Here is a 72,089-nt window from a genome sequence, read left to right as displayed (position 1 = left end):
GCTTAGCACTTGATTGTTCAAGTTTACTGCTATTGCTTTCTTCATGACTTATACATGTTCCTATGACAATGAGATTATGGAACTCCTGATTACCGAAGGAATACTTTGTGTGCTACCAAATGTCACAACGTAACTGGGTGATTATAAAGGTGCTTTAAGGTAGGCTGGAGTCCCGGATGTGATCATGGACATGACGAGGAGTCTCGAAATGGTCGAGACATAAAGATTGATATATTGGAAGGTTATATTCGGACACGGAAGGGTTCCGGGGGTTACCGGATAAATACGGGAGTACCGGGGGTTACCGGAACCCCCCGGGGGCTTATTGGGCCTAAATGGGCCTTAGTGGAAATAGAGGGCAGCAAGGGGAGTGGGGGCGCGCCTCCAAGGCCCAAACCGATTTGGTTTAGGGCAAGGGGCCGTCCCCCTCTTTCCTTATCCTCCTCTCCCTTTCCTTCCCCCTCTCCTACTACTAGGAAAGGAGGAGTCCTACTCCCAATGGGAGTAGAACTCCCCCCTTGGCGCGCCCTCGTTGGCCGGCCGCCTCTCCCCCGTTGCTCCTTTATATACGGGGGCAGGGGGCACCTCTAGACACAAGTTGATCATTGATCTCTCCTAGCCGTGTGCGGTGCCCCCCTCCACCATAATCCACCTCGGTCATACTGTAGCGGTGCTTAGGCGAAGCCCTGCGATGATAGATTCATCAACATCATCACCACGCCGTCGTGCTTACGAAACTCTCCCTTGAGCTCTACTGGATCGTGAGTTCGCTGGATGTCACAGAGCTGAACGTGTGCTGAACGCGGAGGTGCCGTACGTTCGGTACTGAGGATCGGTCGATCATGAAGACGTACGACTACATCAACCGCGTTGTCATAACGCTTCTGCTTAACGGTCTACGAGGGTAGGTGGACGACTCTCCCGTCTCGTTTCTATGCATGACCATGATCTTGCGTGTGCATAGGGAAATTTTTGTAATTACTACATTCCCCAACAGTGGTATCAGAGCCAGGTTTATGCGTAGATGTTATATGCACGAGTAGAACACAAGTGAGTTGTGGGTGATACAAGTCAGACTGCTTACCAACATGTCATACTTTGGTTCGGCGGTATTGTTGGATGAAGCGGCCCGGACCAACATTACGTGTACGCTTACGCAAGTCTGGTTCTACTGACGTGCTTCGCACACAGGTGGCTGACGGGTGTCAGTTTCTCCAACTTTACTTAAAACAACACTAACTTGACGAACTATCATTGTGGTTTTGGTGCGTAGGTAAGAATGGTTCTTGCTCAGCCCGTACCAGCCACGTAAAACTTGCAACAACAAAGTAGAGGATGTCTAACTTGTTTTTGCAGGGCATGTTGTGATGTGATATGGTCAAGACATGATGATATATTTTTGTATGAGATGATCATGTTTTGTAACGGAGTTATTAGTAACTGGCAGGAGCCATATGGTTGTCGCTTTATTGTATGCAATGCAATTGCCCTGTAATTGCTTTACTTTATCACTAAGCGGTAGCGATAGTCGTATAAGCAATAGTTGGCGAGACGAAAACGAAGCTACGATGGAGATCAAGGTGTCGTGTCGTTGACGATGGTGATCTTGACGGTGCTTTGGAGATGGAGATCAAAGGCACAAGATGATGATTGCAATATCATATCACTTATATTAATTGCATGTGATGTTTATCTTTATGCATCTTATTCTGCTTTGATTGACGGTAGCATTATAAGATGATCCCTCACTAAATTTCAAGGTATAAGTGTTCTCCCTGAGTATGCACCGTTGCGAAAGTTCATCATGCCGAGACACCAGGTGATGATCGGGTGTGATAAGCTCTATGTTCAAATACAACGGGTGTAAGCCAGTTTTGCACACGCAGAATACGTACTCGGGTTAAACTTGACGAGCCTAGCATATGAAGATATGGCCTCGGAACACTGAGACCGAAAGGTCGAACATGAATCATATAGTAGATATGATCAACATAGTGATGTGCACCATTGAAAACTACTCCATCTCACGTGAAGATCGGACATGGTTTAGTTGATTTGGATCACAGGATCACTTAGATGATTAGAGGGATGTCTATCTAAGTGGGTGTTCTTAAGTAATATGATTAATTGAACTTAGATTTATCATGAACTTAGTACCTGATAGTATTTTGCTTGTCTATGTTGTTGTAGATAGATGGCCCATGCCGTTGTTCCGTTGAATTTCAATGCGTTCCTTGAGAAAGCAAAGTTGAAATATGATGGTAGCAATTACACGGACTGGGTCCGTAACTTGAGGATAATCCTCATTGCTGCACAGAAGAATTACATCCTGGAAGCACCGCTGGGTGCCAGGCCTGCTGCAGATGCAACTGACGACGTTAAGAACGTCTCGCAGAGAAAAGCTGATGACTACTCGATAGTTCAATGTGCCATGCTTTATGGCTTAGAACCTGGACTTCAACGACGTTTTGAACGTCATGGAGCATATGAGATGTTCCAGGAGTTGAAGTTAATATTTCAAGCAAATGCCCGGATTGAGAGATATGAAGTCGCCAATAAGTTCTACAGCTGCAAGATGGAGGAGAATAGTTCTGTCAGTGAACATATACTCAAAATGTCTGGGTATAACAATCACTTGATTCAACTGGGAGTTAATCTTCCGGATGATAGTGTCATTGACAGAATTCTTCGATCACTGCCACCAAGCTACAAGAGCTTCGTGATGAACAATAATATGCAAGGGATGAATAAGACAATTCCCAAGCTCTTCGCAATGCTAAAGGCTGCGGAGGTAGAAATCAAGAAGGAGCATCTAGTGTTGATGGTCAACAAGACCACCAGTTTCAAGAAAAAAGGGTAAAGGGAAGAAGAAGGGGAACTTCAAGAAGAACGGCAAACAAGTTGCTGCTCAGGAGAAGAAACCCAAGTATGGACCTAAGCCTGAGACTGAGCACTTCTACTGCAAACATACTGGTCACTGGAAGCGGAACTGCCCCAAGTATTTGGCGGATAAGAAGGATGGAAAGGTGAACAAAGGTATATGTGATATACATGTTATTGATGTGTACCTTACTAATGCTCGTAGTAGCACCTGGGTATTTGATACTGGTTCTGTTGCTAATATTTGCAACTCGAAACAGGGACTACATATTAAGCGAAGATTAGCTAAGGACGAGGTGACGATGCGCGTGGGAAATGGTTCCAAAGTCGATGTGATCGCGGTTGGCACGCTACCTCTACATCTACCTTCGGGACTAGTTTTAGACCTGAATAATTGTTATTTGGTGCCAGCGTTGAGCATGAACATTATATCTGGATCTTGTTTAATGCGAGACAATTATTCATTTAAATCAGAGAATAATGGTTGTTCTGTTTATATGAGTAATATCTTTTATGGTTATGCACCCTTGAAGAGTGGTCTGTTTTATTAAATCTCGATAGTAGTGATACACATATTCATAATATTGAAGCCAAAAGATGCAGAGTTGATAATGATAGTGCAACTTATTTGTGGCACTTCCGTTTGGGTCATATTGGTGTAAAGCGCATGAAGAAACTCCATACTGATGGACTTTTGGAATCACTTGATTATGAATCACTTGATACTTGCGAACCATGCCTCAAGGGCAAGATGACTAAAACGCCGTTCTCCGGAACAATGGAGCGAGCAACAGATTTGTTAGAGATCATACATACTCATGTATGTGGTCCGATGAATATTGAGGCTCGCGGCGGGTATCGTTATTTTCTCACGTTCACAGATGATTTGAGAAGATATGGGTGTATCTACTTAATAAAACATAAATCTAAAACATTTGAAAAGTTCAAAGAATTTCAGTGTGAAGTGGAAAATCATCGTAACAACAAAATAATGTTTCTACAATCTGATCGTGGAGCAGAATATTTGAGTTACGAGTTTGGTCTACATTTGAAACAATGTGGAATAGTTTCTCAACTCACGCCATCCGGAACACCACAGCGAAATGGTGTGTCCAAACGTCGTAATCGTACTTTACTAGATATGGTGCGATATATGATGTCTCTTCCTGATTTACCGCTATTGTTTTGGGGTTATGCTTCAGAGACGGCTGCATTCACGTTAAATAGGGCACCATCAAAATCCATTGAGACGACGCCTTATGAACTGTGGTTTGGCAAGAAACCAAAGTTATCGTTTCTTAAATTTTGGGGCTGCGATGCTTATGTGAAAAAGCTTCAACCTGATAAGCTCGAACCCAAATCGGAGAAATGTGTCTTCATAGGATACCCAAAGGGAACTGTTGGGTACACCTTCTATCACAGATCTGAAGGCAAGACATTTGTTGCTAAGAATGGATCCTTTCTAGAGAAGGAGTTTCTCTCGAAAGAAGTGATTGGGAGTGAGGGAGTCCTGGATTAGGGGGTCTCTGGACAGCCGGACTATATCCTTTGGCCGGACTGTTGGACTATGAAGATACAAGATTGAATACTTCGTCCCGTGTCCGGATGGGACTTTCCTTGGCGTGGAAGGCAAGCTTGGCAATACGAATATGTAGATCTCCTCCCTTGTAACCGACTCTGTGTAACCCTAGCCCCCTCCGGTGTCTACATAAACTGGAGGGTTTAGTCCATAGGACAACATACAATCATACCATAGGCTAGCTTCTAGGGTTAGCCTCTAGGATCTCGTGGTAGATCAACTCTTGTAATACTCATATCATCAAGAACAATCAAGTAGGACGTAGGGTATTACCTCCATCAAGAGGGCCCGAACCTAGGTAAACATCGTGTCCCCTGCCTCCTGTTACCATCCGCCTTAGACGCACAGTTCGGGACACCCTACCCGAGGTCCGCCGGTTTTGACACCGACATTGGTACTTTCATTGAGAGTTCCACCGTGTTGTCATCATAAGGGGGATGGCTCGTCTCGTTGTCATGGACAACATCACCTCTGGGGGAGCCCTGGCTGTAGGCCAAACTCTCCGACTAGGCGGCTTCGTCATGACCGCCCGCTCGGCCGCTGCGCCAACGATGACTTCTCGGGTCATCGAAAATAGCCTCCACATCGGCTCGAAATTCGCCGAGCAGATGGATCCAATGGAGCTCTCCTCTTTGAACGAGCTCTTGGATCGCATTGCCGCTCTAGGAGTCGCTACGGACTACGATCAGATCGGGCTTAAACCCGACCAAAGGGAGATTAACTCTCTGCCGGTCACCCATCAGATAGTGGTGGTGGAGGAGCAATGCGGTGATTCTCCCTTTATCCTGGGGACGAACTATGTCCGGATTCCCGAGCTCTCCAACCCGGATACCCGCTCACGGGAGGACATATCCCTAACCCCGAACCTAGAATTAGGTCGCATACCGAACCCGCGGGGCAACATCCCGGAGCCCGAACTTCCAAGATCGGAAACTCCGCTGCCCCGGGATCTCAGATTGGGTCAAGGTCCGGACTTAAATCCACCCACCCACCCAGATACCAACGATCTTTCCCACATTAGGCAAGCGCCCCAAGAGACAATACATCACTATCGGGCCAGATTCCTCCTTGTAATGAACAAGGTCAAGGACTGTCGCGAGGAAGACACAATTTCGTTCTTTTGCAACAACTGCACGGACAAGGGAATCCTCAACGCCACAAGTCACCATGACATAGCACACTTCGCTGACTTGGCGGCCATAGTACGGAAATTCTGTGCGATGGAAAGCGCCTGGAAAACCCAAATACAATTTTGGGATAATCCGGCTCTGACAAAACCCCCAGTCCGAACTAAAAGGGTGCACTCTCATAAGTCACTCGACTCAGTTACAAAGAAGTAAAAGCCCACTACAGGGCATGGAACCATATTGGAGGGATGGCTTAACGGGCCATGCAAAATTCATAGTACATCGGATACCATATCAACACACAGCCTTAGAGCATGTTGGGTACTCCGGCAGGTGGCCAAGAGCGGTGAGGATCTCCTCATCCAAAATACCTCAGAACACCTTCCCGTGCATAACAATATGGTATTGACGGTCTTCGAGACCTTCGCCTCAAATAATAGGCGTAAGCGAGAACTCCTCAGCCTTGCCGAAGTCTGCCACGTAGCAGCAATAAATCCATGGAGCGACACGGCTATCACCTTCAATGCCAGTAACAAACCTAAATTCCGAACAGCCCGAGCACCAGCCGCTTTGGTCCTCAGTCCAATTGTGGACGGCTTTTGGCTCACTAAAGTGCTCATGGACGGCGACAACGGATTAAACCTCATTTATGAGGAGACTCTTCAAAAAATGGAAATAGACAGCAACCGTATTGAGCAAAGCAGCATGACCTTCCGAGGAATCATCCCCAGTCGGGAGGCATGTTGCGCTGGGAAAATCACACTAGATGTGGTATTCGGCACTCCGAAGAATTACAGGTCCAAAGAAATTACATTCCAAGTGGCTCGTTCAGTAGCGGATACCATGCCCTTCTAGGGCGGGAGGCATTCAAGATTTTCAAGCCATACCCCATTATGGGTACATGAAGATCAAAATGCCCGGACCGAATGGAATCATCACTCTAGCTAGTAATCCGGACATAGCACTCCGTGCCGAGAACAAAACAGCCACACTGGCCCTCGGGGCATTATCTGAAGCCCTTGTGGCGAAGGAGTTAACCGCGCTGCGCTCCACAGTGGACAGGGACGACGTGATACTAGACAAAAGATCCAAGTCCACCTCCTTTAAACCAGCGGATGAAATAGTCAAATTCCATGTCCATCCAACGGACCACACAAAAAAAAGCATCCATTGGGGCACAGTTAAACCCTGCCGTAGACGCTGCACTACGGGAGTTCCTGCGTGAGAATTGGGACATATTCGCCTGGCATCCTTCAGACATGCCAGGAATCCCACGCAGGCTAGCCGAGCATAGCCTTAACATTCTAAAAGGATTGAAGTCAGTCAAGCAGACTGTTTGGCGTTTCTCCTAACCTAAGCGACAAGCCATGGGAGAGGAGCTAGCCAAATTACTGGAGGCCGGATTCATTAGAGAAATAAAGCATTCGGACTGGCTAGCAAACCTGGTGATGGTGCCAAAGAAGGACAAACCCTGGCGCCTATGCGTCGACTTCAAGGACCTTAATAAGGCTTGCCCAAAGAATCCCGTCCCCTCCCTGGCATCGATCAAATCATCAACGCTACCGCAGGATACGACTCATTATGCTTCCTTGATGCATACTCCGGTTACCACCAAATTAAGATGGCGGAGTCCGACCAAGCCGCAACGACATTTATCACTCCATACGACCCCTTCTGTTTTAACACAATGCCCTTCGGGCTCAAAAACGTCGGCGCAACGTATCAGCGCATGATTCAGACATGTCTGGAAAAGCAGATTGGCAAAACAGTGGAGGCATACGTCAACGATGTGGTCGTTAAAACCAGACACGTCGACTCCTTAATAGACGACTTGAGGCTCATGTTCGACAATCTTCGAACATACGACATTAAGCTCAATCCCGAAAAATGCATTTTTGGCGTACCCGCCGAAAAGCTCCTGGGCTTTATCGTCTCCAGCAGAGGAATTGAAGCAAATCCGGCCAAAATCCGGGCTCTATCGCAGTTGGCTATCCCAGCTGACCTCAAGCAAATCCATAAATTAACTGGATGTGTGGCGGTTTTAAGCCGCTTTATCTCCCAAATTAGGAGAAAAGGCACTCCCCCTTTATTGCCTTCTTCGGCGCACCGAACACTTCAAGTGGATGGACGCAGCCACGGCCGGATTGGAAGAAATAAAAGCCATCCTGGCCACCAACCCAATCTTGGCCGCGCCAAATGTCGGTGAACCGATGCTATTATATATAGCGGCAACTCACCAAGTTGTAAGCGCAGTGCTCATCGTCGAACGAGAGACGGACGGACATAAATTCCCACTTCAAAAGCCGGTGTATTATGTATCCATCGTCCTCACTCCATGCAAATCATGGTACCCACATTATCAAAAGATAGCATATGCGGTATTCATGGCATCTCGAAAACTACGACACTACTTTCAAGAGTGTTCAATTATGGTGGCCTCCGAAGTACCACTCAACGACATAATAAACAACCGCGATGCCACGGGCTGGATTGCCAAATGGGCTATCGAGCTCCTCCCATTCGACATAACATATAAACCACGGCGAGCCATTAAGTTGCAAGTACTGGCCGATATCGTAGCCGAATGGACAGAAGCCGAACTCCCTAAAGAGTATGGCGCATACTCCAGTTGGATCATGCACTTCGACGGCTCCAAAATGCTGGCTGGTCTGGGAGCTGGCGTCATCCTGACGACCCCCACCGGAGATAGAGTGCAATACGTACTCCAAATACTATATGCAGGCTCCAATAATGCAGCCGAATACGAGGCCCTATTACACGGTCTCCGGATGGCAGTTTTCATGGGCATTCAATGCCTGGAGGTGCGTGGGGACTTGAGCCTCGCAATATCCCAAATAAATGGAGACTTCGATGCAAAGGATCCGAAAATGGCGGCATATCGCAACGCCGTCCTCAAAATGTTAGCTCGGTTTGAGGGGCTTGAATTCCACCATGTGGCTCGGGAAAACAACCAGGCGATGGGCATCCTCACCCGTATTGGTGCTAAACACGACCCTGTCCCACCTAACATCTTCCTGGAAAAACTATTTAAGCCATCCGTGGCATGGGAAGGGGACACCGGCAACAATAGTCCGAACCTGGCCACAACACCAGAACCGAACACTCTGACACAATCGGAGGCTCTGCCATCGAAATAACACCTTCAGCCCACGTAACAATGATCGTCATCGCCCCGTGGACAGAACCATTACTGGCCTACCTAACTAGGCAGGAACTACCCGAGGACCAAAATGAGGCATGCTGCATAGTGCGGCGATCTAAAGCCTACAAGGTCCACGAGGGAGAGCTTTATAAGAAAAGCACTACCGGAGTCCTTCAAAGGTGCATCTCCGAAGAGGAAGGGTGGAAACTTTTGGCAGAAATCCATACCGGACTCGGCGGCCATCATGCTGCAGCCCGGGCCCTTGTAAGCAAGGCCTTCTGTACAAGTTTCTATTGGCCGACGGCCTGGGCATATGCGCAGCATCTTGTCCAACATCGCGTCGGTTGCCAGCTTTTTGCAAACCAAAGCCATATGCCGCCTACCGCTCTCCAAAAAATCCCCATTACTTGGCCCTTTGCGGTCTGGGGGCTTGATATGGTCAGACCCCTTAAAGGGGGGACCCATAAGAAAAAATACTTATTGGTCATGGTGGATAAATTCACCAAATGGATAGAAGCCAAACCTGTCAAAACGGCTGAATCCGGACCAGTGATAGACTTCATATCCGGGGTCGTACACCGTTATGGCGTCCGCCACAGCATCATCTCTGACAACGGCACGAACTTTACAGCCGACGAGGTGAGACCTTGGTGCAACAACATGGGCATCAAGCTCGATTATGCTTCTGTCTGTCACCCGCAAACTATCGGCAAGTCGAGCGAGCGAATGGCCTTATCATGAGCGGCATTAAACCCAGATTAGTGCGGTCCTTAAAGGAATCAAACATGCACTAGGTAGAGGAGCTCGACTCCGTACTATGGGGGCTGCGGACCATGCCGAATCGCACTACCGGATACACACCGCTTTTCATGGTGTATGGCGCAGAGGCGGTTCTGCCTTGCGATATAATTCATGACTCGCCTCGAGTGCGCATGTACGAAGAGAAGAGGCCGATCTCGATCGGCAGGGCAGTTTGGACGCCCTGGAGGAGGAGCGCGACATGGCAAAAGCCCGTTCCGCATTCTATCAGCAACAGACTCGAAGGTATCAAAGCAGAGAAGTACGGTCCAAAACCTATAATGTTGGCGAACTAGTTCTACGCCTGCCGGAGAAGAAAAAGAACAAGCTCAAGCCCAAATGGGAAGGTCCCTTCATTATTGACCAGGTTCTGACCGGCGGAGCATACCGTCTACGGGATGCATCGGATAATCGACTCGAGCCAAACCCATGGAACGCAGCCAGACTCCGAAGATTCTATGCCTAGCGCCGGACTCTGTGTTCGTCTCCTCACCTCCGTCAATTTTTTACGTATCTTTCTTTTCTCTCTTTCTTTTTTTATTATTCTCTTCAAGGCCCTAAAGGGCTAAATTTGTGTCTTGGTTACACAATCTTGACGTGCTAGCCGCGCCCATTATACCTGGGGGCTTCTTATACAGAAGCTTAATCTAATTATTTTTCCCGGCTTTATGCCCCGCACATGTGTTATTCTTCCGCATGTACCTTTTTTTGCCATTATATGCATCGATATGACTTAAGTTTTGGCCAAGCTGGATTGCCTGGCTCTTGTATTTATGCCCTACGTTCCTGTTAATTTGGCTCGGGCATAAGGGGAGCACCTCTACGATTGTTACTGCCGGTTCAGCCGGATGTATACTTCAGACTGGTTGAAGCCGAAAGCTAGCGTTCTTAAGGGAATATTCAGTTGGTGAATAAAAGATGAATTTTATTTAAATTTGACACATGCCCCCAGATGTTTATAACCTGCGTCTCTTTTCACAGTTCGGACATGCACATTAGGGCATGTGTACCCAGGGAAAGGAACCCTTAACGGAACTATTCTCCCTGGAAGATGTTTCTTACTACCCATGTAATATAACATAGCTACTTGGGTACTTGTCTGTTCAAGCACTTATGACCCCTACGCCTGGTTTGCATGCATACCCCGGTTTTTACATAACCGAGCGGGTATTCGGATACACTCCAGACTATCGGGTCCAGAGGTCGAAGCGAAATGGTCCGCCATGACAAATGATTTACAATCCAACTAGGGACATTACATGTGTCACTTGAAGTACACAGTCACCAAGACTGATTAAATTCCTCTTCTATACCATCAAACAGGCTGTCTAGCCTACAATCCTATTAGGAATACTTTGCGGCTAATTCTACTTGATCACACACTAAACTGACGGGGATCACTTTCCCATCGGGCCCCACAGGTCCGACCTCGGCCATGTGGTTTGGGTCCGCTTTGGTATATCGTGTCTTCACCATAGCCCAGGCTTTCCTTGCACCTTGTCGGCAGGCGGATATCTTCCATAATCGGAAGCGCCACCACGCTCCCTTGAGCTTCTCTATAAGCTCCCCTATGCCTCCTAGCGGGGACGCGGACGGCCACAAGGCTTGGGCAATACCCTGCATCACCTGCCAAACTTGCTCGTGCAGTTGTGAGAGCTCTGGTAGAAGATCACCCGAAGACCCGGGCATCTCCTCCGCGGGACGACCCGTCAGCATACCTGCAAACATAACTCTGTTAGCCGGCTTCTTCGCTGAACTCCTTTAAAAGTTCGTTCAAGCACTTACTAAAAATGCCGCGCCGAAGCCGCTTATTCTCCTTCACGGAGTCCGCAAGCTGGGCTCGGACATCTTTCAGTTCCACGCCCAGCCGGATATTGGCGTCTTGGAGATTATTTTTCTCCTGCCTGACTCGCATAAGCACGCACTCGCCAGCATCTCGCTGTCGATCAGCATGTGCCGCGTTCACCGCCACGGCTTCCGGATTCACTCCGGGGTCATCTGCAACTTCTATTGTTAGATTTGCATGCATGCCATATACTACCTGGTACCTGTAATCTTTGCAATGGAAACAAGTATTACCAGAGGGGCCCTTCTCGGACTCTTTCAATGCGGCAACAGCGGCCCCTAGCTAGGCCTTGCACTCTTTCAGCTCTTGAGACAGTCGGGAATTCTTCTCTGTAAGAACCTGCACAAATAATGATCCTTAAATCAGTTGCGTCAACTGCTTCAAGTCTCAGGGGCTACTGATATACATAATCGTCCAATTTTCCTACCCGTATATCCTTTACATACTGGTCCGTGGCTCCGGCAGCAGCACATGTGTACGCATCTCCTGAGTTGAAGGCATCGAACGCCTCTTGGGAGAAACAAGCATCACGGAGTACAGCCCGGCGATGCCTGTGATTCATGTCGCTCTCCACTTCGGAATTTGCAGCGGATAATCTGTCTGCATCCTCTATAGGAGCAATATCCAGCGTCTGCCCTGTGTTAGCTTCCACCTCTGTGTCTGGCCTTGGAGCCCGACTGGTCGAGGCGTGATCGGCAGCCTCTCTGGATATAGTCCGGCGAGTGTTTTTTCTACTAGGAAACATGGACGTTATTGTATTTTAAGAAAGACGACAACCACGGAGCGAGGTTTTGTGTCATACCTCTGCGCCGGTGTCTTCGTCCTGACCGCCTTCCTTTTTGGCCTACCCGGCTTCAGTGCCCCTTGTTGGCGAGTTGCTGCTGGTTCGGCACGGCGTCCCGAAGGCCTTCCTTGTAAAACACCGTGTGTGTACGGTAGGTGAAGTGCATAAAAGGGGATCCTTTTTGGGAGTTAGGACTTCAGTTTTTTCTTATGTGCGATGCAGGGAGTAGTCCAGGATAGTCGGCCGTTATGGCCACCATGGCGTCATCGCAGCTCAATTGATAGAATTGCCGGTCTATCAGCTCCACGAATATGTCCGGATCGTCTTCGAGTCCGGGATTGAGGGCCCGGCCAGGGTCCTCCGGTTGTGGAGGTGGGCTGTTGACCTCCCTTACAGCTTTTCGCACTTCCTGCCGTGAAATGGCAAGGTGAGTATCTACGACGAAGAATGCGGAAAGGTTGGGAGTAAAAAGTGACAACTCGCCCTACTTGGAGGGTTGTACATGGAGAATCCATCCCGTGGCTTAATAAATATGAACTCCTCTTCCTCTCCCTTGAACAACTCGGACATAATTTTTGCTAAAGCAGCAGCGGAGTCCGGTCCCTTATGCCCGCAGCCGGTGGCATCATCTTCCCCGTTAAAACACCACAGGGGGTGCCCTCGATATTGAAGCGGCCGCACACCCCGCATTATGCATATTGACATAACCTCGATTATTGTCAATCCTGATTGAGCCAACACTTTAATCCGGTCCATCAGGTAAAGGACTTCTCCGTTGTCTTCCTCCTGGGGGCTCCGCAGGCGCCAACGTCGGTGTTTCTTCAGAGGAGCATTGTTGAACTCGGGAAGACCCCTCCGAACAGGGTCCGGAAGGGGGACGTCCTCCATGTAAAACCACTCCGAAGGCCAGTCTTCGGACGTCTTCTTCGGGGTACCGAACAGGTATCCGGTCTCGGCGATGCACCATATTTCGGCTCCGCCCACTTGATAAAGTGACCCCTCCTGTGGGGGGGCACAAGGCAGAATAGCCTCTTCCACAACTCGAAATGAGCCTCGTAGCCCAGAAGTAGCTCACAGAGGGCAACATAACCGGTGATGTGTAATATGGAAGCAGGGGTGAAATTCTGCAACTGGAGGTCATAAAACTCCAAGAGCCCGCGGAGGAATGAATGAATTAGAAATCCGATTCCCCTTAGTAAGTAAGGGACAAGGCATACCCGCTCCCCCTTGGAGTGATTCAGGAAGCTCTCCGCTTGCTCCCCGCCATTATAGGTGGCGAGCCCAGCTCAGACTGTAACATCCCAAATTTTCAATTTGGAATGTTATACATTAGATCATCATGCATATCATATTTTCTTGCATTTGTTGATCCTAGAAATTTCACGCAACTCAAGGACCCTCGGAGAGAGTTGGATATTTCGGAAAATTTCGTATTTGAGTTCTCTCAAAACTATGAAAAAGAGGATCATTGGATTTATTTATTTAATCTTCAAATATTTTTCCAATATCAAAAATAAGAGAGGGAATAATATGACTTTCCCAAAATTTAGGAAAAATGAAGATTTAATAAATAAATCAAATTTTGGATTTTTCTCGGAGTTTATTTGCCTTAGGGAAAAATGCGTGTTTTCAAAAATTGCATTTTAGGTCCCGAGTAAAAGTTCATTTTGTTCGACTCATTTTTAGGAGTCGGGGAAAATTTACTTTATTAATTTTGGAGTTCGTATAGATTTTTTTTTTCTGCACGCGAAACTGATTTAAAAAAAAACTGTAGCGCCTTGGGCCAAAGGCCCAAGCCACCAAGCCGCCGGCCGGCCAGGAGGCCAAGGCTAGCGCGCGTGCCAAGCCAGGGAGCCGCCGCCGCTTCTTTTGCCTAGTCCTAGTAGGACTCTTGTCCTATATTCGTTTATTCCGTATCTATTTCTAGATCTTTTCCTCTTGTTTCCTAATCCTAGTCTATTTCTTGTCCCCTACCCCAAGCCCCTCACCAGCGCCGCCGCCGCCGCTTGCCACCGCTGCCGCCAAGTGCCGCCGCTGCCACCCAATGCCGCCGCCGTCGGAGCCCCTCGCCTCTTCGAGGTACTAGCCCTGCGCCGCGTCACCTTTTCTTTTCCTCGTTTCGGTTTTTCGTAAATCGTTCCGATTTCCATTCCATTTTTCTAGATCGGTTTTTCGTTTTGGTTTTCTTTCCGAAACCCTAGATCGGTTTTTTTCGCCGGTTTTCTTTCCGGTTTTGTTTACCAAGCGTTCGTCGGACCGTTCGTCCTAACGAACGTGATCACCGGTTTGCCTCGGTTAATGAACGCCCGTTCGTTCAGCCGTTCGTCGTTTTCTTTCTCATCGGATTTATTCCGCTATTTTTCTGATAGCGATTTCAGATCTGATTTTCTTTCTAGTCTATCTTCTCGCTCGTTTATCGAAATCAGGTGATTCAAACGCCTGGAGTTTCATCTCGAAACCGCCATTCCAACTAATCAACTTAAACAAAGTTTTACTACTGTAAAATTGACCTAGTTTCAACTTGCTAGAACCGAGTTGTTCTCTTTCGCCGTTTGTTTCGGTTTCTTTGTTCGGTTCTTTCTTTCTTCTCAACCGGAGTTCTTAAGTTGAACTTTCTGGTTCGTTCTCTTGTTCGAGTTTTACATATGTATTAGATGAGTGCTTATTGTATGCTTGTTGTTTGTCTGCGATAGATCACCCGGAGTGCGCCGCTTGTTACTTCGAGTCTCTAGGTTTCGCGGATCGTCAGCAAGGCAAGTAACACTTTGATCATACCTTTTCTACAACCCAGTTTTTATGCATTAGATCAATCCTCAAACATTGCATGATTAGGATCTAATTAAATTGTGGGATGGGAAGTAGATGAGGTAGTACCTATTACCTGTTTTACTTATGAAACCTTTGGGAGTTACTTCTACGTTTGCTTATTATGCCATGCTATGCTAGTAGACGTGGATTGGGTGAGTGAATATCCATGACAGATGTGAGTTTGTTAATTAATGACAGATTGAGGCACCTGGAGTTCCCAGGACTTGCCTGTTTTTATTGGACCGCCACCCAGGCTCAAAGGGATCATAAGAAAATTCATACTAGTAACTTACGTGTGCAGCCACAAGCCATTATGGGCTCTGGCATAGTTGACTAAGTCGTGCGAACTCTTATAGTGGTGGACTAGCAGATGTAGGGGTTGTAGGTGTACCGGTCCACCCATCGTAAGGTGCAAGCGCTTCTGAAAGACTGTGTCTCGGTCATCCGTTTCTCAAACACCATATAGTGCGAGAAACCAAACGGAGGCGATCGAGTCTTGTGGGGAAAAGTGCGCAAACCTCTGCAGAGTGTACAAACTAATCATGATTAGCCGTGTCCCCGGTTATGGACAACTTGAGTATCTAGTACTTGAATATCTTTGTGAATCTCAACATTTTACTTCTAATTAATATTGTTGGGTTTTTAATGAGTACTTTTAATTGGGATTGAGAATGCTGTCAACCATTCTCGATGTTTCACAACCACCATGATAGTTAAAAAAATTTATTCCTTTGTAGTAGGGAAAAATTGGCTTTACGCAAAACTCTAACCATAGAGCTTTTCCACCAGCCAAATATGCATGTAGTATAGCCAATACTCATTACCTCTCTCTATGTGTTACATTGCCAGCATATTCCATGTGCTGACCCGTTTTCGGGCTGCAACTTTTCATGTTGCAGACTTTTTAGACGACGAATAAGGTGCTTTTAGGTCGTGGTTCTATACTCAGTGATGCCGTTGGAGTTGATGGACTCACTTATCTTCCAAGTCTTCCGCTGTTATCGTTATTAGATGGCCTTAAGCCATGATTACTGTAATAAGTCCTCTTCTGGACAAACGATGTAATAATGTGTGATTGCTACTCTGCTATAAATCCTTCGAAGTACTGTGTGGTGTCAGCATTACTGATCCAAGGATGACATCGGAGCACAGAGACTTGATCCATTCGGGTCGGGTCACTACAGAGATGGTATCAGAGCACACGCTGACTGTAGGACACGACCACTAAGTTAAAGCCATAGATCACTATTCTCTTCTCATTTTCTAACTCCTCATCTTTTCTACTCCTTTAGGATGAAGGACGCGAAGATTAAGTACGCTCAACCGGATGAAGGCACACCTTTTGGATCCCACTTGAAGGAAGTCGCCAAGTACCTGAACATTGGACTACCAAGCTTCACCGGGACTTTCAACGCCACTCTGCCTGAAGAGGAGCGCTGGAAGATTCACGTCCATGTTCCGGGAAGGACATTCGCCCCAATCACCAAGCCCATAGATAGTGTTTTCAGTGCACCAACTTGGAGTCTGGGAAAGAGCATGGCAGCTCATATCACCATGGGACGTATTGGAGAAGTTTATCAAGAAGACCTCAAGGACACTATCTACCAGATTTGCGGACGCCGAGATGAACAATGGGAGATAGTCAGCACCAAGAAGGATAGATCCATTGCAGCTTTCATCCAAGAGTTAAACCAGCACATTCGACGCCAGGAGAACCAGATGTGCAATGATATGATAGAATTGAAGAATGTAAAGGGAAGGATCATCGAACTTGAAGGAGAGATGAAGACTCTACGCAAGGACTACATGGACGAGATCGTAGCTGTCGTAAGACACAATAACGATCTTACCTATGAGATTGAAGAACTCAAGAAGAAATTGGAGCTCAAGAATGAAGACAAGTACGTCGACTGTCCGAGCAACTACATCATCATCGACAACACCGATTCGGACCCAAGCGAGCCTGACTTTGAAGAAGAAGCTGGAGCAGACATCATGGAGTCTTCCACTGGTTCAAATTAATAGATGACCCCCACATAATAGTAGTATTCCCTCCATGTAAACATTATAGTACACGCACCTTTGCGATAGTTAGACCGTTGTATGCCCTTTGATTGAATGAATGAAGTGATTTTGTGTGCATTTGTCTCATGAGCATTCGGGTAGTGTTTTCTCCCTAGACCCCACTCTATTCTTAATTTCTCGTCTTTTCTAAACCCTTTAGATGCCTCCGAGACGCAACCCCGAGTTTGTTTTCCCGCCAGAGATCACCCAGTTGATCCAGCAGCAGAACACTTTGATTTAGACATTGGTACAGAACCAAGGCAACCACAACAACAACCCACCACCACCACCACCTGGGGATCACTTGACTTGTTTCCTTAGGCTGCATCCACCGGTGTATTCTAGTAGCACCGAGCCGATTGTAGCAGATGATTGGCTCCACAAGATAGGAAGGGAGTTGACCACTGCAGGATGCACAGATGGTGAGAAGGTGAAGTTTGCTGCACATCAGCTTGACGGACCCGCAGCAGCATGGTGGAAGAATTTCACAGCCACTTACCCTGTAGACACTGTCACATGGGATCAGTTTCAGCAAGCTTTCCGCACTGCCCATGTTTCAGCAGGAGCTATGGCCATGAAGAAGTGTGAGTTTCGCAACTTACGCCAAGGAGGAAGGACTGTTGGCCAGTATGTGGATGATTTTAGTAAGTTAGCACGTTATGCCCAGATGACGTTGCTACAGACGCAGCTAAGCAGGAGAAGTTTCTGGAAGGACTGAATGATGAGTTAAGCCTGCAGTTGATGGTAGCAAGATTCAATAACTACCAGGAGTTGGTAGACCGTGCCCTCATGATTGAAGGAAAGCAGCAGCAGATTGAAAATCGCAAGAGGAAGTATGGGCAGGGGAAGTTTAACTCTGGAGCCCAGCAGAAGCCCCGTTATACCCCTAAACAGGGAGTGCAGTTTCAGCATACCCATGGAGGAAGTAGTTCGCACAACCATAATGGCCACAAGAATGGTAATGGGAATGGAGGAAGCAACGGCCAGAACCGGACCCCACCAACAACCCCAGCCAAGAAAGACTTGAGCCATGTCACCTGTTACAAGTGTTCCAAGACCGGACATTATGCAAGTGAGTGTCCCGAAGGCCAAGGTGGAAATGGAAGCTCTGGAAAGAAGCCAAACCCTTTCAATAGGGGACAGGTGAACCACATTGATGTGGAGGAGGTTGAAGCTCAGCCCGATGCAGTAATCGGTAAGTTTTTGGTTAAGTCATTTACTGCACTTGTTCTTTTCAATACTGGTGCATCGCATTCATACATATCAAGGGGATTTGTAGAGCAGTATAGTTTGTCTACTCAGATTCTTAAAACCCCTATGCTAGTAAGCTCACCAGGAGCGGAGTATATGGCTAGACAAGGATGTTTTCAAGTGCCATTGAGTATAGGAAGGCATGTGTTTCCGACGGATTTGATCGTTCTGGAATCCCAAGGATTGGATGTGATTCTGGGTATGGATTGGCTGTCGATGTATGGAGGAAACATCGATTGCGCAAGTAAGACGATTTTGCTCACAACGCCAGAAGGAAGAAGGATTAAGTATGTATCACGGCATGAGCCGAGGAGAGCTCATGTAAATTGCCTATCAGGAGTTGTGCAGGAAGAGGTGCCAGTAGTGAAGGATTATCCTGATGTGTTTCCTGAGGAATTGCCAGGAATGCCACCGGATAGAGACATTGAGTTTTTGATTGAGCTGTTGCTAGGAACAGGCCCGATATCGAAGCGACCATATAGGATGCCCGCACAGGATTTGGCGGAAATCAAGAAGCAGATTAAGGAACTGTTGGATAAAGGTTATATACGCCCAAGTTCTTCGCCTTGGGGATCACCCGTACTTCTAGTGGAAAAGAAGGATGGATCGTTAAGGATGGTTGTTGATTATCGTGGATTGAATGCAGTAACAATCAAGAACAAGTACCCACTACCAATGATCAATGATCTGTTTGATCGGTTGCAAGGAGCTAAAGTGTTTTCCAAGATCGATTTGCGATCAGGGTACCATCAGTTGAAGATTCGAGAGCAGGACATACCTAAGACAGCGTTCACCACAAGATATGGACTGTATGAGTACACCATTATGTCATTTGGACTGACTAACGCACCGGCCTATTTGATGAACCTGATGAACAAAGTGTTTATGGAGTTTTTGGATAAGTTCGTCGTGGTGTTCATTGATGATATTTTGGTTTTCTCGAAGAATGAAGAGGAACATAAGGAACATTTGCGATTGGTTTTGGAGAAGCTAAGAGAACATCAGTTATATGCCAAGTTCAGCAAATGTGAGTTTTGGCTAAAGGAAGTTGGATTTCTTGGACACGTTATATCCGGAGAAGGTATAGCAGTTGACCCCACAAAGGTTGAGACCGTAACCAATTGGGAAGCACCAATGACAGTTGGAGAGATCCGGAGTTTTCTTGGACTCGCAGGATACTACCGGAGATTCATTGAGAATTTCTCAAGGATTGCAAAGCCTATGACGGAGTTGCTGAAAAAGGATACCAAGTTCATATGGAATGAGGACTGTGAGCCAAGTTTTCAGGAGTTGAAGAAAAGATTGGTTACCTCACCAGTGCTAATTTTGCCAGATCAGACCAAGGATTATGAGGTGTATTGCGACGCTTCACGTCGAGGACTTGGAGCAGTGCTTATGCAGGAAGGAAGAGTTGTTTCGTATGCTTCACGACAACTGAAACCCCATGAATTAAATTATGCCACACATGATTTGGAGTTAGCAGCCATAGTGCATGCATTGAAGACATGGAGACATTTCCTCATTGGAAATCATTGTGAGGTGTACACGGATCACAAGAGTTTGAAGTACATTTTCACGCAGAAAGAGTTAAACCTTAGACAGAGGAGATGGTTGGAACTCATCAAGGACTATGATATGAGATTGCATTATCATCCCGGAAAGGCTAATGTAGTAGCTGACGCATTGAGCCGCAAGAGCCATGTAAATACGCTATTGACGGGAGAAATACCAAAGGAGTTAGCAGAAGATCTTCGTGAGCTATGTTTAGAAATAGTTCCGAGAGGCTATGTAGCAGCATTGGAGATTCAGTCTACCTTGCTGGATAAAATCAGAGAAGCTCAGAAATATGACAAAGAGATTGCGGATATAAAGAAGAAAATGAGCGAAGGAAAAGCAAAGGGATTTCATGAGGATGAGCACGATACCCTATGGTTTGAGGACCGTGTATATGTGCTAAATGACCCGGAGATCAGGAAGTTGATTCTGCAAGAGGCACATGATTCACCCTATTCGATTCACCCAGGAAATACCAAGATGTATTTGGATTTGAAGGAAACATTCTGGTGGACCGGAATGAAGAAGGATATCGCGGAGTATGTAGCAGTTTGTGATGTATGTCAGAGAGTGAAGGCAGAACATCAGAAGCCAGCAGGATTGTTGCAGCCATTGCCGATACCCGAATGGAAGTGGGATAAACTAGGCATGGATTTCATCACGGGTTTGCCAAGGACTCGTTCAGGCTATGATTCGATTCGGGTTATAGTCGACCGCTTGACGAAGGTAGCGCATTTCATTCCAGTTAAGACTACCTATAGCAGTGCTAAGTTGGCAAAGATATACATGACCAGAATTGTGTGTTTGCACGGAGTTCCGAGGAGTATCGTATCAGATAGAGGAACTCAATTTACCTCAAAGTTTTGGAATCAGTTGCATGAAACGTTACGAACCAGGCTGGAATTCAGTACAGCTTTTCACCCACAGACAGATGGACAGACTGAGAGAGTCAATCAGATTTTGGAAGATATGCTGAGAGCTTGTGCCCTAGATTATGGATCTAGTTGGGACGATAACTTGTCGTATGCCGAATTTTCTTATAACAACAGTTACCAAACCAGCTTGAAGAGGGCACCTTTCGAAGCCTTATACGGAAGGAGGTGCAGGACACCATTGTCATGGAACGAAGTTGGAGACCGTCAGTTGTTTGGACCAGATTTGATTATGGAGTCTGAACAGAAAGTTATGTTGATTCGCGACAGGCTCAAGGTAGCCCAGTCCAGACAGAAAAGCTATGCGGATTCAAAATGCAAAGCGATAGGATATGAAGTTGGAGATAGAATTTATCTTAAAGTATCCCCACTTCGAGGAGTGAAACGTTTTGGAGTTAAAGGAAAGTTAGCACCACGTTTCGTTGGACCATATAGGATTTTGCAGCGCATGGGAGAAGTTGCTTATAAGTTGGAATTACCAGAAGGACTATCAGGAGTTCATGACGTATTCCATGTTTCCCAGCTGAAGAAATGTCATGCCGAAATGGCGGAAGTACCGCTAAGAGATACAGTGCCACTCGAAGCGATTCAGTTGAAGGACGACTTAACGTATGAGGAGAAGCCAGTCAAGATTCTCAATTATGCTAGCAGAGTTACTCGCAACAAGGTTATCAAGTTTTGCAAGGTTCAGTGGAGCCACCACACTGAGGATGAAGCCACCTGGGAGAGAGAAGAAGATTTGCTCAAGGACCACCCTCACCTATTTTCTAGCCAACCCGAATCTCGAGGGCGAGATTCATCTTAAGGGGGGTAGGTTTGTAACATCCCAAATTTTCAATTTGGAATGTTATACATTAGATCATCATGCATATCATATTTTCTTGCATTTGTTGATCCTAGAAATTTCACGCAACTCAAGGACCCTCGAAGAGAGTTGGAGATTTCAAAAAAATTCGTATTTGAGTTCTCTCAAAACTATGAAAAAGAGGATCATTGGATTTATTTATTTAATCTTCAAATATTTTTCCAATATCAAAAATAAGAGAGGGAATAATATGACTTTCCCAAAATTTACGAAAAATGAAGATTTAATAAATCAATCAAATTTTGGATTTTTCTCGGAGTTTATTTGCCTTAGGGAAAAATGCGTGTTTTCAAAAATTGCATGTTAGGTCCCGAGTAAAAGTTCATTTTGTTCGACTCATTTTTAGGAGTCGGGGAAAATTTACTTTATTAATTTTGGAGTTCGTATAGATTTTTTTTTTCTGCGCACGAAACCGATTTAAAAAAAAGAAAAACTGTAGCGCCTTGGGCCAAAGGCCCAAGCCACCAAGCCGCCGGCCGGCCAGGAGGCCAAGGCTAGCGCGCGCGCCAAGCCAGGGAGCCGCCGCCGCTTCTTTTGCCTAGTCCTAGTAGGACTCTTGTCCTATGTTCGTTTATTCCGTATCTATTTCTAGATCTTTTCCTCTAGTTTCCTAATCCTAGTCTATTTCTTGTCCCCTACCCCAAGCAAAACCCTCCCCTCCCCAATATAAATACCCAAGCACCCCCCCCTCCAACACATCAAACCAACACCTCTCCTCTCCTCTCCTCCTCCTCCGCAGCAGCGCAGCACCACCACCGCGCCGCCGCCCTACACCGCCCCCGCTGCCACCCAGCGCCGCCGCCCCTCACCAGCGCCGCCGCCGCCGCTTGCCACCGCAGCCGCCACCCAACACCACCGCCGCCGGAGCCCCTCGCCTCTTCGAGGTACTAGCCCCGCGCCGCGTCACCTTTTATTTTCCTCGGTTCAGTTTTTCGTAAATCGTTCCGGTTTCCGTTCCATTTTTCTAGATCGGTTTTTGTTTCGGTTTTCTTTCCGAAACCCTAGATCGGTTTTTTCGCCGGTTTTCTTTCCGGTTTTGTTTAGCAAGCGTTCGTCAGACCGTTCGTCCTAACGAACGTGATCACCGGTTTGCCTCGGTTAATGAACGCCCGTTCGTTCAACCATTCGTCGTTTTCTTTCTCATCGGATTTATTCCGCTATTTTTCTGATAGCGATTTCAGATTCGATTTTCTTTCTAGTCTATCTTCTCGCTCGTTTATTGGAATCAGGTGATTCAAACGCCTAGAGTTTCATCTCGAAACCGCCATTCCGACTAATCAACTTAAACAAAGTTTTACTACTGTAAAATTGACCTAGTTTCAACTTGCTAGAACCGAGTTGTTCTCTTTCGCCGTTTGTTTCGGTTTCTTTGTTCGGTTCTTTCTTTCTTCTCAACCGGAGTTCTTAAGTTGAACTTTCTGGTTCATTCTCTTGTTCGAGTTTTACCTGTGTATTAGATGAGTGCTTATTGTATGCTTGTTGTTTGTCTGCGATAGATCACCCGGAGTGCGCCGCTTGTTACTTCGAGTCTCTAGGTTTCGCGGATCGTCAGCAAGGCAAGTAACACTTTGATCATACCTTTTCTACAACCCAGTTTTTATGCATTAGATCAATCCTCAAACATTGCATGATTAGGATCTAATTAAATTGTGGGATGGGAAGTAGATGAGGTAGTACCTATTACCTGTTTTACTTATGAAACCTTTGGGAGTTACTTCTACGTTTGCTTATTATGCCATGCTATGCTAGTAGACGTGGATTGGGTGAATGAATATCCATGACAGATGTGAGTTTGTTAATTAATGGTTTATCTAAGGTGGCAACCTAACACACATCTGGGTGGATTGAGGCACCTGGAGTTCCCAGGACTTGCCTGTTTTTATTGGACCGCCACCCAGGCTCAAAGGGATCATAAGATAATTCATACTAGTAACTTACGTGTGCAGCCACAAGCCATTATGGGCTCTGGCATAGTTGACTAAGTCGTGCGAACTCTTATAGTGGTGGACTAGCAGATGTAGGGGTTGTAGGTGTACCGGTCCACCCATCGTAAGGTGCAAGCGCTTCTGAAAGACTGTGTCTCGGTCATCCGTTTCTCAAACACCATGTAGTGCGAGAAACCAAACGGAGGCGATCGAGTCTTGTGGGGAAAAGTGCGCAAACCTCTGCAGAGTGTACAAACTAATCATGATTAGCCGTGTCCCCGGTTATGGACAACTTGAGTATCTAGTACTTGAATATCTTTGTGAATCTCAACATTTTACTTCTAATTAATATTGTTGGGTTTTTAATGAGTACTTTTAATTGGGATTGAGAATGCTGTCAACCATTCTCAATGTTTCACAACCACCGTGATAGTTAAAAAAATTTATTCCTTTGTAGTAGGGAAAAATTGGCTTTACGCAAAACTGTAACCATAGAGCTTTTCCACCAGCCAAATATGCATGTAGTATAGCCAATACTCATTACCTCTCTCTATGTGTTACATTGCCAGCATATTCCATGTGCTGACCCGTTTTCGGGCTGCAACTTTTCATGTTGCAGACTTTTCAGACGACGAATAAGGTGCTTTTAGGTCGTGGTTCTATACTCAGTGATGTCGTTGGAGTTGATGGACTCACTTATCTTCCAAGTCTTCCGCTGTTATCGTTATTACATGGCCTTAAGCCATGATTACTATAATAAGTCCTCTTCTGGACAAATGATGTAATAAGTGTGTGATTGCTACTCTGCTATAAATCCTTCGAAGTACTGTGTGGTGTCAGCATTACTGATCCAGGGATGTCATCGGAGCACAGAGACTTGATCCATTCGGGTCGGGTCGCTACACAGACGGGGACCATATACGCTGGAGGAAGAAATCCCTGGGTCTGTAGCTCTCCTAATTGGCTGTGCGGTACGGAACATTTCTCCCAATCACCAGGCTCAGGGCTACAAGAGCGGGAGGAGGAGCTGCGATGGCCGGCCATGATGGAATGGATTTTCCCGAGCGCGCTCTGATGGACTCTCGCCGTGGGAGGATGGTGTGGATTGGATCTAAGAATCCCCATCCCTTCAATAGACTATTTATTTACCTGGCTAGGGGGGCGAATGTAAAAACTCCTGGCTCCTCGCATTCACTCGCCACGTGGAAGATAGCCCTTATTGGGTGCAGAAGCCAAGAAGTGCAACATTTATGGGGAGCCGGGCACTACTTAGCAGATATTCAGAATTTGGAGAAGAACCCGCCTTGCAATGCCGAAAACAAAACTGCGCGCCGGACTTATTGTCATTGAAGCCTGGTTCAGGGGCTACTGAGGGAGTCCTGGATTAGGGGGTCTCCGGACAGCCGGACTATATCCTTTGGCCGAACTGTTGGACTATGAAGATACAAGATTGAAGACTTGGTCCCATGTCCGGATGGGACTTTCCTTGGCGTGGAAGGCAAGCTTGGCAATACGGATATGTAGATCTCCTCCCTTGTAACCTACTCTGTGTAACCCTAGCCCCCTCCGGTGTCTATATAAACCGGAGGGTTTAGTCCGTAGGACAACATACAATCATAGCATAGGCTAGCTTCTAGGGTTCGCCTCTATGATCTCGTGGTAGATCAGCTCTTGTAATACTCATATCATCAAGAACAATCAAGCACGAGGTAGGGTATTACCTCCATCAAGAGGGCCCAAACCTAGGCAAACATCGTGTCCCCTGCCTCCTGTTACCATCCGCCTTAGACGCACAGTTCAGGACCCCCTTCCCGAGATCCGCCGGTTTTGACATCGACAGGGAGGAAAGTAGAACTTGATGAGTTAACTGTACCTGCTCCCTTATTGGAAAGTAGTTTATCACAGAAACTGGTTCCTGTGACAACTACACCAATTAGTGAGGAAGCTAATGATGTTGATCATGAAGCTTCAGATCAAGTTACTACCGAACCTCATAGGTCAACCAGAGTAAGATCCTGTGATGCCCCGAAACCGACGCTCCAGACGCCTTCCATGTTTCTCCTTGTTGTCATGTGTTTTTATTGTTTGTTGCATCATCATGCTTGTGTTATCTTTTATTCTCACCTTGGCATTCCATCTTCATGTATGTTGCCATGTGCATCTGCATCCATCATGTTCATGCGTGCTTGCTCACTTGTGATGTTTGTTTTATTTTATTTTGCATCATGCATCTTCTCCATATCATTGTTGTGTTTGTTTAATTTAGTTGCTCATGTGCATTGCAACTTATTGTCTTCCTTGATCCTTCCATCAACCCCATGCTCACTTCCAACTTGGATTCACCCAAGTTTCAAATCCCTATGCCACTTCCTTCTTTCCCTTTTCTCTATTTATTTGAGTTGCAAATAGAATTGCTCAAATAAAGGCTCATCTTTTGCCCATAAATCATATTTATTATGTAGGGTCATCCTATAAAATTTAAGCCCATTTGGGTTCGGTTTGGTTAGGTTATAAATTCATGCATGTTTGGATTAAATTCGAACATGTTTAAATTTATAGTCTGTAAAATCCTCACACCGCTTTTCTTTAATTGACCATATTCTAAGGACTCCGAAACTATTTTTTTCTCTCCCTAATTCCACTTCTACCTCTCTGCGCATTTATGCAAGTTCCATTTATTTCGTATAAATGAATAAGAGGAAACAACAGAGGAGGAGAGTTCTAGCCGAGGCCCAGCTGCTCTCCGCAGCGCCGCAGCCCACTGGGGCCTCCCTACCTCCCGTGCTGGCCCAAGGCCAAGGCCCAGCCGAACCCCTGACTTAACCTAGCCACGCAGCTCGATCCCATCTCTCCCTCTCGTTCCTGAGGCCGCTGCCACACCAGTCTCCCTCCTCCTCGTTCCCTTCCACCGCGCCACACACGCACATCGCTCAGGAGAGGGGCGCACGCAGCTCGATCCCCATCCCTTCTCTCCCTCGATCTCCTTTCTTCACCACCCCTCTCGATCCCGCTCATCCCCATCTTCCTCTCTCCCCTCGTCCAGTTCTCGCTAGCGCCGCCCCGGCCTCGCCCGACCCCCTGTCGCGGCCTCTTTAGGCGGCCATGGCGCCCCGTTGGCCGGCGAGTCGCCGCTGCCGCTGGCACCCACTGACCTTCCCGCTTGCCTTCCCAAGTCACGCACCTCTGCTCCCTTCTCCTTGCTGTGTTTCCCCCATGGGCCTCCCCTGCTCCATTTGGTGGACAGCGAGGCGTGCCTTCGCAGCGTGCCTCCTACCAAAGCCGAGCCGCCTCCTGACTCCTGCCACCGCCTCGCCCGCTGGAGCGCCATCCGGCCAGAGGTCCCCATCTCCCATCCATTCATGCACGCAGCAGCGTCTAGGAGCCCGATCTCCATCTTCTACGCCGCGTCCCAGCGAGAGGAGCTCGCTGCTCGAGCATGCACGAAGAACCATGGCGCCCTACCGAGCACCTCCCATGCGTGCCTCCACTCGTCCTTGTCGGCCGTCCACGAGATGTTTTGGCATGACCATTGAGGGAGTCCTGGATTAGGGGGTATCCGGACAGCCGGATTATATCCTTTGGCCGGACTGTTGGACTATGAAGATACAAGATTGAAGACTTTGTCCCGTGTCCGGATGGGACTCTCCTTGGCGTGGAAGGCAAGCTTGGCAATACGGATATGTAGATCTCCTTCCTTGTAACCAACTCTGTGTAACCCTAGCCCCCTCAGGTGTCTATATAAACCAGAGGGTTTAGTCCGTAGGACCAAGAACAACAATCATACCATATGCTAGCTTCTAGGGTTTAGCCTCTTCGATCTCGTGGTAGATCAACTCTTGTAATACTCATATCATCAAGATCATTCAAGGAGGAGTAGGGTTTTACCTCCATCAAGAGGACCAGAACCTGGGTAAAAACATCATGTCCCCCATCTCCTGTTACCATCCGCCTAGACGCATAGTTCGGGACCCCCTACCCAAGATTCACCGGTTTTGACACCGCCATTGTGTTGGGTTTCGTAGTAATTTCAAAAAATTTCCTACGCACACGCAAGATCATGGTGATGCATAGCAACGAGACAAGAGAGTGTGATCTACGTACCCTTGTAGATCGACAACGGAAGCGTTAACTTGGTTGATGTAGTCGTACGTCTTCACGGCCCGACCGATCAAGCACCGAAACTACGGCACCTCCGAGTTCTAGCACACGTTCAGCTCGATGATGATCCCCGGACTCCGATCCAGCAAAGTGTCAGGGAAGTGTTCCGTCAGCACGACGGCGTGGTGATGATCTTGATGTACTACCGTCGCAGGGCTTCGCCTAAGCACTACTACAATATTATCGAGGACTATGGTGGAAGGGGGCACCGCACACGGCTAAGAATATGATCACGTGGATCAACTTGTGTGTCTAGGGGTGCTCCTTGCCTCCGTATATAAAGGCTCAAAAGGGGGGGCCGGCCGGCCATCATAGGGCGCGCCAGGAGGAGTCCTACTCCCTCCGGGAGTAGGACTCCCCCCTTTCCTAGTTGGAATAGGATTCGTGAAGGGGGAAAAAGTGAGAGAGAAGGAAGGGGGCACCGGCCCCCTCTCTCCATGTCCTATTCGGACTAAGGGGGGAGGGGCGCACGGCCCATCCCTGGCCACCTCTCCTATCTCCCACTAAGGCCCACTAAGGCCCATATACCTCCCGGGGGGTTCCGGTAACCTCTCGGTACTCCGGTAAAATCCCGATTTCACCCGGAACACTTCCGATATCCAAATATAGGCTTCCAATATATCAATCTTTATGTCTCGGCCATTTCGAGACTCCTCGTCATGTCCGTGATCACATCCGGGACTCCGAACAAACTTCGGTACATCAAAACGTATAAACTCATAATATAACTGTCATTGAAACCTTAAGCGTGCGGACCCTACGGGTTCGAGAACAATGTAGACATGACCGAGACATGTCTCCAATCAATAACCAATAGCGGAACCTGGATGCTCATATTGGCTCCTACATATTCTACGAAGATCTTTTATCGACCAGACCGCATAACAACATACATTGTTCCCTTTGTCATCGGTATGTTACTTGCCCGAGATTCGATCGTCGGTATCCAATACCTACTTCAATCTCGTTACTGGCAAGTCTCTTTACTCGTTCCGTAATACATCATCCCGCAACTAACTCATTAGTTGCAATGCTTGCAAGGCTTAAGTGATGTGCATTACCGAGAGGGCCCAGAGATACCTCTCCGTCAATCAGAGTGACAAATCCTAATCTCGAAATACGCCAACCCAACATGTACCTTTGGAGACACCTGTAGAGCTCCTTTATAATCACCCAGTTATGTTGTGACGTTTGGTAGCACACAAAGTGTTCCTCTGGCAAACGGGAGTTGCATAATCTCATAGTGATAGGAACATGTATAAGTCATGAAGAAAGCAATAGCAACACACTAAACGATTGGATGCTAAGCTAATGGAATGGGTCATGTCAATCAGATCATTCAACTGATGATGTGATCCCGTTAATCAAATGACAACTCTTTGTCCATGGTTAGGAAACATAACCATCTTTGGTTAACGAGCTAGTCAAGTAGAGGCATACTAGTGACACTCTGTTTGTCTATGTATTCACACATGTATTATGTTTCCGATTAATACAATTCTAGCATGAATAATAAACATTTATCATGATATAAGGAAATAAACAATAACTTTATTATTGCCTCTAGGGCATATTTCCTTCAGTCTCCCACTTGCACCAGAGTCAATAATCTAGATTACACAGTAATGATTCTAACACCCATGGAGCCTTGGTGCTGATCATGTTTTGCTCGTGGAAGAGGCTTAGTCAATGGGTCTGCTACATTCAGATCCGTATGTATCTTGCAAATCTCTATGTCTCCCACCTGGACTAGATCCCGGATGGAATTGAAGCGTCTTTTGATGTGCTTGGTTCTCTTGTGAAATCTGGATTCCTTCGCCAAGGCAATGGCACCAGTATTGTCACAAAAGATTTTCATAGGACCCGATGCACTAGGTATGACACCTAGATCGGATATGAACTCCTTCATCCAGACTCCTTCGTTTGCTGCTTCCGAAGCAGCTATGTACTCCGCTTCACATGTAGATCCCGCCATGACGCTTTGTTTAGAACTGCACCAACTGACAGCTCCACCGTTTAATGTAAATACGTATCCGGTTTGTGATTTAGAATCGTCCGGATCAGTGTCAAAGCTTGCATCAATGTAACCGTTTACGATGAGCTCTTTGTCACCTCCATATACGAGAAACATATCCTTAGTCCTTTTCAGGTACTTCAGGATGTTCTTGACCGTTGTCCAGTGATCCACTCCTGGATTACTTTGGTACCTCCCTGCTAGACTTATAGCAAGGCACACATCAGGTCTGGTACACAGCATTGCATACATGATAGAGCCTATGGCTGAAGCATAGGGAACATATTTCATTTTCTCTCTATCTTCTGCAGTGGTCGGGCATTGAGTCTGACTCAACTTCACACCTTGTAACACAGGCAAGAACCCTTTCTTTGCTTGATCCATCTTGAACCTCTTCAAAACTTTGTCAAGGTTTGTGCTTTGTGAAAGTCCAATTAAGCGTCTTGATATATCTATATCTATATCTATCTATCTATCTATACCTATACTAATTGCTGACTCCCTAGAAATTCTCACGTTAATTAGTAATTAGGGGTCGTTGATCTGGTGGGGCCAAATTATTACGGCGTAGATCAATCCTACCAGTTTCCACCTTAATAAAAAAATAAACATGCGTTCTGCTCCTCTCTCCCAATCTCTCACGACTCCCATCTCCAAATATCTCACAATCTCTCACGACTCCCCTCTCCAAATATCTCCTCTAGGTTAGCAAAATAAAGAAAACACTTCCAATATCTCCCCTCATGTCCCAATATCTTTCCTCACGTCCCATGTATGCGGCCACGCCATGGCCGCCCAAGCCTTCGATCGATCAAGTCAGGCTTTGCTTCTCACGCCCATGTACGTCACCGCCATGGCTGCCCCAAGCCTTCTAACTCAATCAGCCAATCAAAATACATGTACAACACGACAGGCCGCGAATCTCTGCCTCTTCTGCTTCCAAAGCAAATCTTGTGGACTGTGGTAGGAAACTGTCGTTCCCTTCTATCATTGAAAATAATTCCATTACCATCGTCTCTCTGTTCTCCCATACAAAAAGGTCCATTGTTTGATGCAAGAAGATTGGGTCATGGATCAGGTATGCTCAAAAAGCTTATTCCTATGCATCATGTTCAGGTCGTCCATCAATAATCAATAAATTAAAGAAAACCGAGGCTAGGGCTGCCATTGCCAAAGGATTTTCCTCTCGGAGTACCCATAGACATGCAACCGAACCCTAGCTCATTCATGCCTGCCCTCAATGCCCGCCTCCGCATGATTGATAAGGTCCGCCACTTTGATTTTTGATTACCAATGTTGTCATGCACAGTCCAAAGCAGTCGCCCAATATTGGCGCAATCCCAGCCTCGACGACTCATCCGAGTGCTTCACCGAGATAGGCACGTATGAGGTATTGAGGCCCAACCGATTGGTGTTGCGAGTTACATGAAACTATATGCAAGATACACATATGTACAGAAGCTAGCAAGCTGCTCAATCTATTTGTGCGTAGTTCAAAGTAGTCGCCCAATATTAGCGCAGTCCCAGTCTCGACGACGCAGCCCAGTGCTTCACCGAGATACGCAGGTATGTCCAAAGAAGTCGCCCAATATTGGCGCCATCCCAGCCTCGACGACACAGCCGAGTGCTTCACCAAGATACGCACGTATGAGGCATTGAGGCCCAACTAATTGGTGTTGCGAGCTAGATGAAACTATATGCAAAATACACGTATGTACAGAAGAGGTAGCAAGCTGCTCGATCTATTTGTGCACAGTCCAAAGCAGTCACCCTATATTGGCGCAGCCGAGACTCGACAACGCAGCCGAGTGCTTCACCAAGATACGCATGCATGAGGCATAGAGGCCCAGCAGATTGGTGTTGCCAGTCAGATGAAACTATATCTAAAATACATGCATGTACAGAAGCTAGCAAGCTGCTCGATCTATTCCACTGGAAGACTTAGGTATACAATGCAAATCCCTTAGATCAGTTTCGCAAAACAGACGCACACGAAGGACACAGTACTTTGCCATAGAGACTTCTGACGTTACATGCTTGGTTGAATCTAGCTAGCCTGTACATGCACATATTTCTTAGTACGGCAGGGAAGAACTTGGCCAATTCAACGACTGCGAGCGTGTTCTCGGTGGATTCTGATAATCTAGCTACGAGACTAGGAGCGACGGTTTTCTTATTCCTGAAGATTTATAGATGCTTTAGTTATATGCATGCAAATGCAATCTGCATGGCAGTGGCTACATTTTGAAATTTGGAAGTTTATTGAGATCTGGGTAATAGATACCCTCAATCATGTGAGTGCTTGGCCAACAGGAGGTTTGTTCTATTGCACCAGTCTTTCATACTTGAAGTACAACACACTATGTTTCTTTTGATTTGTTCTTGCTTCTAGACTAGAGTGCATGCATATATATCATGTGTAAATAACTTCATTGTTTTCTTCTGACTTCTATGTACGTAAAGCACAACAGATGGCTCACTGGGACTGTTTCGGGGATGTGCATTGATTAATTATCACATCATTAGGAGATGGCTCTAACCTCATCTACGTACTAGCTAGATATCTTTTTTCTTACTATCACAATCAGTTTTTGGAAGAACTTGGTCAATTCAATGATTGCGATTGTGTTCTTGGTAGATTGTTATCGTCTACAAGACTACGAGCGATGATCGTTTTATTCCTGAAGATTTATACATGCTTCAGTTTAATGCATGCAATCTGCATGGCAGTGGCTAGATTCAAATTTGGGAGTTTATTGAGATCAAAGTAACAGGTACCTTCAATCATGTGAGTGCTTGGCCAACAGGAGGTTTGTTCTATTGTACCATTCTTTCATATTTGAAGTAAAACACATTCTGTTTCTTTTGATTTGTTCTTGCTTCTAGACTAGAGTGCATGCATATATATCATGTGTGAATAACTTCATTATTTAATTATGACTTCTATGTACGTAAAACACAACAGATGGCTCACTGGGACTGTTTCGGGGATGTGCGTTGATTAATTATCACATCATTAGGAGATGGCTCTAACCTCATCTACGTACTAGCTAGATATCTTTTTTGTGACTATCACAATCAGTTTTAGGAAGAACGTGGTCAATTCAATGAGTGCGAGCGTGTTCTCGGTGGATTGTTATCGTCTACAAGACTACGAGTGATGATCGTTTTATTCCTGAAGATTTATACATGCTTTAGTTTAACGCATGCAATCTGCATGGTAGTGGCTAGATTCAAATTTGGGAGTTTATTGAGATCAGAGTAATAGATACCTTCAATCATGTGAGTGCTTGGCCAACAGGAGGTTTGTTTTATTGTGCCAGTCTTTCATATTTGAAGTAAAACACATTATGTTTCTTTTGATTTGTGTTTGCTTCTAGACTAAAGTGCATGCATATATTTCATGTGTAAATAATTAAATTATTTTTTCTGGACTCTATGTACGTAGAACACATCATGGCTCACTCGGACTGTTTCAGGGATGTGCATTGATTAATTATCACATCATTAGAAGATGGTTCTAAACTCATCTACGTACTTAATATGTATTTGTCAGTACTACAATCAGTTTTTGAATTCGGGCATGGGGAACTTAGTTTTGTTTTGATGGAAATAGGCCATACCTAATTCCGTAACCAGCGCTTGATTCCCTCAATCCTTTTTTTATCTCACATCACATGAATCGTGTTAAGCTCTTATATGCCTTCTAATTTGTCATATTTTTCTTAGGTAGCCAAAGGATAATACTGTTGTTGGATGTTTGATCATGCTGGTATGTTTTTATCAAGTTTTCATAAGGTATTCATTTTTAATTGACCATTTTATCAAGGACTATATCTTATACTCTTTTTTATACTATTTAACAATCAAATTTCTAAGACATTAGTCAATATGGATTTCTAGAACTAACTATTGTTTAAACAGCTGCGTATATTATATGTTTTTTCAAGGGAATGTAAGCATATATAAAATTATGAAATCTATTCTTAGAAGCACTTCGATCAAAATAGTTATTACATGATGAAAAGTATTTAACGACGTTTTCAACATAAATAGGCACAATTAACAGTATTTTCCATTTTTATTTGATATCAAGCATATAGGATGTTCAAAAAATTCTAAAGTTATGTGATTATGAAAAAGTTTTTCGTAAAAATTCTCGGTTACCGTGCATTATCACTCGACCATGTCGAAAACTTTGCTATATATTAATATTCAAAGTTAGAGAAGTTTACCTGCGCATTTTATATGTGCCATGCATTTACTACAATATGCCAGTTTGAGTTTTAAATTGCATGATCATATATCATTGAAGATATACTAGCATACATGAAAAATATTTAGGGAAATTGCAATCAAATTGATCCACTAACCAAATTTTGTGTGGTTTAAACATATTCTAAATAGTTACCTGCATAAAATGTCACACCTATGTGTAATAAAGTAAGTAATGCATTCGATGGCTCCACATCCTTCCCAAATGAGACCAACAAACATATTATTAGGGAAATCCTTCACGCATAATTGCATCTTCATACAATGAATTTTGAGCAACTTAATAGATAATGGTTGTAGCATATACATTTCTTTTGTAAATACCAATGTCTATAAATGTATATGCTTCACAAACATCTCAACTGTAGTTATTCATAAAAGAAACCATATTCTTCATAATATAGATTTGAAATTAAATATTAGATAACCGGCCCGTGCGAATGCACGGGTTGACAACTAGTAGATCTTAATGCCTAATATGTAAGCAGCTTCACCGAGGTCTTTCATTGAAAAACTCTTATTCAAGTATCCCTTTATGCTATCCAGAAATTCTATGTCATTTCCAATTAGTAATATGTCATCCATATATAATATCAGAAATGCTACAGAGCTCCCACTCACTTTCTTGTAAATACAGGCTTCTCCAAAAGTCTGTATAAAACCAAATGCTTTGATCACACTATCAAAGCATTTATTCCAACTCCGAGAGGCTTGCACCAGTCCATAAATGGATCGCTGGAGCTTGCACACTTTGTTAGCTCCCTTTGGATCGACAAAACCTTCTGGTTGCATCATATAAAATTCTTCTTCCAGAAATCCATTTAGGAATGCAGTTTTGACATCCATCTGCCAAATTTCATAATCATAAAATGCGGCAATTGCTAACATGATTCGGACAGACTTAAGCATCGCTACGGGTGAGAAGGTCTCATCATAGTCAATCCCTTGAACTTGCCGAAACCCTTTTGCGACAAGTCGAGCTTTGTAGACAGTAATATTACCGTCAGTGTCAGTCTTCTTCTTGAAGTTCCATTTATTCTCAATTGCTTGCCGATCATTGGGCAAGTCAACCAAAGTCCACACTTTGTTCTCATACATGGATCCCATCTCAGATTTCATGGCTTCAAGCCACTTTGCGGAATCTGGGCTCACCATCGCTTCTTCATAGTTCGTAGGTTCATCATGATCTAGTAGCATGACTTCCAGAACAGGATTATCGTACCACTCTGGCGTGGATCTTACTCTGGTTGATCTACGAGGTTCAGTAGTATCTTGTTCTGAAGTTCCATGATCATTATCATTAGCTTCCTCACTAATTGGTGTAGGTGTCATAGAAACAGGTTTCTGTGATGTATTACTTTCCAATAAGGGAGTAGGTACAGTTACCTCTTCAAGTTTTACTTTCCTCCCACTCACTTCTTTCAAGAGAAACTCCTTCTCCAGAAAGTTTTCGAATTTAGCAACAATAGTCTTGCCTTTGGATCTGTGATAGAAGGTGTATACAATAGTGTCCTTTGGATATCCTATGAAGACACATTTCTCCGATTTGGGTTCGAGCTTATCAGGTTGAAGCTTTTTCACATAAGCATCGCAGCCCCAGACTTTCAGAAACGACAACTTTGGTTTCTTGCCAAACCATAGTTCATAAGGCGTCGTCTCGACGGATTTTGTTGGTGCCCTATTTAACGTGAATGCGGCCGTCTCTAAAGCATAACCCCAAAACGATAGCGTTAAATCAGTAAGAGACATCATAGATCGCACCATATCTAGTAAAGTACAATTACAACGTTCGGACACACCATTACGCTGTGGTGTTCCGGGTGGCGTGAGTTGCGAAACTATTCCGCATTGTTTCAAATGTACACCAAACTCGTAACTCAAATATTCTCCTCCACGATCAGATCGTAGGAATTTTATTTTCTTGTTACGATGATTTTCAACTTCACTCTGAAATTCTTTGAACTTTTCAAACGTTTCAGACTTATGTTTCATTAAGTAGATATACCCATATCTGCTTAAGTCATCTGTGAAGGTGAGAAAATAACGATATCCGCCACGAGCCTCAATATTCATCAGACCACATACATCTGTATGTATGATTTCCAATAAATCTGTTGCTCTCTCCATAGTACCGGAGAACGGCGTTTTAGTCATCTTGCCCATGAGGCACGGTTCGCAAGTACCAAGTGATTCATAATCAATTGGTTCCAAAAGTCCATCAGTATGGAGTTTCTTCATGCGCTTTACACCGATATGACCTAAACGGCAGTGCCACAAATAAGTTGCACTATCATTATCAACTCTGCGTCTTTTGGTTTCAACATTATGAATATGTGTGTTACTACTATCGAGATTCAATAAGAATAGACCACTCCTTAAGGGTGCATGACCATACAAGATATTACTCATGTAAATAGAACAACGATTATTCTCTGATTTAAATGAATAACCGTCTCGCATCAAACAAGATCCAGTATAATGTTCATGCTCAACGCTGGCACCAAATAACAATTATTTAGGTCTAATATTAATCCCGAAGGTAGATGTAGAGGTAGCGTGCCGACCGCGATCACATCGACTTTGGAACCATTTCCCACGCGCATCGTCACCTCGTCCTTAGCTAATCTTCGCTTAATCCGTAGTCCCTGTTTCGAGTTGCAAATATTAGCAACAGAACCAGTATCAAATACCCAGGTGCTACTGCGAGTATTAGTAAGGTACACATCAATAACATGTATATCACATATACCTTTGTTCACCTTGCCATCCTTCTTATCTGCCAAATACTTGGGGCAGTTCTGCTTCCAGTGACCAGTCTGCTTGCAGTAAAAGCATTCAGTTTCAGGCTTAGGTCCAGACTTGGGTTTCTTCTCTAGAGTAGCAACTTGCTTGCTGTTCTTCTTGAAGTTCCCCTTCTTCTTCCCTTTGCCTTTTTTCTTGAAACTAGTGGTCTTGTTAACCATCAACACTTGATGCTCCTTCTTGATTTCTACCTCCGCAGCCTTTAGCATTGCGAAGAGTTCAGGAATTTTCTTATTCATCCCTTGCATATTATTGTTCATCACGAAGCTCTTGTAGCTTGGTGGAAGTGATTGGAGAATTCTGTCAATGACGCTATCATCCGGAAGATTAACTCCCAATTGAATCAAGTGATTACAATACCCAGACATCTTGAGTATATGCTCACTGACAGAACTGTTCTCCTCCATCTTGCAGCTATAGAACTTATTGGAGACTTCATATCTCTCAATCCGGGCATTTGCTTGAAATATTAACTTCAACTCCTGAAACATCTCATATGCCCCATGACGTTCAAAACGTCATTGAAGTCCCGGTTCTAAGCCGTAAAGCATGGCACATTGAACTATCGAGTAGTCATCAGCTTTGCTCTGCCAGACATTCATAACATCTGGTGTTGCTCCAGTAGCAGGCCTGGCACCCAGCGGTGCTTCCAGGACGTAATTCTTCTGTGCAGCAATGAGGATAATCCTCAAGTTACGGACCCAGTCCGTGTAATTGCTACCATCATCTTTCAACTTTGCTTTCTCAAGGAACGCATTAAAATTCAACGGAACAACAGCACGGGCCATCTATCTACAATCAAACATACATAAGCAAGATACTATCAGGTACTAAGTTCATGATAAATTTAGGTTCAATTAATCATATTACTTAAATAACTCCCACTTAGATAGACATCCCTCTAATCCTCTAAGTGATTACGTGATCCAAATCAACTAAACCATATCCGATCATCACGTGAGATGGAGTAGTTTCATCGGTGAACATCACTATGTTGATCATATCTACTATATGGTTCACGCTCGACCTTTTGGTCTCCGTGTTCCGAGGCCATATCTGTATATGCTTGGCTCGTCAAGTATAACCTGAGTATTCCGCGTGTGCAACTGTTATGCACCCGTTGTACTTGAACGTAGAGCCTATCACACCCGATCATCATGTGGTGTCTCAGCACGAAGAACTTTCGCAACGGTGCATACTCAGGGAGAACACTTCTTGTTAATTAGTGAGAGATCATCTTATAATGCTACCGTCAATCAAAGCAAGATAAGATGCATAAAAGATAAACATCACATGCAATCAATATAAGTGATATGATATGGCCATCATCATCTTGTGCTTGTGATCTCCATCTCCGAAGCACCGTCGTGATCACCATCGTCACCGGCGCGACACCTTGATCTCCATCGTAGCATCGTTGTCGTCTCGCCAATCTTATGCTTCCACGACTATCGCTACCGCTTAGTGATAAAGTAAAGCATTACAGCGCGATTGCATTGCATACAATAAAGCGACAACCATATGGCTCCTGCCAGTTGTCGATAACTCGGTTACAAAACATGATCATCTCATACAATAAAATTTAGCATCATGTCTTGACCATATCACATCACAACATGCCCTGCAAAAACAAGTTAGATGTCCTCTACTTTGTTGTTGCAAGTTTTACGTGGCTACTACGGGCTTAAGCAAGAACCAATCTTACCTACGCATCAAAACCACAACGATAGTTTGTCAAGTTGGTGCTGTTTTAACCTTCGCAAGGACCGGGCGTAGCCACACTCGGTTCAACTAAAGTTGGAGAAACTGTCACCCGCTAGCCACCTTTGTGCAAAGCACGTCGGGAGAACCGATCTCGCGTAAGCGTACGCGTAATGTCGGTCCGGGCCGCTACGTCCAACAATACCGCCGAACCAAAGTATGACATGCTGGTAAGCAGTATGACTTATATCGCCCGCAACTCACTTGTGTTCTACTCATGCATATAACATCAACACATAAAACCTAGGCTCTGATACCACTGTTGGGTTTCGTAGTAATTTCAAAAAATTTCCTACGCACACGCAAGATCATGGTGATGCATAGCAACGAGATGAGAGAGTGTGATCTACGTACCCTTGTAGATCGACAACGGAAGCGTTAACTTGGTTGATGTAGTCGTACGTCTTCACGGCCCGACCGATCAAGCACCGAAACTACGGCACCTCCGAGTTCTAGCACACGTTCAGCTCGATGACGATCCCCGGACTCCGATCCAGCAAAGTGTCGAGGAAGAGTTCCGTCAGCACGACAGCATGGTGACGATCTTGATGTACTACCGTCGCAGGGCTTCGCCTAAGCACTGCTACAATATTATCGAGGACTATGGTGGAAGGGGCACCACACACGGCTAAGAATATGATCACGTGGATCAACTTGTGTGTCTAGGGGTGCTCCTTGCCTCCATATATAAAGGCTCAAAAGGGGGGGGGGGCGGCCGGCCATCATAGGGCACGCCAGGAGGAGTCCTACTCCCGCCGGGAGTAGGACTCCCCCCCTTTCCTAGTTGGAATAGGATTCGTGAAGGGGGAAAAGATAGAGAGAAGGAAGGGGGCGCCGGCCCCCTCTCTCCTTGTCCTATTCGGACTAAGGGGGGAGGGGCACACGGCCCATCCCTGGCCACCTCTCCTATCTCCCACTAAGGCCCACTAAGGCCCATATACCTCCCGGGGGGTTCCGGTAACCTCCCGGTACTCCGGTAAAAAATCCCGATTTCACCCGGAACACTTCCGATATCCAAATATAGGCTTCCAATATATCAATCTTTATGTCTCGACCATTTCGAGACTCCTTGTCATGTCCATGATCACATTCGGGACTCCGAACAAACTTCGGTACATCAAAACGTATAAACTCATAATATAACTGTCATCGAAACCTTAAGCATGCGGACCCTACGGGTTCGAGAACAATGTAGACATGACCAAGACACATCTCCGATCAATAACCAATAGCGGAACCTGGATGCTCATATTGGTTCCTACATATTCTACGAAGATCTTTTATCGGTCAGACCGCATAACTACATACGTTGTTCCCTTTGTCATCGGTATGTTACTTGCCCGAGATTCGTTCGTTGGTATCCAATACCTAGTTCAATCTCGTTACCGGCAAGTCTCTTTACTCGTTCCGTAATACATCATCCCGCAACTAACACATTAGTTGCAATGCTTGCAAGGCTTAAGTGATGTGCATTACCGAGAGGGCCCAGAGATACCTCTCCGTCAATCGGAGTGACAAATCCTAATCTCGAAATACGCCAACCCAACATGTACCTTTGGAGACACCTGTAGAGCTCCTTTATAATCACCCAGTTATGTTGTGACGTTTGGTAGCACACAAAGTGTTCCTACGGCAAACGGGAGTTGCATAATCTCATAGTCATAGGAACATGTATAAGTCATGAAGAAAGCAATAGCAACACACTAAACGATCGGGTGCTAAGCTAATGGAATGGGTCATATCAATCAGATCATTCAACTAATGATGTGATCCCGTTAATCAAATGACAACTCTTTGTCCATGGTTAGAAAACATAACCATCTTCGGTTAACGAGCTAGTCAAGTAGAGGCATACTAGTGACACTATGTTTGTCTATGTATTCACACATGTATTATGTTTCCGGTTAATACAATTCTAGCATGAATAATAAACATTTATCATGATATAAGGAAATAAATAATAACTTATTATTGCCTCTAGGGCATATTTCCTTCACATTCATGCTTTCATTGAGAGTTCCACTGTGCTGTCACCGTAAGGAAGGATGCCTCATCTCGTTGTTAAAAACAACATTACCGCCGGGCGAGCCCTGGCTGTCGGCTAAACTCTCTGGCTATGCAGTTTCATCATGACCGTCCGTTCAGCTGCTGCACCAATGATGACTTCTCGGGTCATCGAAAATAGCCTCCACGTCGGCTCGGAATTTTCGAGCAAATGGATCCAGTGGAGCTCTCTTCCCTAAACGAGCTCTTGGATCGCATTGCCGCCTTGGGAGTCGCTACGGACTATGATCAGATTGGGCTTAAACCCGATCAAAGGGAGATTAACTCTCCACCGGTCACCCATCATATTGCGGTGGTGGAGGAACAATGCGGCGATTCTACCCCTATCTTGAGGACTAACTATGTCTGGATTCCTGAGCTCTCCGAGCCGGATACCCATTTACGGGACGACATCACCCAAGCCCTGAACCTAGAGTTAGGGGTGGGCCAGACTTATCGGGCAACATCCCGAAACCTGAACTTCCAAAATTGGAAACTCCTCGGCCCCTGGGTCTCAGATCGGGTAAGGGTTCGGACTCAAATCCACCCACCCACCCAAACATAAACGATCTTTCCCACATCAGGCAAGAGCCCCAGGAAACAGTACATCATTATTGGGCCAGATTCCTCCTTGTGATGAACAAGGTTAAGGACTGTCGCGAGGAAGACACAGTCTCATTTTTCCGCAATAATTGCACGGACAAGGGAATCCTTAACGCCATAAGTCGCCGTGACATATCATGCTTCGCTGACTTGGCATCCATAGTACGAAAGTACTGCGCGATGGAAAGCGCCTAGAAAACCGAAACGAAATTTTGGGATAATCCGGCTCCGAATATACACCCAGTCCGAAGTAAAAGGGTGCACTGTCATAAGACACCCGAGTTAATTACAAAGAAGCAAAAACCCTCTAGAGGGCGTGGAACCGTATTGGAGGGATGGCTCAAAGGACCCTGCAAAATTCATAGTACAGCGGATACCATACCAACACACGGCCTTGAGCATGTTGGGTACTCCGGCAGGTGGCCAAAAGTGGTGAGGATCTTCTCATCCCAGCTACCACAAAGCACCATCCCGGGGATAACAATACGGTATTAACAGTCTTTGAGACCTTCGCATCAAAGAATAGGCACAAGCGAACACTCAGTAGCCTTGCCGAAATCTACCACGTGGCAGCAATAAATCCATGGAGTGACATGGCTATTACCTTCAATGCCAGTGACGAACCTAAATTCCAAACAGCCTGAGCACCAGCTGCACTGGTCCTCAGTCCAATTGTGGACGGCTTTCGACTCACCAAAGTACTCATGGACGGCGGCAGTGGATTAAACCTCATCTATGAGGAAACTCTTCAAAAAATGGAAATAAACTAGAAACGCATTGAGAGAAGCAGCACAACCTTCAGAGGAATCATCCCCAGTGAAACTCCAACAACGCAGCCGAATACGAAGCCCTGTTACATGGTCTTCGGATGGCAGTTTCCATGGGCATTCAACGCCTGGAGGTGCGTGGGGATTCGAACCTCGCAATATCCCAAATAAATGGAGACATCGATGCCAAGGATCCGAAGATGGTGGCCTATCACAACACCGTCCTAAAGATGTCAACTCGGTTCGATGGGCTCAAATTTCACCATGTGGCTCAGGAAAACAATCAGACGGCGGATATCCTCACCCGCATCGGCGCAAAACGCGATGCGGTCCCCCCAAGATCTTTTTGGAGAGGTTGTTTAAGCCATCTGTGGTATGGGAAGGGGACACCGGTAACAATAGTCCGGACCCGGCCAAAATGCCTGATACCGAACACTCTGACATAATCAGAGGCTCTGCCACCGAAATAACACCTTCAGCCCACGTAATAATGACCATCATCGCCCCGTGGACAGAACCATTCCTGGCCTACCTAACTAGGCAGGAACGTCCCGAGGACCAAAATGAGGCACGCTGCATAGTGCGGCGATCTAAAGCCTACAGGGTCCATGAGGGAGAGCTGTATAAAAAAAGCACTACCGGAGTCCTTCAAAGGTGCATCTCCGAAGAGGAAGGGCGGAAGCTTTTGGCAGAAATTCATGCCAGACTCGGCGGCCACCATGCCGCAGCCTGGGCCCTTGTAAGCAAGGCCTTCCGTACAAGTTTTTATTGGCCGACGGCCCGGGTAGATGCATAGGACTTGTTCCAACGCTACGTCGGTTGCCAGCTTTTTGCAAACCAAAGACACATGCCACCCACCGCCCTCCAAACAATCCCCATTACCCGGCCCTTCGCGGTCTGGGGGCTTGACATGGTTGGACCCCTGAAAGGGTGAACCCATAAGAAAAAATACTTACTGGTCATGGTGGATAAATTCACCAAATGGATAGAAGCCAAACCTGTTAAAACGGCCGAATCCGGACGGGTGATAGACTTCATATCCGGGGTTGTACACCATTATGGCGTCCCCCACAGCATCATCACTGACAACGGCACGAACTTCACGGCCGACGAGGTAAAACTCTGGTGCAGCAACATGGGCATCAAGCTCGATTATGCTTTTGTCTATCACCCACAAACTCATGGCCAAGTTGAGCGAGCAAATGGTCTTATCATGAGCGGCATCAAACCTAGATTGGTGTGGTACTTAAAGGAGTCTAACACACACTGGGTAGAGAAGCTCGACTCTGTACTCTGGGGGCTGTGGACCACGCCAAATCGTACTACCGGATACACACCCTTCTTTATGGTGTACGGTGCAGAGGCGGTTCTGTCCTGCGACATAATTCATGACTCACTTCGAGTGCGCATGTACGAAGAAAGAGAAGCCAAGCTCGATCGGCAGGACAGTCTGGACACCCTGGAGGAGGAGCGCGACGTGGCAATAGCCCGCTCCGCATTCTATCAGCAACAGGCTCGAAGATACCAAAGCAGAGAAGTACGGGCCAAAATTTATAACATTGGCGAGCTAGTTCTACGCCTGCCGGATATGAAAAAGACCAAGCTCGAGCCCAAATGGGAAGGTCCCTTCATTATTGACGAAGTTCTGACCAGTGGAGCGTACCGTCTTGGTGTAGCATCGAATAATCGACTTGATCCGAACCCATGGAACGCAGCCAGGCTCCGAAGATTCTATGCCTAGTGTCGGGCTCTATGTTCGTCTCCTTCCTCTATCCATTTTTTTGCATATACATTATCTGTCTTTTCTCTCTTTCTTTCTTTCATTCTTTATCAAGGCCTTCAAGGGCCAACTTGTGCCTTGCTTGCACACTATTGACGCGCTAACTGCGCTCATTATACCCGGGGGCTTCTTACACAGAAGCTTAATTATTTATCTGGGCTTCATGCCCCGCACATGTGTTATTCTTCCGCATGTACCTTTTCTTCGCCATTATATGCATCGATATGACTTAAGTTTTGGCCAAGCTGGGTTGCCTGGCTCTTGTATTTATGCCCTACGTTCTCGTTAATTCGGCTAGGGCATAAGGGGAGCACCTCTGCGATTATTACTGCCGGGTCAGCCGAATGTGTACCTCAGACTGGGTGAAGCCGAAAGCTAGCGTTCTTAAGGGAATATTCGGTCGGTGAACAAAAGATGTTTTTTATTTATTTTCCATATGTGCCCCCAGATGTTTTTGCCTGCCTCTCCTCTCGCAGTCCAGACATGCACTTTAGGGCATGCACACCCAGGGAAAGGAACCCTTAACAGAACTATTCTCCCTGGAAGATGTTTCTTACTACCCATGTAATATAACATAACTAGTTGGGTACTTGTCTGTTCAAGCACTAATGACCCCTACGCCTAGTTTCCACGCATACCCCGGTTCTTATATAACTGAGCGGGTATTCGGATACACTCCGGACTATCGGGTCCCAAGGTTGAAGCGAAAAGTTCCGCCATGACAAATGATTTACAATCCGGCTAGAAGGCATTATACATGTCACTTTAATTACATAGTCATGTAGACTGACTAAATTCCTCTTCTATACCATCCAACAGGCTGTCTAGCCTACAGTCCTGTTGGGAATACTTTGCGGTTAATTCTACTTGCCCATACACTAAGCTAATGGGGATCTCTTTCGCATCGGGCCCCATAGGTCCGACCTCGGCCATGTGGTTTGGGTCAGCCTTGGTATACCGCGTCTTCACCATGGCCCAGGCCTCCCTGGCACCTTGACGGCAGGCCGATACCTTCCATAATCGGAAGTGCCGCCATGCTCCCTTGAGCTTCTCCGCAAGCTCTCCAATGCCTGCTGGCAGGGAGACGGATGACCACAAGGCCTGGGCAATACTTTGGATCACCTGCCAAACTTGTTCGTGCAGTTGTGAGAGCTCAGGTAGAAGATCACCCACATACCCAGGCATCTCCTCCGCGGGACGGCCCGTCAGCATACCTGCAGACATAACTCAGTTAGCCGGCTTCTCCGCTACACTCTTTTAAGGGTTCGTTCAAGCACTTACTAAAAATGTCGCGTCGAAGCCGCTTATTCTCCTTCACGGAGTCCGCAAACTGGGCTGGAACATCTTTCAGTTCCACACTCAGCTTGGTATTGGAGTCTTGGAGATTGTTTTTCTCCCGCATGAGCTTAGTCAGCACGCGTTCGCCAGCCTTTAGCTGTCGTACGACATGCTGGTCCTCCGGATTCTCTCCGAAGTCATCTGCAATATCTATTGTTAGATCTGCATCCATGCCGCAAACTATATGGTACGTATAATTCTTTGAAACAAATGTTACCAGCTGGCGACTTTTCAGGTTCCTTCAATGCGGCAATGGCAGCCCGAAGTTGGGTCTTGCATTCCTCCAGCTCCTGTGACAGTCGAGTATTCTTCTCTGTAAGAACATGCACAATAAATGATCCTTAAATCAGTTATGCCAACTGTTTCAAGTCTCAGGGGCTACTGATATATATATATACTCATCAAATTTTCTTACCCATACATCCTTCACATACCGGTCTGTGGCTCTGGCTAGACCATTTTGAGCAGCACGGATGTACGCATCTGCTGAGTTGAACGCATCAAACACCTCTCGGGAGAAACAAGCATCACGGAGTACGGCTCGGCGAGGCCTGTGATTCATGGCGCTCTCCACTTCGGAATTTGTAGTGGATATCTTATCCGCATCCTCTGTAGAAGGAGCATCCGGCGTGTACCTCGTGTTAGCTTCCGCCTCTGTGTCCGGCCTTGGAGCCCGACTGGTAGAGGCGTGATCGGCGACCTCTCCGGATATTGTCCGGCGAGCGTTCTTCCTTCTAGGAAACACGGGTGTTATTATGTCTTTAAATATGACAACCTCGGAGTGAGGTGTTGCATCATACCTCCGCGCCGGCGTCTTCGTCCGGACCACCTTCCTTTTTAGCCTGTCCGGCTTTGAAACCCCTTGTTGGCGAGTCACCACGGGCTCGGCATGGCATCCCGAGGGCCTTCCCTACAAAACATCATTTGTATACGGTAGGTGAAGTGCATAAAAGGAAATCCTTTTTAGAGGTTGGGACTCCGGTCTCATTTACCTGCGAGGCTGGGAGTAGCCCAGGGTAGTCGGCTATAATGGCCACCATGGCGTCATCATAACTTAGCTGATAGAAAATCCTATCAATCAGCTCCACGAATATGTTCGGATCCTCTTTCAGGCCGGGGTCGAGGACCCGTTCAGGATCCTCCGATTGTGGAGGTGGGCTATTGATCTCCCCTACCGCCTTACGCAGTTCCTGCGATGAAATAGCAAGATAAATATTTATCACGAAAACAAGGGTAGGATGGAAGTAAAAAGAGCGAAAGCTCACCCAACTTCGAGGGTTGTTCATGGAGAATCCATCCCATGGCTTGATGCGGAGGAACTCCTCTTCTTCCCCCTTATACAGATCGAATAGAATTTTCGCTAGAGCAGCAACTGAGTCCGGTCCCTTGCGCCCGCAGCGAGTGGCATCATCTTCCCCGTTGAAGTGCCACATGGGGTGGCCTCGATATTGAAGTGGCTGCACCCCCCGCATAATGCATATTGCCATAACCTCGGTTACGGTAAGTCCTGATTTGGCCAGCAACTTTATCCGGCCCATCAGATAAAATACGTCTGTATCATCTTCCTCCTGTGGGCTCCGTGGGTGCCAGCTTAGGCTTTTCTTCAAAGGGGCGTTGTCGAACTCAGGAAAACCAATCCGGATAGGATCCGAGAGAGGAACGTCCTCCATATAAAACCACTCCTAAGGCCAGTCCTCGGACGTCTTCTTCAGGGTGCCGGATAGGTATCCGGTCCCGGCGATGCGCCATACTTCGGCTCCGCCCACTTGATATATTGATCCCCTCTGTGTATGGGGCACAAGGCAGAACAACTTCTTCCACAATGCGAAATGAGCTTTGCAACCCAGAAACAGCTCACAAAGGGCTACGTAACCAGCGATGTGCAGTATGGAGGCAGGGGTGAGGTTGTGCAGCTGGAGGCCATAGAACTCCGGGAGCCCTCGGAGAAATGGATGGATTGGAAATCCGAGTCCCCTTAACAAATAAGGGACAAGGCATACCCACTCTCCCTTAGAGGGGTTGGTAAAGCTCTCCGCTTGCTCCCCGCCATTATAGGTGGCGAGCCCGGCTTGAACCGGGACCATATACGCTGGAGGGAGGAATCCCTGGGTCGGTAGCTTCACTAATTGGATGTGCGGGACGGAACACTTCTCCCAGTCTCGGGGCTTGGGGCTGCGGGAGAGAGAGGAGGAGTTGTGCTGGCCGGCCATGTTGGGATGTATTTTTTTCGGGCGCGCTCCGATGAATGCTCGCTGAGGGAGGATGGTGTGATTTGGATCTGAGGATCCTCTTCTCTTTAATAGACAGTTCATTCACATAGATGGGGTGGTAAATGTAAAAACACCCTGGCTCCTCACATTCGCTTGACACGTGGAAGATGGGCATTATTGGACGCATAAGCTAAGAAGCGCAACATTTACGAGAAGCCGTACACTATTTAACAGGTACTCAGAGTTTGAAGAAGAACCCGCCTTGCAATGCCGAAGACAATCTGCGCGCCGGACTCATCGTCATTGAAGCCTGGTTCGGGGGCTACTGAGGGAGTCCTGGATTAGGGGGTATCCAGACAGCCGGATTATATCCTTTGGCCGGACTGTTGGACTATGAAGATACAAGATTGAAGACTTTGTCCCGTGTCCGGATGGGACTCTCCTTGGCATGGAAGGCAAGCTTGGCAATACGGATATGTAGATTTCCTTCCTTGTAACCGACTCTGTGTAACCCTAGCCCTCCGGTGTCTATATAAACCGGAGGGTTTAGTCCGTAGGACCAAGAACAACAATCATACTATAGGCTAGCTTCTAGGATTTAGCCTCTTCGATCTCGTGGTAGATCAACTCTTGTAATACTCATATTATTAAGATCAATCAAGCAAGAGTAGGGTTTTACCTCCATCGAGAGGGCCCGAACCTGGGTAAAAACATCGTGTCCCCCGTCTCCTATTACCATCTGCCTAGACGCACATGTTCGGGACCCCCTACCCGAGATCCGCCAGTTTTGACACCGACATCCATGACCAAGAACCCCGAGCATTTTGTTTCCTCTGTGCACCTTCGTTCCTGGAGTTTTGGATCGTCAAGACTTGCTGCCGAGACAGGAACCGCCACAAGACGTTTCAGAGATCGCCAAGTACCTCTACCGTTGGCCCCGAACACCTACGGACGTGTACGACTACTGTTGCCCGAAATACCGTGGGTCACAAGCGCCGTGAACGACTACCGTCACTTGGGTTCGACAAGATGCCGAGTACCACTACGTTTTCCATGTACATTTACACCAAGACCGGATCGACAAGTACCGCGAGAACGTTTGTACCTCTACCGTCGCCTGGATCCGACAAGTACCCCTACAACAAGTGTACTTCTACCGTCGTCTTCGGAATCGCTAAGAACGTAAAGTACCCCTTCGAGATGACGAGACCGGCAAGTTCGAATGACCCCAAGTACCTTTTCGAAATGACCGAGTACCACTCGAACGATTACAAGCGAAACGTCATGTTCCTCGATGACCATGTACCACCACCGTTTCCCGAACAAAAACGAGTTATTCCTCATTGATATGTGTACCTCTACTTCCACTACCATCGCGAGAATGTCTACTTCCACTACCGTCGCGAGAATGTCGACTTCCACTACTTCCTCTACGCCGACTTGATCCAATCCGAAATTGCACGCTTCAAAGGTATAACCACCGAGACGACGCCCGTGAACGAATGTTGCGTGTTGTATGAAATGCTCGCGTTTGCACCGTGCCCAGCGTGTTTCTTGCATGTTCCCTGTTGCCGTACCGTCGTCTCGTGGGACATCCGGTAACTGGGATCACCTCACCATCTCTAGTTTTTCCGCTCCCGCCACACCACCTTTTGGACCGGTATCTACGTGAGCTACCGGAAGCGATAAGTTGCCGAGGCATCATTCTCGGATTCGTTGCCGTGGCACCCCTTTCGTTTCCGCCACGGTGACAAATGCTTCATAATGCTCTTGTCAACTTTTAATAAAAATTGCATAAACTTGCACATGTCATCTGCATCATGATAACAACTTCAAGAATGTTAAAATTGTTGTTTGCATTAAATTGCTAAATGCATATGGGGATTTACTAGAATTGTTGTTTGATGTTTTCGGCCCCATTTAAATTGCTTAGATTGTGTAGTTTTCTTATGCTTCACCCTCTTGCCATGTTTAACAACATTTAATATTGTTGAGTACATAATCGAGAGAGAACTAAATAATTGATGTGGTGTTCCGTCAATATGCATCCCGATGCATATTGGGCTCCACTTAACTTGTAGTTTTGTTTGTGCCCTTTGCCATGCCATGCATATTTAAAGTGGACATGCATCATACTTGTTTGCACATCATGCCATGTTTATGTGGTGGTTGTTTACTATGTTGTTTGCTTCTTTCCGATGTTGCTTCTTCAGGTTAGTTCCGATAATGTCGCGTTTGTGAGGATTCGTTCGACTTCGTCAGTTTGTCTTCTTCATGGACTCATTCTTCTTCCTTGCGGGATCTCAGGCAAGATGACCATACCCTCGAAATCACTTCTATCTTTGCTTCCTAGTTTGCTCGCTCTATTGCTATGTCGCGATACCTACCACTTGCTTTATCATGCCTCCCAGATTGCCATGTCAAGCCTCTAACCCACCTTTCCTAGCAAACCATTGTTTGGCTATGTTACCGCTTTGCTCAGCCCCTCTTATAGCGTTGCTAGTTGCAGGTGAAAATGAAGTTTGTTCCATGTTGGAACATGCATATGTTGGGATATCACAATATCTCTTATTTTAATTAATGCATCTATACACTTGGTAAAGGGTCGAAGGCTTGGCCTTATGCCTGGTGTTTTGTTCCACTCTTGCCACCCTAGTTTCCGTCATACCGGTGTTATGTTCCTTGATTTGGCGTTCCTTACACGGTTGGGTTATAATGGGAACCCCTTGACAGTTCGCTTTGAATAAAACTCCTCCAGCAAGGCCCAACCTTGGTTTTACCATTTGCCACCTAAGCCTTTTTCCCTTGGGTTCTGCAGACTCAAGGGTCATCTTTATTTTAACCCCCCTCGGGCCAGTGCTTCTCTAAGTGTTGATCCGAACTAGAGTCCTTTGCAGCGCCACCTCGGGGAAACTTGAGGGCTGGTTTTAGTTGTACGGAGCGCTCATCTGGTGTTGCCCTGAGAACGAGATATGTGCAGCTCCTATCAGGATGTCGGCGCATCGGGCGGCTTTGCTGGTCTTGTTTTACCATTGTCGAAATGTCTTGTAACCGGGATTCCAAGTCTGATCGGGTCTTTGTCGGGGGTTGGGTGCGACATATGCCAATGGATGGCTTATCATGGTGGGGGCGAGTAGAACGTCACCGTTGCCTGGAAACGGGATGAGGCGTAGACACGAACGCCGACGAACTTTACCCAGGTTCGGGGCTCTCCTAGGAGATAACACCCCTAGTCCTGCTCTGGGGGTCTCCGCATGATCACTAAGGCAAAAGTGGGTACAATGGTGCTCCTTGAGCTATATCTGTGGGCAGGAGGAGACTAGGCCAGCACTCTCCCTTCCCTAAGGTCTGGTCTAGTTCTAATGGATCGGAACCCTTTGCATGGGTGCCCTGGGGGGTTCATATATGCCTACCCTCCCCAGGGGTACAATGGTAAACGGACTGGGCGCAGGGCCCAGCCGTGAGTCTCTTTGCCTGCCGGCTTCTCTGCCGACTGCTGGGCCCGCTGGCTGGTGGGCACCGCCGACAGGTCTGGTACGGAGCCGGTAGGCCGTACCCGCCGCTTGTGGGTCCTGCCGGTTGCCGATTACTGTACCGTGCTTCTAATGACGCACGCTTGGTCATGGGGTCGTGGCTACAGCCCAGTTACCTGGCGGGCAATTACTGTAGCCACTCCCCATCTCATCTGGTTAATGGCGTGTGGGACCCATGGGAGGAGCAGGCCGACTTTCGGGGGCCGAATCCCTTCGGTTCCGATTGGTGGCGCTCTTGCCGTCTTCTGGACTCTCACTGGCCGGTAGGGCCCATCATCCGTGGACTGTACCGACAGGCTGATGTCAGGGATGGCACGGCAACAGTGCCTCGCCGGACGGAGGTCTCCGCTGGGACGGCGCACTGTGGCCTAGCCATCCCATGTAAAGGGGAGGGAGCGGGTTTTACTGTGGCCACTCCCATCCCATCCCCCCTTATGAGGACATGGGCTTTGTTGGTGTCGTGGGCCGACTCCCCATGGCCAGCTTCTCTGGGAGCCGCCAGGCGGGAGTCGGCCCGTCTTGACCTCGCCTCCAGGACTCGGCCGCATCCGGGCAGTCGGCTGTTCCTTTAGACGGCCTCTGGAAGGCGGATCTCCATCCTGGTGTCTTGAGGGGCGCAGTCAGCCCCGACGTCTTGAAAGGTTCTGGGCCTCGGGTTAGCCTACCCGTGGCCCATTACTCCGACAGTAGTCCCCGAAGCTGGTGAGGCGCCACAGACGATCAGCTGAGGAGCCTCAGCAGTTTCTTTCTCCAAGTGCTTGAGGTGAGACCTCGTTTGACTTCTGCCGGGCCGACTGGTAGGAGTCGGAGTCACCCGACCTTGACTTGTCCAAAAAAATGCTTTCGAATCCCCCGGCGGGAACTCAGTAGCGTGCGAGCTAAGCTTCCTGACCGCCACCCACTCCGTGCCCGCCATGTGGCAACTAGTGGCCGGGCCATCCCGCCTACCCATCCGCGAGATGGGACATGTCTGCAGGCGGGGCCCGCCACTACCATGCCTCGGCATGCGAGCGGATCCGCTGCGGCCGTGGGGGGCGGTTGAGGTTCCCACGGAATTACCGCGCAGTAACTTTGTGCGATAAACGTGGGGGGCGTGGAGTAGTGGGCGCAGTAAATCCCACAACTGCCCCCTCGGCTTCGCAGCCCACTGGTCTATAAGTAGGGGGAGGAGGGGAGACGACGGAGCACGTGCGTCCCACCTCCCCACTGCTTCTTCTTCTTCTCTCTCTCCGCCGCACCTCAAGCTACGTCGAGCGCTATGGCAGTCTAGTCACGATGAGCTCTTCCTCCGCCGTCACGCCCCCTACGGCGCATTCCGCACCTGGGATGATTCGGAGGTTCACGACGACCACGTCGATTTCCTCCGCAAGATGCGTCGGTTGCCCGGCGAGGACCTCGTGAGGGTCCGCCTCGTGCGAAGGCGAGAGATCTCGCCGGCGCCGCAGGAGGGCGAGCGGGTCGTCTTCTGCTCGCACTGCCTGCGAGGCCTGGGCCTGCCGGTGAGCAACTTCTTCCACTCCTTCCTTGAGTTCTACGGACTCCAGCCTCACCACCTCACCCCCAACACGGTGGTGTTGCTGTCTGCCTTCGTCAACCTGTGCGAGGGCTTCATCGGTGTTCTCCCCACCATGGAGCTCTGGGGCGAGTTCTTCTCCTCCATGCTCGGCACCCAAGCCGCGGGCGTGCCCGCTCAGTGCGGCGCTTTCATCGCCGTGCGGAGGTCGGGGGCCAACAACCCATTTTCCCTCCATCAAGCTGATCAAGTCGGTGAAGATGTGGCAGCGGTCGTACTTCTACGTGAAGAACGTCTCCGTGGAGGGCGACTGGATCAACCTGCCAGTCTTCGTAGCCGGCCCGCCGGATGGGAGGCAACCCAACTGGTCGTACCAGGCCCAGACGTTGACGCCTGTGGGAGCCGGTGCCGTCGCGCGGCTTCGAGTACTGGCGCAGTCGAAGGGCCTAACCAGGCCGAACTTGCTGCCGCCTTAGTGGCCTGCCGAGTGCTCCGTCTTCAAAGTAGCCCCCACATGATCTGCGAGATGAGCGGGCACCGGGACCCAAGTTGGATGTGCACCAAGGAGATGCCACATGAGGAGGTGGCCTATATGGTGAATTATCTGGTGAGCTACGACCTTCGAGAAGAGTGGCAATTCGGCAAGGATTCGTATTCACGTGTCGGCGGAGACCTCCTCGACCACCCGGCGGGCTGAGCCCGCCGCCGACCTCCGGGAGGAGACGGAGCGGAACACGCGGGAGGCGCGTGAGGAGCGGGAATGTGACACCCCAAAAATTTTGGCCTTGTTTTTAGTGGAATAAAATTTTTGCTAGGATTTAAAACTTTGAATTTTTGAGCTCCATTTTGATTTTTGTTTAAATCATTTCCTTCCCTGTTATGGTGAGTTTTTCCCAAAGAGAAAAAAAAAGCTTTTCAAAAATGTTGTTGGACTTGTTTTAACCTCTCAAGAAAAACTTTCCTTTTATCAGTGTAGCTAATTAAATAATTATGTTGCTTGATCTTTATTTTCTTGAAAAGGGTTTTTTCTAGGTTAAATGGCCTTAATTGAACTACAACCATTTGATAAATTCACTTAAAATTTCCACAAAAATTTGGAGATGTCATGTGATGTTTTTAAATCACTTTTATGCTAAAATATATTTCATTCATGAAATATTTTGAGCCTTACACTCAATTTTTCTTCTCTGCTCCAGAGTGCATTTTGCACTACAACCTATTTAAATATTTCTTTAAAACTTCTACCAAAATTAAGGGAGGTCAGTAGGAGCCTATTATTTCACCTTGTGCAAAACCTATTTGTGTCCTTTGAAAAATTTGAGTGAATCAACCTCATCTTCATTCTGGATCAACTTGATGGTTTGTACAGCAACCATGTTTTTACTCGCTCTTTAACCCTTGATTATTTCTCCTACTTGTAGTCCCCCGTGTTAAACCCTTAAGTCCAGGAGCATGCACCTTTTGGATCATTTTTGGTTCATGTAATAATGTCATTTATTTCCTGTCCAGAATTGAAGTTTTGTAAAACTTGCACTAACAAGTTTCTTCTTTTGTCCAACTAACATCACCACTCTCTCTTTCATCCACAGAGACACTGATCTGGAAATTTTGGCCACTCCAAGAAATGCCTAAGTGCCCTTGGCATTTTGTCAAACACCTGGTGTGCATGGCCAGTTTTGACATGTTTTTGTCTTTGCATTGTGACCTTGCACCTCGGATCATACTAGCATGTCCACTAGGATTCCAGTTGCTCCTAACCTGGGTCTGTTATTTGCCAGCCTCAACCACGACCTCTAGCATGCTCTGGCATTTCGTCGAGCACATTCAGTGCGTGCACTGGACGCGCCCAGAGCGCGCGTATTGCAGCCACGCGGCCGAGCCGACACGCTGGCCCCCACGGCTTTGGCCCGCTCTGCAGAACCTCGCCACGCGCTCCCCTTCTCTCAGCTACGCGCCAAGCCGCCCCTCGCCACGCCCGGCAAGCCAAGCGCTAGCCGCCGCCGCCGCCCGACAGCCTCTGGCCATGTCGGTGCCGCCCAAGCCACTCCCACTCGCCACCTGCCCCTGGAGCAGTGCACTCTCGTCCACTAGCTCTTGTCGTCATCCCCAGCCACGCCATGTTGCCCTGCAAGCTACAGCGAGGCGGTTCGCCGGAGAGCTTATCCGGCCGCCGCGGAACCGACCTCGACAAGCTATAAAAGGAGGCCCCCGAGCCACCGCGTGCACGCAGGAAGCCTTAGAATGCTCCCCTAGTTCTCCCATGGTAGCAAATCGACTCGGGGAAGGTCTTCTTCCCCATCTCCGGCAACAACAGCTGCCACCACTGCCCCGGCCAATTTGGCACCACCAGGGCCTCCCACTCTCCGTTCTCTCCACCAAGAGCTTCCTCATCTTTCCGTGAGCCATCCCCACTACTCAATTTTGATCGGGGCACACCGCGGGAGAAAAATCACTTTGCTCCCGAGGCCACCTCCGCCGAGAAGCTCGCCGCCGGCAGCTCCCTCCGTCCCCACCTACCTGGCGACCACCGGGAGGATCACCCTGGAGTGGCGGATCCATCCCCGCCCTCTGAGCCCTGCGGGGAGCCGCCGTTCACCGGCGACGATCGCCGTTGCCTCGCCTCCGCCCGGGACAGAAAAAGAAGAGGGAGAAGACTGGTCAAACCTGACTAGTGGGCCCCCTGGACCCACTGTCAGCGACCTCGTGTCTGTCCACGTGGTTAAGTGGAGGCGTAAAGCCAGAAGTACGCCTCCTCTATACCGAAAGCGTATTTCTATCTGAACCGTTTTCTTTTCTGTTTTATTTTAAATAACAGATTTGACCAAATCTTTGACTGGCTATAACTTTTTAAATATAAGTCCAAATGAGTTGATTCTTTTTCCTACCTTAAATTTGGTCTAGTTTATTTTAAGATTTATTTGAAAAAATTTCAAACAACTTTTTGGTTCTGTTTTTGAAATGTGTGTTAATTCAAATATTTTTTTTAAATAGGATTTTTGGGAGAGAGAAGAAGCTTTCAAAAGTTTTGGAGTGCACCCTGCCTTTCCACACATTGAAGGCAAGCATTCTGAACCCCGGCATAATATTTTGGTGTGATCGCTGATACCTTTATAACACCACCGCATTTCGAAGGACTTGTTATTTCATGTGATATGATCATATGCATGGGTGCATGTTGTTGATTTCCATGCTGCTGGAAATGGACTCACTTGTGATGATAATCACCCTCATGTGCCTTGCATGCATACCGGCAGGAACCCGGGAAAACCTCGGCCTTGGGTAGGCATGAGTTTGTCGCCGGTCTCCGTCGGGACGGTTATGTCTGGTATGGCATGGTAAGGTGATATGAGAGGTGACTCTGTTGGATGAGAATATATTTGTCATGCTAATCATGTAGGGAATACTTGAACCTCCTGAGTCGACCGTAGATCGAGTCTTGTTCTAGTAACCCCCATACTTGTTTCGTACTACCACTTGTCTCTACAGCAAGTAGAGTACGGTTCAATAAGTTGTCAACCTCTTTCCAGCACACACCGTACAGAGAGGCCATGGTGGAAGATACCGGTTGTAGCTGGTGGGCAGGCCACCTGGTCTGGGGGCATGGGTGTTTCCGGTTGGGACCGAGAGGGGAGGCCACCCCTTAGAGCGCGCGATATAAATTTGATCCCATGCTACGCGAGGTTGTAGCCTCCCCACTTAAAGTTTGCTTAACAGGTGTCGTGGGTGATTCCAGACACGTGTGAGATAAGCTGGTGTGTGCAAGTTAGGCGTGTTTTCAACAGAAAGACCGTAGACGGAATTAGTCTTGCTGGACTAGAGAAATCCGTTACTCGTGGGTAAAGAGTACACCCTCTGCAGAGAATAAACCTATTCGAATAGCCGTGTCCATGGTTAAGGATTATAGTCTGGGATGGGTCAAGTGTCGGTCTTAGCGTCGGTCTTCGGAGGTGAAACTGTTAATCCAGAAATGGAATTACTACTTGTGACTTGTGATAACTATGATTATTATTATTGTTGACTAACCCATGATATTATTGTTATTATCGTGTATCTCTGGGATGGTTCTACCTCCGGGATATTCACTATGATTGTTTCTTTTAAAGCCCTTTATGTGGCGTCGCTCAGACGCCCGACTGTGGCATTTCTTTTAAAGCCCTTTATGTGGCGTCGCTCAGACGCCCGACTGTGGCATTTCTTTTAAAGCCCTTTATGTGGCGTCGCTCAGACGCCCGACTCTGGCATTTCTTTTAAATCCCTTTATGTGGCGTCGCTCAGACGCCCGACTGTGGCATTTCTTTTAAAGCCCTTTATGTGGCGTCGCCCAGACGCCCGACTGTGGCATTTCTTCTAAAGCCCTTTATGTGGCGTCGCTCAGACGCCCGACTGTGGCATTTCTTTTAAAGCCCTTTATGTGGCGTCGCCCAGACGCCCGACTGTGGCATTTCTTTTAAAGCCCTTTATGTGGCGTCGCTCAGACGCCCAACTGTGGCATTACTTGTTATTTATTTCAAAAAAAAATTATACTATCATGTTATTACAATTTATTAAATAACTTGCTTGCACGCATCCGAGAGTTATTTATCTTTTTTGACTGACGTCATGAGCATAAAATATTTTTCAGCACATCATTGTTATATTATACCTGTGTTCATAATGTTTGCGAGTACATTCAAAGTACTCACTGGCTTGTCCCTGGCTATTGTCTTGGCCAGATTTTCTTGCACGGAGAGGAGCGACGTGATGCCCGCCCCGGAAACCACTCAATGGAGATAGCAGCCTCGCGAAGATAGGAATTTAACCTGGTCAGTTGTTCCCGTGGGGAATGGAGTCCCATAGACACAGATGTTTCACAACCCGCTTCCGCCATCAACCACTAGAAACCATTTGTTGTACCCACAAGCCAGAATGGTCTTGTACTACATATTTTGTATTTTTGCTTGGAGTTTCTGTATCAAGTTGGAGCCTCATCAGCTAACAGTAATCCTGGGGCTGATGAGCACGATGGTCCTTTCTGGAAATTTATTACCCGGAAAACCGGTCGTGACAGACTTGGTATCAGAGCCAGGCTGACCATTGGCTAATCCTATCTTAGCCAGGTCAATAAACTTAGGCAAACCAACCCACCAGACCTTAACCAAACCCCAGCCAAGCTTCTCGTGCAAGATAGCCACACAGTGGCCCAACACTTTTGGCAGTCGGTGCCCAACCTATCAACCTAACCTGTCACTCATGCGCCAGTGACCGGCCCCTAAATAGTCCTTTCTCGCAAGCGTTCGAAGGAAGATTCCGTCCCCTTTTTCCTATAAGAAGGGCGCGCTAGCACCAAACCAGCACAGCACAGCCGCTACCCCAAACCAAGCCACAATGCCTGGACCTATAGTGCACAACGAAACCACAGCAACCAACCTTGGAGGTTTTGTGACCATCCTCGCAAACCTCACCCGTCGTGCCTACGCATTAGAGGAGCCACCAGAATATGTTGTGTATCAAGGACCCATGAGCGGTGAAGACCGCCAATTCTGGGCTACTGTGCACATTTACGGTAGGAGTCTAGCACCCGAGCGTCCCTACCGGTTCACCGGAAGAACAACTTCCTTTGAGCCACAAGCCATCTAGCTAGCCGCTCGAGAGGCTATAGTTCATCTCAGGCACTTGTCGCCCAGAGTTAACTGTCGCTCGTTCCACTACTACCCCAGACGAGAAGGGTATGGTAGACCACCCCAAGTTGCCAATGGAGATCACGAGACGGACCCCGCATTATTGCACCTAGTGCGCTATGTAAGTGCACTAGAGGCACTGTTCGACCAGATCACTATTGATCTAATCGCAGCTCGTGGAGAGCTGGTTCGTCGAGCCCCGGCGAGAGAAGAAAACGAGCCCAACACCGACAACCCAGTCGTGCTATTTGGACAACCGATCGAGACCCCGAGATCTGCCCCAGCCATCGGCCAAGGTGCTGCGATAACCCCAGAAGTGCTTCGTCGCATATTGGGAGCACACTCCAACGGGGTTGTGGCCAACAATCCCCGCGATGGTCATTCTCACTACCCCGACCCTGCAGTTCCTCCGCCATCTCCGACTAATCCCGGCAGAGAGACACGTGGAGAAGCCTCGACATCCACCAGGCATGCCCATTTAGACATAAACGAAGTAGACTAAGCAGTATGAGTAGCACCAAGTTTCAATGTATCCTCGCTTTGTAATCATGCGACCGTGTATATTAACGCAGCCTGTCTTTGTGCCTCTATTCTAATAGTAGCCTTGCATATTTAGTCAGCGCATAGCTGCATATTTTTCGGGGCACAACTACCAAAACCAACCCGACGACAACCACATTAACACGTCTCTTTATGAGATATGTGTATCTCTGACACCGACCCGACCTTTGGAACTAAGCTGGAAAATTTTTACCTTTCACCACGGTGAAACGATCCGGCTCCATTGCTATATAAAGGCCACCTTGTGACCTTACCCAACAACCCTCACTTTGTGCACAACACTCACGCTTTTTCCTGTCATGCCGAACCCCAGCATTCATCTGAGAACCCCAGATGCAACCCCAGGTAGCTTTGTCAAAATATTGTGGGATTTTACCCGCAGTACCATGGGTTCTACCCAGCCACCCCAGTACGAGCTGTTCAAATCGAGGATCACCCCATCCACCTCGGAATATTGGGCAGCAGTACACATTCCTCCTGTAGACCCCAACCAAGATCCAACGGAAGTTTCCTTCGTGGGGAAATCTATGCCAACCCCACAGTTGGCCATAGAGGCTGCTGCGAAAGAAGCGATTGCTCGTCTTTGATCCGCAGTACCCTATGCCCGCGAACGAGGATATTATTACTTTCCGAGTCGTGCAGCACCCGGAGAAGTAACATCTTTTCCCGGTGGACGTATTGAGAGAGACCCAGTTCTGGCCAACCTTATCCAGTACATAATTGCTCAAGAGCATTTAAACCAGCGGGTGATGGATTATCTCCAGAGCCTCGCAAATTTAAATCCTCAGATTGCCATCGGCAGACCACTGAGACCTGACACGGAGAGACGCATACATCGACTGGTCAATCCACTGCCTCCAATTGAAGAAGAATGTATTCCTTTACCAGAGACATTTTATCAGGACCCCGCCCAGTTACCATTTTCATTTTAGACGTCACTACTGTATTTGTTCTTTGCAGCATTTATTTATGTGTGTGACTTATGTGTAATACCCTGAGTTTGTACGACGAGTCAATTATTTGGCTTCTGCTTATGTGTGTAGTTTTTGTTGTGGTTTATGCTCTTTTAAATTAACTGTTTTCCCCTCGCAAAACCCTGGAGTGAGATTTTCTTTTCCCTGAGTTGCTACATCTACACTTTCTCACGACGTGGATTATTTAATTTCACTCAGCACCACGAGCAGACTCACAACCATAATCATTCGGACACATACACTGTTTGCAAAACTTTGCAACAGTGTTACATCCAGCTAATCACCCCCTAACAACAGTTAGCACCCGGCACACTCCATCTACTCCTCATGATCACCACCACCGCGGAGAGCCAACACCCGAGCCGCAGCATCGCGATACTCATCGAAGATCATCGCGCACAGGAGCACAGAGAGCCCCAGCAGCGCCGCCAGCCCTCCGCATATCAGGATCACGAACCAGTCTGGCATTGCCTCCGCCATTAGAGCCTCGACCGAGCTTCTGTAAGCAGTAACGGAGAAATAAGGAGGAGGAGAAGTGAGGCCAGGTGTAAGGAGGAAGAGAGAGGCACGCCGGCCGTTTTTATAGCTCGAGATCGGTGTACGGTGGGCGAAGTCCACCAACGCCGCTCGTCGCCGATCGCCGGTGTTCGCAGTCGAATCCGCGAGCAGTGCCGACAGCGCGCTGGCTCGCGAGCTGAGTGCACGCTGCACCGGCAGCTAGCACGCCGCGCACTACCACGGTACGGCCTAGATGCCCTACACACTAGGCGTCGCCGGTGGAGAAAGCGCGCGGGAGAGAGGAGGAAGAAAGGGCCAGAGGGAGAAGAAGAGGAGACTGACAGTGGACCCCGGGTCCACCTGTCAGCCAGAGAGAGCACTGTGCTCTCGGGTGCGACCAGCATATATCTAAATTTAGGAGTTATCCTAAATTTATATCCAGCATAGAAATCACCCGTTTTGTCCTGAACCGTAGACTTTTCCGCGCAGCCCCAGTTTTTCACACTGTGGTTTTCACCACTTATTGCCTTCTCACTGTAGCTACATCTTTATTGCGTATTTATTTTCTTAACACCGCTTTTAGCAAATCTCGAGGGCGAGATTTTTTTTAAGGTGGTTAGTATTGTGACACCCCAAAAATTTTGGCCTTGTTTTTAGTGGAATAAAATTTTTGCCAGGATTTAAAACTTTGAATTTTTGAGCTCCATTTTGATTTTTGTTTAAATCATTTCCTTCCCTGTTATGGTGAGTTTTTCCCAAAGAGAAAAAAAAGCTTTTCAAAACTGTTGTTGGACTTGTTTTAACCTCTCAAGAAAAACTTTCCTTTTATCAGTGTAGCTAATTAAATAATTATGTTGCTTGATCTTTATTTTCTTGAAAAGGGTTTTTTCTAGGTTAAATGGCCTTAATTGAACTACAACCATTTGATAAATTCACTTAAAATTTCCACAAAAATTTGGAGATGTCATGTGATGTTTTTAAATCACTTTTATGCTAAAATATATTTCATTCATGAAATAGTTTGAGCCTTACACTCAATTTTTCTTCTCTGGTCCAGAGTGCATTTTGCACTACAACCTATTTAAATATTTCTTTAAAACTTCTACCAAAATTAAGGGAGGTCAGTAGGAGCCTATTATTTCACCTTGTGCAAAAACCTATTTGTGTCCTTTGAAAAATTTGAGTGAATCAACCTCATCTTCATTCTGGACCAACTTGATGGTTTGTACAACAACCATGTTTTTACTTGCTCTTTAACCCTTGATTATTTCTCCTACTTGTAGTCCCCCGTATTAAACCCTTAAGTCCAGGAGCATGCACCTTTTGGATCATTTTTGGTTCATGTAATAATGTCATTTATTTCCTGTCCAGAATTGAAGTTTTGTAAAACTTGCACTAACAAGTTTCTTCTTTTGTCCAACTAACATCACCACTCTCTCTTTCATCCACAGAGACACTGATCTGGAGATTTTGGCCACTCCAAGAAATGCCTAAGTGCCCTTGGCATTTTGTCAAACACCTGGTGTGCATGGCCAGTTTTGACATGTTTTTGTCTTTGCATTGTGACCTTGCACCTCGGATCATACTAGCATGTCCACTAGGATTCCAGTTGCTCCTAACCTGGGTCTGTTATTTGCCAGCCTCAACCGAGACCTCTAGCATGCTCTGGCATTTCATCGAGCACATTCAGTGCGTGCACTAGACGCGCCTAGAGCGCGCGTATTGTAGCCACGCGGCCGAGCTGACACGCTGGCCCCCACGGCTTTGGCCCGCTCTGCAGAACCTCGCCACGCGCTCCCCTTCTCTCAGCTACGCGCCAAGCCGCCCCTCGCCACGCCCGGCAAGCCAAGCGCTAGCCGCCGCTGCCGCCCGACAGCCTCTGGCCATGTCGGTGCCGCCCAAGCCACTCCCACTCGCCACCTGCCCCTGGAGCAGTGCACTCTCGTCCACTAGCTCTTGCCGTCATCCCCAGCCACGCCACGTTGCCCTGCAAGCTACAGCGAGGCGGTTCACCGGAGAGCTTATCCGGCCGCCGCGGAACCGACCTCGACGAGCTATAAAAGGAGGCCCCCGAGCCACCCCGTGCACGCAGGAAGCCTCAGAATGCTCCCCTAGTTCTCCCATGGAAGCAAATTGACTCGGGGAAGGTCTTCTTCCCCATCTCCGGCAACGACAGCCGCCACCACTGCCCCGGCAAATTCGGCACCACCAGGGCCTCCCACTCTCCGTTCTCTCCACCAAGAGCTTCCTCATCTTCCCGTGAGCCACCCCACTACTCAATTTTGATCGGGGCACACCGCGGGAGAAAATCACTTTGCTCCCGAGGCCACCTCCGCCGAGAAGCTCGCCGCCGGCAGCTCCCTCCGTCCCCACCTACCTAGCGACCACCGGGAGGATCGCCCTGGAGTGGCGGATCCATCCCCGCCCTCTGAGCCCCGCGGGGAGCCGCCGTTCGCCGGCGACGATCGCCGTTGCCTCGCCTCCGCCCGGGACAGAAAAAGAAGAGGGAGAAGACTGGTCAAACCTGACTAGTGGGCCCCCTGGACCCACTGTCAGCGACCTCGTGTCTGTCCACGTGGTTAAGTGGAGGCGTAAAGCCTCAAGTACGCCTCCTCTATACCGAAAGCGTATTTCTATCTGAACCGTTTTCTTTTCTGTTTTATTTTAAATAACAGATTTGACCAAATCTTTGACTGGCTATAACTTTTTAAATATAAGTCCAAATGAGTTGATTCTTTTTCCTACCTTCCTCAAATTTGGTCTAGTTTATTTTAAGATTTATTTGAAAAATTTTCAAACAACTTTTTGGTTCTGTTTTTGAAATGTGTGTTAATTCAAATATTTTTTTAAATAGGATTTTTGGGAGAGAGAAGAAGCTTTCAAAAGTTTTGGAGTGCACCTTGCCTTTCCACACATTGAAGGCAAGCATTCTGAACCCCGGCATAATATTTTGGTGTGATCGTTGATACCTTTATAACACCACCGCATTTCGAAGGACTTGTTATTTCATGTGATATGATCATATGCATGGGTGCATGTTGTTGATTTCCATGCTGTTGGAAATGGACTCACTTGTGATGATAATCACCCTCATGTGCCTTGCATGCATACCGGCAGGAACCCGGGAAAACCTCGGCCTTGGGTAGGCATGAGTTTGTCGCCGGTCTCCGTCGGGACGGTTATGTCTGGTATGGCATGGTAAGGTGATATGAGAGGTGACTCTGTTGGATGAGAATATATTTGTCATGCTAATCATGCAGGGAATACTTGAACCTCCTGAGTCGACCGTAGATCGAGTCTTGTTCTAGTAACCCCCATACTTGTTTCGTACTACCACTCGTCTCTACAGCAAGTAGAGTACGGTTCGGTAAGTTGTCAACCTCTTTCCAGCACACAACGTACAGAGAGGCCATGGTGGAAGATACCGGTTGTAGCTGGTGGGCAGGCCACCTGGTCTGGGGGCATGGGTGTTTCCGGTTGGGACCGAGAGGGGAGGCCGCCCCTTAGAGCGCGCGATATAAATTTGATCCCATGCTACGCGAGGTTGTAGCCTCCCCACTTAAAGTTTGCTTAACAGGTGTCGTGGGTGATTCCAGACACGTGTGAGATAAGCTGGTGTGTGCAAGTTAGGCGTGTTTTCAACAGAAAGACCGTAGACGGAATTAGTCCTGCTGGACTAGAGAAATCCGTTACTCGTGGGTAAAGAGTACACCCTCTGCAGAGAATAAACCTATTCGAATAGCCGTGTCCATGGTTAAGGATTACAGTCTGGGATGGGTCAAGTGTCGGTCTTAGCGTCGGTCTTCGGAGGTGAAACTGTTAATCCAGAAATGGAATTACTACTTGTGACTTGTGATAACTATGATTATTATTATTGTTGACTAACCCATGATATTATTGTTATTATCGTGTATCTCTGGGATGGTTCTACCTCCGGGATATTCACTATGATTGTTTCTTTTAAAGACCTTTATGTGGCGTCGCTCAGACGCCCGACTGTGGCATTTCTTTTAAAGCCCTTTATGTGGCGTCGCTCAGACGCCCGACTGTGGCATTTCTTTTAAAGCCCTTTATGTGGCGTCGCTCAGACGCCCGACTGTGGCATTTCTTTTAAAGCCCTTTATGTGGCATCGCTCAGACGCCCGACTGTGGCATTTCTTTTAAAGCCCTTTATGTGGCGTCGCTCAGACGCCCGACTGTGGCATTTCTTTTAAAGCCCTTTATGTGGTGTCGCTCAGACGCCCGACTGTGGCATTTCTTTTAAAGCCCTTTATGTGGCGTCGCTCAGACGCCCGACTGTGGCATTTCTTTTAAAGCCCTTTATGTGGCGTCGCCCAGACGTCCGACTGTGGCATTTCTTTTAAAGCCCTTTATGTGGCGTCGCTCAGACGCCCGACTGTGGCATTTCTTTTAAAGCCCTTTATATGGCGTCGCCCAGACGCCCGACTGTGGCATTTCTTTTAAAGCCCTTTATGTGGCGTCGCTCAGACGCCCGACTGTGGCATTACTTGTTATTTATTTCAAATTTTTTTATACTATCATGTTATTACAATTTATTAAATAACTTGCTTGCACGCATCCGAGAGTTATTTATCTTTTGTGACTGACGTCTTGAGCATAAAATATTTTTCAGCACATCATTGTTATATTATACCTGTGTTCATAATGTTTGCGAGTACATTCAAAGTACTCACTGGCTTGTCCCTGGCTATTGTCTTGGCCAGATTTTCTTGCACGGAGAGGAGCGACGCGATGCCAGCCCCGGAAACCACTCAATGGAGATAGCAGCCTCGCGAAGATAGGAATTTAACCTGGTCAGCTGTTCCCGTGGGGAATGGAGTCCCATAGACACAGATGTTTCACAACCCGCTTCCGCCATCAACCACTAGAAACCATTTGTTGTACCCACAAGCCAGAATGGTCGTGTACTACATATTTTGTATTTTTGCTTGGAGTTTCTGTATCAAGTTGGAGCCTCATCAGCTAACAGTAATCCTGGGGCTGATGAGCACGACGGTCCTTTCTGGAAATTTATTACCCGGAAAACCGGTCGTGACAGGGAAGCCCCCCGCCTGAAGAAGGCGGAAGCCAACAAGGCGGAGGCCGCCACTCTGAAGAAAGCTGGCGGAAACCGAGTCGGCCGATGCGGAGAAGAAGCACGCGGAAGAAGCCGCACACCACCAGTCGACAATGTTTGTCGTCCCCTTGAACTCTGCACCGCCGCCACTGGAGTTCTCGGTGCAGACTGGGGAAGCCGGCGAGGAGACCCCGGTCATGTGGAGGGACGCCGATGTCACCGCTACGCCGGAGGTCATTGCGCCGCCACCGCTACCCTCCGGAGGCGCGCCAGGTGGACAACCGGCGGATCCGCCAGTGCCGCCAACCAGAGGCGTGGTGGCGACGGGCCTGGCCCTCGAGGTCGGTACGGCGACGCCTCAGTGTCGCATCCTCTGGATACCGGCGCTGTGAGCTCCTCGATCCCGGACACCGAGGTGTCGAGCACCACGCTCACCGGGTGGGTGTGGGGAGGCGGGACGGGCCCGTTGAACCGGGCGCTCTTGGACGTCCAAGACAAGATCCGGGCCGAGGGCGACGCCATCAAGGAGTGCACCAAGGCATACCTGGCGTCACGAACGGCCATCCGGGTACGCATCCTTTCTTTGCTTTGCTTCCTTGTTTTTTCTTTGTGGGGGCGCGCCAGCGCACCCATTGGGTGTAGTCCCCGAGTTTTGGGCCGGCTGCTGAGCAGGCGGCTCGGAACTCTAATCGGCGAGTTCCAAGTACCAACGTTTTTTTCTGAAATTTTGATGCAGGATTACCACAATCTTCGCGTGGCCTACTTCAATGCCAATGTTGAGAAGCTGGCCAAGCGGACCGCCGAATTGTCGGACAGACGGGGTGAGTTTTCTTCTTTCTCTGCAGGGGCGCGCTGGCGCACCCGCGGGTTGTAGTCCTCGAGATTCGGGCCGACTGCTGAGTAGTCGGGCCAGATCTCCCCGGCGACCTTTCTTGTTTGCCGACGACTGACATCCCTCCCCCTCTTTTTTCAGAGGCCAACGCCGCCCTTCAGCAGCAGCTGGGTGAAGTCAAAACCGCGCCGCGCGTTAGGGAGGAGGAGTGCGGCCGGCTGATGGAGGAGCGCGACCGGCTGGCTACGCAGCTGGCGGAGCAGAAGGAGCTGCTCCAGAGGGCCCAGAAGGAGGCAGAGGACAAGGAGACCGCCCTTCTCACTGAATTTGCGTCCGAGCACTCCTCCTGGACTGACAAGGAGGCGACGCTGGTCTCCGGCTTCCAGGCAATCGAAGATGTCGATGGTATGCTTCCATTTGTTTCCTTTTCCGGGCTGCCGACTGCTAGTCGAGTCGGCCTTAAATTTTTAACTTTGTTTCTTTGCTCTTCTTACTTAGCACAGTTCTTCCCCGGCCATTCTAAGGCCGTCAATCAGGCCATCGAGGCTGATCGTGAAGCACGAAGGGGCGGACGGCGCACAGGTCGCCGCCGACGCCCCCCGAACTCTTAACGAGTAGATTCTGAGCATCGAGGCCCGTCTTCGGCCAGCCCATCGGATGCTGCGTCGGCTTCAACGTGTCGGCGCCCAGGCGATTGCCGCCCTGTGGCCGGGCGTGCAGGCGCCACGCACCCCAGTCGGACTGCCGACTGGTTGGAGGTGGCAGCCGGCCGTCTTGAGGCCTGGAAGGGCTCTGCAGCCAGGGCTGGAGCCCGCCGGGCCTTGGGATTCGCCAAGGCGTGGTATCCTGGGCTGAGTTTAGCCCAGTTAGTCACGTTTCGGCTAGAAGCTCAGGCGGAGCTGGCAACGGTGGAGGACGATCTCGTCAGGCACACCGCATCGATCGCTGAGTACACCGACACCAGTGTCTTCATCCCAGAGCGGGCTGAGAACAGCGAGGAGGCGCTGCCGGAGTGGTTCGGGCTAAACCCGGACGACGTCGAGGACTCGGCGGAGGTGATCGACTCCAGTGGCGAAGAGGAAGGCGAGGAGGAGGAAGGAGACGAGGAGGAGGCACCAGAGGTCGAGGCAGACGGCTAGCCCCAGCCCGACTGCGCCTCTAGCAACGAGCCGCGCTCAACTAAGCCAGGTGTCGCTAGAGGTGATCAGGCGGAGACCAATCAGCTGACTGCCTCGGCAACTGGCACCGCCGACCCCTCCGGTCCTCCGAGTCCGTCCGCGGCTTCCTAGGCTACCACTTTATCTTTGCTTTACCTGCTTAGTAGTCTCAATGAACTTGTTATTTTGCACAATTCCACCCACTGGGTGTATCTTTGCTTTACCTGCTTAGTAGTCTCAATGAAATTATTCATCCGTATTCTATCTTTTCTTGCTCTTTGCTCTTTGACTTTTTCCTTTGCCGCCTTCCCTTAGTTGTCGTTTTGCTAGTCGGACAGCCGCTCTGCGGACTGCCGCTAGATCAAATACTTGGCTTCTTTGGGAAGGCAAGTACTTAGACTTTTAGAGTTTTTAGCAAGTTAATTTAGGAAACGGTGAGCCGGCTGCTCGAGAGTCGGTTGCAAAAAGCGGAAAACTGGCTTAAGCTATGTGCATGCTTTGAGTCCTTAGCCATTTTTCATATGGACACCCGTTCTACCTTACTCCTGCTTGCCAGTCAGTCACTCTGCGATCTACGGCTTCTAATAGGAGATGGCTCGAGTGCCACACACTACTTGTCCGGCTGCAGGAAGTCATTTCATAGCTTAAGACGGCAAGTCCCCGGGCCGACTAGTCGAACCCGGTGCCAAGCGGTAAAGAATAACATACTCATAGGCATAACTCATTATCATATAGATAAAAGAAGGCAGTCCCCGAGATCTTCTCGAGGGGCCCGAAGTCTTCGTACTTTAATATAAAAGGTAGCATGATACATACTACATTAACTGTAAAATCTTCAGAGGAGATTTGCATTCCATGGTCGCTCCGTCTCCTTGCCGGAGTCGTCTCTTTTGCGTGCTCGGGGCTTCTGAGTGTCGATCAGGTAGTAGGAGTCATTGCCCAACACCTTGCCGATGATGAAGGGGCCTTCCCAAGGTGCTGAGAGCTTGTGCTGGCTAGCTGTTCGCTGAATCAGCCGAAGCACAAGGTCTCCTTCTTGGAAAGATCGCGGCTTGAACTTCCAATTGTAGTATCGCTGTAGGCTCTGCTGGTAGATGCTGGACCGGCTGAGTGCCAACAGCCGGCCCTCTTCCAGCAGATCGACGTCGTCTTGATGTCCTTCCTCTGCTTCCTCCTTGGTGTACATGGTGACTCGAGGGGAGTCGAACTCTATGTCCGTTGGGATGACGGCTTCGGCACCGTAGACGAGGAAGAAGGGCGTGAAGCCGGTTGACATGTTTGGAGTCGTGCGCAGGCTCCAGAGGACGGCTGGCAACTCATCAAGCCAGCAGCCTGCCGAGCGCTCCAGAGGCTCGACCAGCCGGGGCTTGATGCCGGACAAGATTAGGCCATTTGCTCGCTCTACTTGGCCATTGGACTGCCGATGGGCAACGGATGCTAAGTCCAGTCGGATGCCCTGCGGCACGTAGAAACGGGCCAAGGCACCTTTGGCAAAGTTTGTGCCGTTGTCGGTGATGATGCTGTGCGGTATGTCGTACCGAATTGTGATGTCAGAGATGAAGTTCACAATAGTCAGACCATTCAAACTCTTGATTGGCTTTGCTTCTATCCATTTGGTGAACTTGTCCACTGCAATAAGTAAATGAGTCAAACTACCTCGCGCCGTCTTGAATGGTCCGACCATGTCCAGGCCCCAAACAACAAAGGGCCAGGCAATAGGAATAGTTTTGAGTGCCGAAGCCGGCTGATGAGGCTTAGAGCAGAACTTCTGGCACCCCTTGCATTTTTGGACTAGAGACTTGGCGTCTTCAAGAGCAGTCGGCCAGAAGAAACCATGGCGGAAAGCTTTGGCGATGAGTGCTCTTGAAGCCGCGTGATGGCCACATTCGCCTTGATGGATGTCTTTGAGGATTGCCTGGCCTTGCTCTGGCTCCACACACCGCTGGTGAATACCAGTGACGCTACGCCTTACAAGCTCTATATTGATGATGGCGTACGCTGCCGCCTGGTGTGGTACTTGCCGAGCCGAGATCTCATCGGCTGGCAGCTCTTTGTTAACCCTGAATTTGAGGATGGGTTGGGCCCATGAAGGTGCTGCAATTTCTGCAACCGCCAAGACTACGACTTGGACGAGGGTGGCTGGGCCGGGAGGTGGTGGGTTGGAGTCGGCAGCCGCTTGCTGTGTCGATGAAGTCACCGGGTAGAATGGCGCAGTCCCTGAGCCGGGCTCCGAAGTCTCCTGGCCGGGCTCCGCAGTACCCGGGCCGGGTGCGACTGCCACGATCTCCGTGCTGCCTACCAGAATACTCGCGCTGTCTGCGGGGGCTCTTGAGCCAGATCCGACAACTTCAGGAGGAGCCGGCACGAGGATGGAGTCTGACTCCGGTGATGGCTTGATGGACGGCTTGAGGAGGCACTGAAGGGCGACGTCGGTCGGTATTGCCTGACGAGGGAGCCGATTCACGCCAGGGCATCTGCTTGGTCATTGTCGTTTCTTGGTACATGGAGAAACTCACATCCCTTGAAATACCCACTGAGTTGCTGTAGGAGGAAGCGATAGCTTGCCATGTTTGCGTCCTTGGCGTCCCAATTGCCTGCCAACTGCTGGACCACCAAGTCGGAGTCACCATAACACAGGATCCGGCAAATGCCGAGCTCTTTGGCTAGCCGGAGCCCGTGCATGAGTGCCTCATACTCGGCGACATTGTTGGAGGTGGCAAAATGGATTTGCAGCACATACATGAGCTTGTCGCCCTTGGGAGAGGTGAGGACGATGCCGGCTCCCAAGCCAGTGCACATCTTGGAGCCGTCGAAGTGCATTCGCCAATGGGTGGAGTCGGGTGCTGGTGGTAGATACTGGGTTTCGGCCCAGTCGACGAAGAAGTTGGCCAGCGCTTGTGACTTGATGGCAGTGTGAGGTTGGTAGTAGATGGTGTAGGGGACCAAATCTATGGCCCACTTGGCCACTCGTCCCGAAGCGTCTCGGCTGCCGATGATCTCGGCTAGAGGAGTCGTGCAGACCATAGTGATTGGATGCTCTTGGAAGTAAGGCTTCAATTTCTTGGTGGCAAAATGCACACCATAGCACATCTTCTGGTAGTGGGGGTAGTTTTGCTTGGAGGTCGACAGTACTTCACTCAAATAATATACCGGTCTCTGAACTGGTATTGCTTTGCCTTCCTCCTTGCGCTCTACTACAATGACCGTGCTGACCACTCGGCTGGTGGCGGCGATGTAGAGCAGCATGGGCTCCTTAGGAGTCGGAGCCGCCAGAACAGGTGGAGTCGGCAGCATCTTCTTTTGTTGGATAAATGCTTCGTCCGCCTTGTGGTTCCACTCGAAAAAAGTGGTCTTCTTCATGAGTTGGTATAGGGGAAGGGCCTTCTCACCCAGCCGACTGATGAACCGGCTGACGGACGCCAAACAGTCGGTGAATTATTGTACGTTCATTAGTCGGCTGGGTACCTCCATCCTTTCAATCGCCTTGATCTTCACAGGGTTGCATTCTATGCCGCGTTCGGAGACCAGAAACCAAGGAGCTGGCCAGCTGGTACTCCAAAGACGCATTTCTCCGGGTTGAGCTTGATCTGGAATCGGCGCAAGTTGTCAAAGGTCTCCTTGAGGTCTTCCAACAGTGTTCCACGCTTCTCCATCTTTACCACCACATCATCCACGTAGACATGAGCATTTCTGCCGAGCTTCTTGAGGAGACACTTCTGCATGCATCGTTGGAAGGTGGAGCCGGCGTTCCTCAAGCCGAACATCATGGTTAGGTAGCAGAAAGCTCCAAACGGCGTGATGAAGGCAGTCTGCGGCCTGTCGGTTGGGTTTAACTTTATCTGGTGATACCCTGAATATGCATCCAAGAAACTCAACATCTCGCATCCGGCTGTGGAGTCTATCACTTGGTCGATCCTTGGCAAGGCGAGCGGGTCCTTGGGGCCTGCTTTGTTGAGGCTGGTGTAGTCAATACACATTCTCCACTGCTTGTTCTTCTTGAGTACCAAGACCGGGTTGGCCAGCCATTCTAGGAAGAATACTTCCATGATGAAGCCGGCTGCGAGCAGCCGGGCTATCTCTTCTCCAACAACTCTCCTCTTCTCTTCTGACAAGCGCCGTAAAGGCTGTCTGACTGGTTTGGCATCAGATCAGACGTGTAATTTGTGCTCGGCGAATTCCGTCGGGATACCTAGCATGTCCTTGGGGGACCATGAGAAGATGTCTCGATTCTCACGAAGGAAATCGACGAGCTCGCCTTCCTATTTGCTGTCGAGGTTGGCGCCTACGACAGCGTACCTCTCTGGGTGCTCTGGGTCCAAAGGTATCTTCTTTGTTTCCTTGGCCGGCTTGAACGAGCCCTCAGCTTCCGACTCTTTGGGATCAGGCGACATCTCTGGTGGCTTGCCTGCCATCGCCACAACTCGATCTAGCAGCCGCTTCTCAGCTACGATCACGAGGGACTCGGCCAGCCGACTGCTCTCTGATGCGCAGGCGGACGACTTCTTGTAGTCGCCAGTTATGGTCAGAATCCCTTTGGAACTCGGCATCTTCATCTTGAGGTAGACATAGTAGGGGACGGCCATGAACTTGGCCAGGGCTGGCCGGCCAAGCAGTGCATGGTATGGGCTCTCTAGGTCCACCACCTCGAACCATATTGACTCACGACGGAAATGATCTTTGTCTCCGAAGAGGACGTCGATCAAGATCTTACCGATTGGCGACCAGGACAGGCCAGGGACTATGCCGTGGAACACTGTCCGGCTGGACTGCAGTTGCCTCTGCCTGATTCCCAACTTCTCCATGGTGTCTTTGTACAAGATGTTGATGCTGCTGCCGCCGTCTATCAGGACTCTGGAAAAATGAGCAGCTCGCTTGTCGGTGGCAAAGGTGGCATCCAAAACCAAGGCATTGGAGCCGGGTCTGGGCATTACTTCGGGGTGGTTAGCCCGACTCCAGCTGA

Source organism: Triticum dicoccoides, chromosome 7A (assembly GCF_002162155.2).
Source record: "Triticum dicoccoides isolate Atlit2015 ecotype Zavitan chromosome 7A, WEW_v2.0, whole genome shotgun sequence".
Classification (NCBI taxonomy): domain Eukaryota; kingdom Viridiplantae; phylum Streptophyta; class Magnoliopsida; order Poales; family Poaceae; genus Triticum; species Triticum dicoccoides.
Note: the sequence above shows the minus strand (reverse complement) of the source record.